Raw genomic sequence first — 72,089 nt, 5'->3', positions numbered from 1 at the left:
CACTTTTATTTTTCATCAACCTTACGCGTTTCGACTTTTCGTCGTTTTCAAAGGCTACAAAAATACAGCATAAAACTGGTAACAGACAATATGAAAATATGATACATTTCACCATTGACAGGAGACATATTACAACGACTAGAATCTGGCTTCCTAGCTTGGTGTCAGCTAAAAAGACTTGCACCAGGCGACCGCTGTACAATACGGGAGGCCCTAGCCACACGAATTTTCATTTTGCCGTTGCTGTGTCAGTCATATAACAAACATTAGATACATTGTATCACGTCAACATTCTCGAGCACGACACAAGTGCAAACTGCTACCAAGTGAAAATTTTGGAAGCCAAGTGGACTAGAAAGCTAGGCGGCACTGGGTACGTAATACACACTGCAATTTGTTTCTGTTTACAATCACAATTTTCATCGTTACAGCGTATAAAATGATTTCGTTAGTCAATATGCGAATTACTTTCAATGTTTTACAAAAGATATCACTTTACGAAACAATGTGTTACAGTTTTTTTGTCTAATACATTGGAGGAAAGCGCTGATTGGCACTGGCGCCAACTATCTATTAACAAACAAATCTTTTGTTTTATTTACAACTTAACAGCACATATATTGCTACCATCTGTAAATATTCAAAAGTATTTAATAAAAGTTAAAATCACGTAGATTACTAGAGGGTTGTAAGGGAACTGATTATTGAAGATGGCACACTTAAGGTACCGTACATAATATCTTCTGTAGTTGTAGGACCATAAAATTGTTTACACAATATCAGTCCTGACATACTAAAAAAATCCCGTAGAACTGTTTGTAATACGGTGACTACAGGTGTTTATAAAATAATAACTTTACGTGAAATAACGCAAATGCATTGTGAAACTTCTGTAGTAGCACTGTTGTCAAACACTTTTCAACTTGTGCCATGCAGCGCGAAACCCTGAGCAACCGCTTATGAATACTCCAACGGCCTATGAGCAATCCGCGCTATGGCACTAAACATGCAGTAAATAATTAAACTTTTACTCATCTTGTGCACAAAACAACACAGGAGGAAGCCACACAAAGACGCGTAGTCTTGGGGGTGAAATACAGAGTGGTACGCCATTTATCGCAAACCGAATATTGTGTATCGGCGAACTGTACTGCAGCCCCAGGATGGCGGCAGAACGGTACGTGCTCCGTAAATAGACCGAAAAACCAGTTCTTGGACAGCACTTTTGTGTCTGATGGTACGTCGCCAGTCTCATATATCCTACACATCAACTTCAACTGTCATTTGTTTGCCACTTACCCCAACTATTTTAGAAATTCCGATGGGGCGTTGTCTATCCCTTCCGTCTTATTCGATCTCAAACCTTCCATAGCTGTTTCAAAATTCTGACTGTAATAGCTAGCGCATCCCCTATGTCATCCATATTGACTCCAGTTTCTTATTTTCTCAAGTCATTAGACAAATCCTCCCCTTCATATTTGTCTTCAGTGTAGGCCTCTACTCTTCCCACGTATCTCCTCTCTCTTCTGCAGTTAACAATGACATTCTCATTGCACACTTAATGTTACCAAACATGCTTTTAATTTCGCGAAACGGTGTTTTGACTTCTCTATGTCCTGAGTCAGTCCTCCCAATGATCAGTTGTTTTTCGATTTCTTCACATCTTTCCTGTAGGTGTTTCACCTTGGCTGCCCTGCACTTCCTGTTAATTTCATTCCTGAACGATTTATATTGCTGTACTCCTGATTATCTCTAAACATATTTGTATTTCCTTCCTCTGTCCATCAGTTGAAGTATTTCACCTGGTAGTCAAGGTTTCTTCGCTGTTGCCTCTCTTGTACCGATGTTTGTCCTACCCGTGTTACTGTCCTTTTTGCGATGTCGACCCTACGCCAACTGAACTGTCTGCTCTGGTATTGGTTCAAATGGCTCTGAGCACTATGGGACTTAACATCTGAGGTCATCAGTCCCCTAGAACGTAGAACTACTTAAACCTAACTAACGTAAGGACATCACACGCACCCATGCCTGAGGCAGGATTCGAACCTGCGATCGTACCAGTCGCGCGGTTCAGGATTGAAGCGCCTAGAACCGCTCGGTCACCGCGGCCGGCTACTCTGGTATTCCTTATCGCATTATCCACATCCTTAGCGGACTTCAAATGCATCTCATCATTCCCACCGCTTCAATATCCCACTTCGTTCCATACTGATTTTTTTTTTGATGTTTCTGTTAAACCTCAGTATACTCTTCATACCTGTTCAAATTGCGTAAGAAGATGGGTATGTGTCGTGGTGCCTGGTAGTTCAAGTTACAGGTACAGCGTGCTGTGCCACAGAACTTTCCTTTCAGATAACAGTAGCCTCTACATGACGTTTTCTCTTCTCTGTCTAACAGCAGCTCACAAACATAACAGTCAACCGCTTTCTTGTATAATGCATCATTCCCCTACGATTCAGTCATGGGAAAGTTGGTACAATAAATGTGATCAACACGCTGTGCAAGTTGTTCAAACTCATAGAGCAACCACCTCATAGGATATTTTCACCAAAGTATGATTTGAATCGAATGAGACTTAAGTCATAGAAGCATACAACTTGATACGCCACCACTCATGGTACATGATGCCCTGTGGAATTGCATGGGAGGCAAATGGGGTCGCCCTCGCAGTGTGCCATAGGAGAGAGCAGGCACTCGGAATCAGTGTGTACTATAAGAGGGCAATATCCCTGATCGTGGTAGTTTGTAAACTTTAAGAACTTGTTTCCCTCAGCACGTATTTCAACACGTACCCATTCCTGGCTAGACCAGTCAGGTGCTCAGTCAAAGCAAAGGAGTTCAGGTGTGTAGAACAACAATGCTGTGCGTCTTTTTTTTACTCCTTTGGGAGGACAGTAAGTGGGACATGTTCTTCACTCACATGCAGTGTTGTTTCTCACTCTTGACAATAATGACAAGTCTAAATGTTTCTCACGGTGATCGGCTACTCTGGAAAAATAGAAAAGTCTGACAACTTTATGCTTCATAATTATCCTTTTCTTTTCCTGCACCTCATGCCCTTCTGGCTTGCTTTCATCACCTTCCTTCAGGCCATAAACTTGAACTGGCAATTGTGAATGTGCTTCTCTAGTTCTTTTATAGCCTGAACTGTAATGGGAAAGTCGTTGCTGTCAGTGCTATAAAGTCCACGATTATCATCAGTTCCGTAGAGGGTCGGATGCTCAGGATGAGCAGTACAATTTTTCTTGCAAGCCTGTATTAACTAAGTCAAGCAGAATTCCCTTTTGAGATTTTGGCCATTAATACAGCTATGGTTTTTTAGCTATATCCTTCGGGAGTTTGATATAGCTCGACCGCCACATTTGATGGGTCCTAGACATGGAAGTGGACATCCAAGTGGAATATACGTCTGAGTACCTCACCAAACACTCTTTCCTGCATTTTGGCAAAAAGGCCTACTGTGACTCTTGAGATAAAGTCACAGAACCATTCTGCAGTTGGGTTGCCCCGTAATATCTCGCAATTTTCCACCGAAATATAGCCATTTGATTTCTCCTTCACATCATCTTCTTCTTCGGGGATTTGTTAATTCACAGGATAGTACTGCTCTGCTCTTAATGGCATGATATGGCACATCACTGACGATTTTAGGCAGGTACCTTTCCAGAATGGGTATACACACATTAAGGACAAGAGCTGCGTGTCGATAGCCCACAACAGAATTATCTATGTGGGCATACAAGGTCCACCACCTAAACGCACCTGCAATCACAGAGCAGCTTGACGCTGGTGTGCAACTAACCTGGTGCCGTCCTAAACCAACACTATTGGTGAGGGAGCTGATCTTAGCAGTCAGGTGATTCCAGTCAGCTGTTGATGGCCTTGTACAAGATGAAGGTATTGTAGACGGCTCCAGATGTGGGGAGCACAGCGTTGATGGCTCCAGACATGGTGAAGGTGTCGTTGATGGCTCTCGATGTGACAAGTGCACCATTGATGACCTTCGACGAGGTGAGGCGCCGTTGGCAGCCACAGTGCAGTGAAGGAGGCAGGCAATGTGAAAGCGCCACTGACAGGAATGGCTGCATTGAAGGCGCCAGGCGCATCACCACTGGGTTAGGGGGTGGTGTCGTTGCCACCTCAAGCCCACCTCCTGATGCCTCCCCCAAAATTCCTGCAAGGAAAGACTTTGATAATTATCTTATATGTGTGTAACAATAAGAGTCATATGGAAGCGTCAATAGCAATAATTTCACGTACTCGTGGACACATTCCTCTGCATCTGTATCATTAAATATGGACCTCATATCATCATCCGTTCATTTACTGCTTCTTAGCATCATCTCAATATCATCATCGTCATCCCTCACCCTGACATTGCTTCTGAGTACACCTAAAAAAAGAAAGAAACGTGTCGTAAGCATTGTATCAAGTGTAAGGATAGTTATTAAAAGAAGAAAGATGAATTAATCGTGTATATTTCCATCTGTGGTGGGGTGGACCTGTCCCTGGGAGCTCAAGGGTGGGGAAAGGTGTCATGGCATGAGGCACATCATTTTGTTTCTCACCTCAGCCGACTCTCCAAGACCTCATTGTTGTCCATAGCACTTAGAAACAAGAAAATCTCATAAGCAATGCATGCAGACATGTATTATTATTGTAAAAGAAGATGAATGAATTACTACTAGGACTAAATACACATGCACTCGTCTGTGATGGGAGTCCATCCTGCAATCCGATAACTGGAAAAGGATTCGTAGCATGGGATGGCTCATTCTTTGTGTCAGTAGGACCTAGAACCAAGAACAACACATAAGCAATTTATGGAGACATAAAAATAGTAATAACTGTAGAAGTAGAAGAGATATACATCACTATGTACTGTAACACTATCACAGCGCAAAGGAAAATAAATGTTCAAAATATTGTATGTCACATTATGTACACAGGGATGCACAGTCATACTACGAGTGATTTACATATGAAAGTCCAATGTGTCTGCCAACACTTCTCCTAACGTAATTGTAGGCAACTTGCTTATCTCGCACCTTGCAGTCGTTGCCTCAGATGGTTCCTTCTTCATTAGTCGCTAGCTCTAACTCTTGTGCAATAAACAGTGCATAATAATGTGGCAAGTGGGTAGGTTTTAATGCTAAACTTAATGAGAATCGTTAAACTTTAGGAAGGCAACTAATTTTGTTTTATTTGTCCAATCATTAACTTAGTAAAACAATTTCTAATATTCTTAACTTTAGGAAGGCAACTAATTTTGTTTTATTTGTCCAATCATAAACTTAGTAAAACAATTTCTAATATTCATAATAAGATACCTGATCATTAATCATCAGCTATCGAGCAGCGCAAAATTCACAAATTGCTTCACACGGTCTTAGAATGAACAAGAGAGTACACAAATGTTTTCCGAGACAACTTTAACAATTAATTCCATCTTTATGCGGAATTACACTTCACATACTAATTCGCTCTAGTTAGCATATTGCCACCTCGAAGATGATCGTAGACTGCCTTGGACTAACAACACTGCACATGTACATAATCCGAGGAAATTTTTCAACAAGCTGTCTCATCTCTACATGAAATCAGATTTTATACGCTGATGCATGTATTACGTTCTCAGAAACCGACCATAGACTAGTAGTGAACTATCTTAGTAGGCTGGCACCTGCCCTCAGAGCTCTCTTCTTTGACCCACCCTTTCCATCAGTAAGCACTGACAGTAACTTAAAGTTTTAATTATCATTTCCTGATTAATTGAGTGACATTGACGTTATTATTAACAAGTTCTCACTGCAAGTAACATCATCAACCCAGGTGGAGCTGTATGTCAACAGCTAAACAGTAAATATAAATAATAAAATATTCGTTTCTTAGCTCTCAGCGTTGTGGATGAATCCCCGCTGTGTCTTTGGTTCCAGTATGATATGGCTCTTGTTTGCCCGGCCATTCTCTTGCTGTGTGACCATCTGACACTTTCGGTGAGTCTCACTTGTGATGCTACCTACTGGCTAGCCTCCAGTAACAAAATCTTGCTATACTGTGCATTAAAACATAACAAAAAATGCAATAACGAGATCAGGGATGTGCCATAAACGCCACAGTATGTATGTGTTCATTTACAATCTAAGTGTAGCCCTTGGAGCTCAGAACAGAAAGTGGCATCAGGGCTTACACAACATATTCCACACCAGGATTAAGGTCCAATCTGGGACCTGACTGGCTCTCAGTATATCTATTAAAAATAGTGTTGCGTAAATCTTACTGACACCAAAGTGGAAGTGCTTCCCTGTCTCTCCATCAAAGGAAGAAGATCCAGAATGCTGTCATATGATAGCTGCTACTCTTTTGGCAGTCTGGACAGGAATTACGTACAGTCCCATAGTGTGTTCACTGGTGGAGGAGAGTCACCTTCTGTGATTGGATCATATCCAATCAATAGGGTACCCTACCATCATATTGTCGACTAACCTGTTTAGAAGTGATTTTGTTGGTGCGACAGCCTTACAGAATGGGTTTTGACACAGGTGAGCACAGTCCTAGATGAGGTAATAAATCTTGTACCAGAGTTCTCAAGAAACACCCTGCATGGTGTTATTATATTACACAACTGTGTGTCTTCATCCACTAAAGCGCAGAATGTGATAAGTTCTTAATGTAGGCACTGCCTGGAGCTGTTATAACTACAGAACTGTGCACGAAGTGTGACGCTTTCTCCTTAACAAATCCACCGTTTATATTTACACTTTTTTCTGCTGGAGGTGGTAAATTCACTGTAATTATACAGGGTGTTACAAAAAGGTACGGCCAAACTTTCAGGAAACATTCCTCACACACAAATAAAGAAAAGATGTTATGTGGACAAGTGTCCGGAAACGCTTAAAAAATGGTTCAAATGGCTCTGAGCACTATGGGACTTAACTGCTGTGGTGATTAGTCCCTTAGAACTTAGAACTACTTAAACCTAACTAACCTTAGAACATCACACACATCCATGCCCGAGGCAGGATTCGAACCTGCGACCGTAGCGGTCGCGCGGTTCCAGACTGTAGCGCCTAGAACCGCACGGCTACTTCGGCCGGCGGAAACGCTTAATTTCCATGTTAGAGCTCATTTTAGTTTCGTCAGTATGTACTGTACTTCCTCGATTCACCGCCAGTTGGCCCAATTGAAGGAAGGTAATGTTGACTTCGGTGCTTGTGTTGACATACAACCCATTGCTCTACAGTACTAGCATCAAGCAAATTCAGTACGTAGCATCAACAGGTTAGTGTTCATCACGAACGTGGCTTTGCAGTCAGTTCAATGTTTACAAATGCGGAGTTGGCAGATGCCCATTTGATGTATGGATTAGCACGGGGCAATAGCCATGGCGCGGTACGTTTGTATCGAGACAGATTTCCAGAACGAAGGTGTCCCGGCAGGAAGACGTTCTAAGCAATTGATCGCCGTCTTAGGGAGCACCGAACATTCCAGCCTATGACTCGCGAATGGGGAAGACCTAGAACGACGAGGACACCTGCAATGGACGAGGCAATTCTTCGTGCAGTTGACGATAACCCTAATGTCAGCGTCAGGGAAGTTGCTGCTGTACAAGGTAACGCTGACCACGTCACTGTATGGAGAGTGCTACGGGAGAACCAGTTGTTTCTGTACGATGTACAGCGTGTGAAGGCACTATCAGCAGCTGATTGGCCTCCGCGGGTAAACTTCTGCGAATGGTTCATCCAACAATGTGTCAATCCTCATTTCAGTGCAAATGTTCTCTTTACGGATGAGGCTTCATTCCAACCTGATCAAATTGTAAATTTTCACAATCAACATGTGTGGGCTGACGAGAATCCGCACGCAATTGTGCAATCAATTCATCAACACAGATTTTCTGTGAACGTTTGGGCAGGCATTGTTGGTGATGTCTCGATTGGGCCCCACGTTCTTCCACCTACGCTCAATGGAGCACGTTATCATGATTTACGGGATACTCTACCTGTGCTGCTAGAACATGTGCCTTTACAAGTACGACACAACATGTGGTTCATGCACGATGGAGCTCCTGCACATTTCAGTCTAAGTGTTCGTACGCTTCTCAACAACAGATTCGATGACCGATGGGTTGGTAGAGGCGGACCAATTCCGTGGCCTCCACGCTCTCCTGACCTCAACCCTCTTGACTTTCGTTTATGGGAGCATTTGAAAGCTCTTGTCTACGTAACCCTGGTTCCAAATGTAGAGACTCTTCGTGATCGTATTGTGGACGGCTGTGATACAATACGACATTCTCCAGGGCTGCATCAGCGCATCAGGGATTCCATGCAACGGAGGGTGGATGCATGTATCCTCGCTAACGGAGGACATTTTGAACATTTCCTGTAACAAAGTGTTTGAAGTCACGCTGGTACGTTCTGTTGCTGTGTGTTTCCATTGCATGATTAATGTGATTTGAAGAGAAGTAATAAACTAAGCTCTAACGTGGAAAGTAAGCGCTTCCGGACACATGTCCACATAACATATTTTCTTTCTTTGTGTGAGAGGAATGTTTCCTGAAAGTTTGGCCGTACCTTTTTGTAACACCCTGTATACAGTGCTCGTGCCTTTGTTATTCGTGCCTTTGTACCCGTAGCACCCCAAACCATAAGGCCTTGAGTTGGCGCTGCATGTCTTGTGCGAATGCAGTCACTGGGATCTCGCTACCCACGATTGTGGCGAACCAAAATGCGGCCATCAATTTAAAACAAACAGAAACAGAAACAGAAACACTATCAGATGCCATACCTGTCCCCAGTGACGTCGTTTCATACACCATTGCCGTCTAGCATGTTTCTGAAAATTCGTCGAAGGTAGGCGGAAAAGTGGACGCCGAGCACGTAACCCACGCCGTAATAAACGACGGACGTCACCCCTGATAGTGTGTGATCTGTTGCACTATTCCACTGTTGCACCAGAGCCGAGGAAGAGTTAGATCTGTTCTGCAATGCCGTTCGGATGAGGTGTGGATCTTCTTGGGGGAGGGGAGGGGGTGGTCCGAGTGGTGCAACCAGACACATTCGTCGTGTTCTACGGCCTTCCGTCATCCATTCTTCACACACCCGTTGCACTGCCGAAACATTTCGTCCCATAGCAACAGCAATTTCCTGGATGGATGCATCACATTCTCTCGTGCCAGTAATGCGCCCTCTTTCAACCTCTTTGATCTGACGATGCAGTTCGCGCGTTTGTCTGCGAGGCATCCAGCACGTCTGCTCAAGTAACACTGACCCATTAATTTCGGTTTATCGCGACAATGAGAGCCATTTTACCGGTAGGTGGTGTTGCGCCGCGATATCGATGTTGACCTTGACCCCGGGGGCCGACATGGTTCAAATGCTAATCATTTCTGCGGAACATGCTAATTTTTTTGTACTGTGAATATCTCTAGTCCATCAAGTTATTCTGTTTTGTTTTGTTTTGTTCTGAACATGAATGCACAGCCTTACAATGAACATACACAGCAACCTGTTGGTGGAAAATGATCTGAATAATGCAAATGCAGTAGTTTCAAATAACATTTATTGGATACCTAATGAAAAAATAATTTCACGTTATCCGAAGTGCATATAAAACCATTCTTGCTTATCTTTTCCTCTGTAGATCTGCTTGTATTGCTAGACAGGTGGGCAGTTGTACGTCTCCAGGTTGTGAATAGATGTGTTCGTGTAAATTTCTCACATCCAGGATGCATTCTCGCTGACTCGGATGTGAATCACACTGTCTATGTGTTCAAAAATCCGGAACATCGTCAGAGTGTTTTCGAAACCAACTCTCGGATCGTTCCACCGATTTGAATGGGAATTAAGAGTCACTCATAATACAGTCCTCGAAGTCTTCACACATTTAACATTTCCAAATGGTTTGCGTGCCACCACATTTGTGCAGATTGTCATTATTACACTTCCAGCATTTGTAAAAGTGAGGAAAGTGATGTCCTTAAACAAAAAACGTCCACATTTGTTGTAGAAGCCTTGACTGTCTGCGATGATATTTGCGCTCTGAGGACCTATCGAAAAACGCTGCTGATGCAACAAATTCAAATGGCTCTAAGCAGTATGGGACTTAACATCTGAGGTCATCAGTCCCCTAGAACTTAGAACTGCTTAAACCTAACTAACCTAAGGACATCTCACACATCCATGTCCGAGGCAGGATTCGAACCCGCGACTGTAGCAGCAGCCCGGTTCCGGACTGAAGTGCCTAGAACCGCTCAGCCACAGTGGCCGGCCGCTGATGCAACACATCACTTCCTTATTTATAGTACTCATTGCACAATCACAGTGAGTGAGCAGTAATTGATTACAACGTTGTGTAACAATAGCGCGTATGCAGCAGGCCCTGCTTTTTGTCTCATTCTGCTTTCATCAGCCTATCACAAAGATAGGGACTAGTTCCTTAAATCTCTTGTCTGTTGAGTGTACATTGGAATCTGTGATCGTCCTCACAGTAGGGAGGACAAAACGTAGAGTACAAGCCATGAAACAGACTGTACACAACATCGTCCCCAATTCAGCTGTAAGTTATCGTATGGACAAGATTCGAAATCTAGGTAAAATTTTGGATTCGTTAGCATTCCAAGTTCCTTCTATTCTTGGTCTGTAGTGTCAATATAAATGAACAGCTGTTTTAATAGCACATGTGCGTCTGGATGTAGCTGTCAGAACTGGATGTGCATACAGATCCTATGAAGAGAAAGGTAATGACATTTGAGCAGCAGAATTCAGTAGCTTCAGGAATTTCTGGCACTTCTCATATGTTAAACAGTAACGTCTGGTATTTTCCAGCCTAATTTGTCCAGCACAACTTAATTTTCTTTGGGATTTGGTTCTCCTTTAACATATGACTTGTTACCTGTCGCACCTCTTACAAGAATCAGTTCTTGTTTGGCGTCCATAATCACTCTCTAAAATATCGCATAAACATCTTAATTGGTAAGCACACACTAAAGCGATCACATTCACTTACAGATCCATCTATGAACCACCCTGCACTTTGTAGATAACTCAAGTCAGAAGTCGATGCAGAAAGATATATTTTGCGGGTTGATGTGATTCCAGGATTTCGTGCGCAACAGATATCGATGCCATGTAGATGGTATCTTATTTCTTGAAACAGAAAGGTGAATGCATGACGCGTGCATCACAATGTAAATGTAGGGTCTCCATCAATCTTCAGAAAACGTCCTAGCTATAGCATACTACTGCTCACAACTGTTAATGTCTCTTGGTGTGAATGAAACTCCTAATCTTGCTAATTATTTAACGTTACCAAAGCAAAAGATTTGTGGAATAAAGATTTCTGACCAATGATTCGGTCGTCATATCAAACTGTGGCTATTGTTTTCAGTGATGTCGTTGTGTGGTTTCAAGCTTATCGATGTATCACATTGTGCTTCTGATGTGAAGTGGTGTACTGACAGCTGTGTGTATTGGTTTTAAACATGACGCCCATGCTACTTCACGTGGAGATGTGTAACTATCTCTTCACCATGAAAATATACTCAATTTCCATCCTGGTCTACAATATTCAACTCGAAATGATCTGTTGTTTGAACAGGCACTGGTAAACATATAGGGTTGTGTGGTAACTCAACGATCTTTTATCCTGGTCCTAGTGTTGGGAATAATCTGTGGATTGTATGAATCATTCTGTCATTGAGATACAAATTCGTCACTATATTGCACTAGACACCGATCATGCTAATCGGAACTATATCCACAGGTTGTGCTTACTCATAAGTTGAGCAGATTTCTCCAAAATGTGTTAGAAAAGATGTTCAAATCTGTGTGAAATCTAATGGGACTTAACTGCTAAGGTCATCAGTCCCTAAGCTCACACACTACTTAACCTAAATTATCCTAAGGACAAACACACACACCCATGCCCGAGGGAGGACTCGAACTTCCGCCGGGACCAGCCGCACAGTCCATGACTGCAGCACCCGAGACCGCTCGGCTAATCCCGCGCGGCTCCAAAATGTGACTCCTTGAGAAACGAAGTAGTGGTCCTATTGAACCTTTCCAGGTTTTGTTTCGTTTCAAACGTATTCACGTGTATGTAGCTCAAATACTTCTACAGATCGTTTTACATATGCAATTAAATCGTCAGCACAATCGAGGTCACAGAGTATTTCCACATCATCACTTCTTAGATGTAATTCATTGTCCACCTAAGCGATATTAGAAATTCTGTAGTATGTTTCAAGACTGACCAATGGAATAGTCCATTTCCCCTTGCTTAGATCAACTGGCGGGAAGTAATTCAATATTATAACTTAGGATCACTCTTTCAAAGTCAGAGGGCGTGACGTCACATCTAAACCTCAACTCATGCACTGATGTAAACGCTGATTGCTTTATGTAGTCGTCAGGAGAATCATAAGGCAGGAATGCCCACACCGATATGTATCATAGCATTGGTAACACGGAATACTGCAAAGTTCACGGTTGCTGCTTTTTTTTTTTTTTTTTTTTCAGTAGTGGTGCAGCCCTTCTCGTGAGCATAAATCACCATGTGAATCAAAGTAGTACACATTATTCCTGTTTTTCTGAACAGATGCAACCCAGTGAGTTCTAGATCCTCCTGCAACATCTAGGTGTACAATCCTACAACCTTTGCCGGCCGGGGTGGCCGAGCGGTTCTAGGCGCTACAGTCTGGAACCGCGCGACTGCTACGGTCTCAGGTTCGAATCCTGCCTCGCGCATGGATGTGTGTGATGTCTTTAGGTTAGTTAGGTTTAAGTAGTTCTAAGTTCTAGGGGACTGATGACCTCAGCAGTTAAGTCCCATAGTGTTCAGAGCCATTTTTAACCTACAACCTTCACATATTCCACATTCTCTTCGGCAGTGTGTTCCCTTCTAAACCATGGGATGTGGAACTTTTTGAAGGATTTAGGCAAAAGTTTATTTGTAAGTGTTCTATTGGATTGCAGAGCTAAGAGCTTTTTATGAACATGCCAAGCCCTTTCCCATGTTATATTAAATAAAGTCCATTCCCAATGGCGACAGACTCCATAATTTCGCCTCCTAAAGTTGCTCTTGTGAACTTTGTCTGTTCTTGATTGTTTGTGCTATGGCTGTTGCCCCTCCAGTGAAAGAGGTGGTAGCTGATAATCCAGTCAGCACTGGAATTAAAAACGGGTAATTCCATATGGTGTCTTAGGTATTGGTAAAACGCTAGGCATGTTTTAATGTATAACGTATAATTTATTTTGAATATAATTTTGTAAAATGGACTGCTTCAAAAAATTGTCCATCATGCTATTCTCAATAAATTAGTCTTTCAAGTGTTTGTTTTGGTGATCATCGATAGCACAAATGGATGATGGTGCTTCTAAAACTCAAACAGATACCTACGTACAACAGTTTATTGTGATATGAAATGGAACGATCACAGAAGCTCAGTCGGAGGTAAAGCAATTGGAAGACTTCCGTTCACTGGTAAGATACTGCACAAATGCAGTCATTATGAAAAGACGATTACCTTGAAAATCACTTTTGCGACTCATTCTACAATATTGATGAGGTATTTGGTACTCATACCAGATAATACAAAAACGAGAGTAGAACTATACAAAGAAGGGAAGGGCGAATGGTCACAGTTATGTTTGACCAGTGGTGTAAGACGGCTGGGGCACTGCCCCGAGACCCCCGAGATTAAGGGACACGTGGTTCCTGAAAGAAAGAACCGGAAGAAACAAGGAATAATTAAACTAGAACGAAAAATTAGTAGATTTGATCAATGAAGTGAAATATTTCTTTATGATTAAATAATAGAAATTGATTTTGGAAATACTTCAGAAGTAGAGTTATGTAGATCATTTACCGCCTTTACACAGATCAAAAGTCAATCTGCCTTAGGACGCATACATCAGTTAATTAGATATATTGAATCAAGGAAAAAAATGGAAATGAGCGTATGGCATCGATGGCCGGAAGGCCCCATCCGAGGAAGAACAGAAACCAAGTGCAAGTCTTATTTTATTCGAGGCCACATTGGGTGACTTGCGCGCCGGTGATGAGGATGAGATGATGACGAGGACAACACAACACCCAGTCCCCGAGCGGAGAAAATCTCCAACCTGACTGGGAATCGAACCCGGGCCCTCTTGCATGGCAGGTGAGCACGTTACCATCTTTTTTTTTCGGTATTGTTCGTTGCGTTTGGTCTGCGCGGACGTCACAAGACATCCGTTCAAGTTGATCGTTGATTCCTTTACTCACTTTTTTTATTACAGAGGACGAGCAGCCAGTCCTCTGACCGAACATGCTGAGCTACCGTGCCGAGTACCCAGGTAAGCATGCGGACTGAATCAAGGAAACTAGACGTGAAGAAATATTGTGACCAGGCAACGACAGACTTGAGAACTTCAAGATGTATTTGTGAAATAGGATCTGCAAAATACACTTGGTGTGAATAAAAAGTACATTCTGTAACAAAGACACAGGCTACTTACTTCGAAAAGAGTTGCCCTAAAACTTAACATGGGTAAATTAAATGTTCCTACATCTTGAGCTACAAATAGACTCAACAAATCACGTAGAATAAGCATCAGGGGATTTTGAGGAGCACAAGGTAGAATCGCATTCCAGATTTTATTATGAGATTCTAAGCAAAATCATTATAAAATTGAAATGAACGTATTTTCCTATTGCTGACAAGATGATCAGAGATGTAAAACAAACTCGGGTTGAGGATAGTTAGAGAAGACGGAAACTGGGTGTGCCCTTTCAAAGAACCCCTCTTAGCAATCACCTTAAGCGATTTAGAGAATTCACAGGAAACCTAAATCTGATTGATCGGATAGAAATTTGAACCACCTTAGTCCTGAATACGAGCATAGTATTTTACCACTGCGCGTATTTTCAAGAAAAAATAAATTATTTCATCAAAAACATTACAACTATTTGGTACATACTAAAATCTGAGACACGACCTCGAGAAACTATATATTTTTATGTAAGTAGCAGATAATTTATGTCTGTACACACTCTTAGTGAACAGATTACAGTTTTCAACCAAAACATATCTCAACAAGTTTAACACATTTCAAATCCTGTTTTTCTTTACAAATATGAGTTTTGTTAAACATAGCAGATATTTTCGATAACAGAGCTCACTGACATAGTGGTGTCGGAAATATTGGTTGAGGGCGCTTGGAGAATCGCTAGTGTGACCGACAGGACGTCATAATTGCCCGCGAGACTATCTGCGACGTACATCGCTCGTAAGTGGCGTGCTTAAGGGGCTCCGGAAAGGCTCAAAATCATGAAAAGTTCAATTTTTACTTTTTTGCGTTTTCTGAATCTGCAGCCTATTACCTTTTAATAGATATATAATTTATTCAATTCCGAAGACTACAACTATTTTTAATTTTTTTTTTGAAATGTGTTCTACATGGGCGTGACCCACTGTGGCGCTGTTAAACTGCTGTCAAATGGTGTTATTATTAACGTCCGTGTTCATCAGGTACATGTTAGTGATGTGAGATAAAGTATGTGTTGTGGCTAACCTGTGATGGTTCAATATATATCGCTGGTGTGATTGTCGATTGTTTCATATTTATTTACTCTGTCGTTATCTCGAAAATATTCGTAATTAATTCTGTTTCTTGAGTCTCTGTTTTGTTGAAGTATAATAATGAGTAAAAGTAAAGTTATTAGAAATCCTCTGAAGGCTTTTAAGAAAAGGAGAAATGTTGGAAAGCCAAAGGTATGTGTTATTACTGTAAACAATAAAGACGATAACCAAGTGAGTGAACCTAACCTCTCAAGTACACCTGCCCATAGCAGTCAAAGTGGGAAAGAAAATACTTCACAGAAGAAGCTTGGTTTAATGAGTGAAAACTATGAATGTTTTATGGGCGAATCGGATGTGAATGAAATATTTGATATGTCGGTTCTCAAAGGAATTTTTTCAAACTGTGTAAGATGTGTTCATTGTAGTGAAGTTGGTCTGGAACTCTCCATAATAAAGCACGTAGGACTTGCTAGTGAAATACAACTGAAATGCGATAAGTGTTCATACATGACCACCTTTTGGAACAGTGTTGCAGTAACTGCAACTGAAGAAAATGGTAGCAACATCTACGAACACAACAACGATCGATGCTTGCTTTAGACAAGGAACGCCTTCGGGCTGCAGACAGGGCTGTAAAGAGTCTAGAAATACAAGCAAGAGTAAACAGGAGGAGGAAAAAGAGGAAGCTGGAGGAGGAGTTTGCAGAGGATGAAGATAATCCATCCTATGGACCTGGAATGCACTAAAAAGTTAATCCAATCTTTGTCGCTCGATTCCCAAAACTTTTATTTTCTCATACTAATTACATGTTTTCTAAGGATCTTCCAAACATATTTGTTTCAAACTTTCGGTAAATGTTACACAGTACCTTCTGCATAATTTAACACAGCCTTTTTCCAAAAAACTGTATATTTTTGAATATATAAATAAAAAATTGCAAAAGAATGTTGTGAATTTTCATTACAATTGAAAAAAAAATCGTCTTTAATAACTGAACTAAAATTTTGTAAAATCCCTGTGTTAAGTTGTAGCCCATATTCCAATAAATAATCTGTAAAAAGTTCAACTTCCTACCTCAAATACTTTGTGAGGAAAGATGTAATTTATAAGCGTTATTTTAACATTGCAAGTATAGGGCGTTCCGGAGCCACTTAAAGCGCTCGGCATCGACAGAACTACTTGCTGTGACAAATCAGGGGCTACACAATGGCGTAAGAGGTCGTGTTCAAATCATACTTACTACTAGAAATTACATTTCGGTGGAATGAAACACATTAAACAACGATCCAGATCTACATACACACTCCGCAAGCCCGTACGGTGCATGGTGGAGGGTACCCTGTACCGTAAGTAGTCGTTTCCCTTCTTGCTCCACTGGCAGATAGATCGAGGGAAAAACGATTGTCTATATGCCTCCGTATGAGCCCTAATTTCTCGTATCTTCGTGGTCACTACGCGAAACGGACGTTGACGGCAATAGTATAGTTCTGCAGTCAGCTGCAAGTGCCGGTTCTCTAAACTTTCTCTCTAGTGTTCTTCCAAATGAATGTCTTCTTCCCCCTACGGATTCCCACTTGAGATCCCGAAGCATATCCGTAACACCTGAATGATGATCGAACCTACCGGTAACAATTCTAGTAGTTCGATTCTGAATTGCTTCGGTTTCTTCTTTCAATCCGAACTGGTGCGGATCCGAAATACTCAATCAATACCCAAGAACAGGTCGAACCAGCGTTCTGTATGCAGTCTCCTTTACAGATTGTGAGTGTGTGGGTTTTATTTTGTCAAGTTGCGCGATGGATTGATCCAACAAGTACCTTCGGCTCCTGCAAGAAACAATTCCCACCCCACACTGCTACAGAAGTCAGACAGACGCTCCTAATTTACCAACAAGAACGGCTTGAACAACATTCAGCAACAAATATCTTCTGAAGTCATCTGCTGTAAGGAAAAGACACAAAAATATTCTATATTCTTATGTAACTAGTGGAATACTTGGGTACTGGAGTATAGGTAGTTAGTGTAGGAAAAACATTAAACGAACGAAAAATATTATTTACTGCAAAAAATTCTGAGAAATCAAGTGAAACTTTTTCTTATAAAATAATAAATTTCCAGGATCTTTCCAGAACAGTAGATTGCCTCTAATGGATAGTAATGCTATTATTTTACATAGTATGGAAAGGTTCAATCTCTCCCTTTTCTTTAAGAATGTTATTTACTCGGCAGAATGGCTGAGAGCCGTGCCTACACAGCTTGAATAACTTTTCTAGGTACGGTCGAGGCTGTCACGTGAGAAATGTAATGAGATGTACTGTTATGGAGGACAGATGGGGCTCGCATACGCTGTAGCGAACAATACCGTGCGCTACGACGACTGCTGCCTGCGTCGCTCACTGCTGACAAATAACACAACTGTCTCTTTCTATCTGGATTGACCTTCGCCAATCAAACTCTCCCTATGCCTTGATGAAGCAAGGACTCCTATTCGCCCCTAGTCTAACTATTGGCGTGGTACACCGGTCAGATAACCAGTCCACCGCGATGCCACTCAACATTCACTCGCAGGCATTTAACTAGTACTCTGTCTGCTGACACCACACAATAAGTGTGGCAGCCAATACAGTGAACAACGCTTAATTGTGAGCGACTCAATACAGAATATCCCTCCGATTCGCTAACGACAGTGGTGTTCTCCCAGTGAAGCACTGAGGAGACACTTTGTTCCTCGCTCTTTGCATACACGCACGACCGCACTCGCTCTCATTACGTGTTCCCGCTCCAAGAGCGACAACAGAATGGCTTCTTTTACTGGGAAAATTGCAAGGGTATTTCATTTGGTGTCTTCCCTCACTCCTCTGGCTCTTTGTGTCAGAAATATTCCGCCAGTCAGCATTGCTCTTTTAAACAGGAGAATGACGTTTTATTTAAGTCGACCAATGCGGAAATGTGTAGCATCTCCTTTAGGCGTATACTGTCCTCCTGTGAGAACTCTGTAACTATGCAGTTGGTCCATCAAAAAATGCGTCTGCTGGGCGCTCTCACACAATGTAGCTGAATTTGCTTTTAAATCGAACACAGGGGTCGTTATCCCTTCGCTCTGACAAAAGCTGTCCTCTCTCTGGTCAGTCGCTTCGACCGAAGTTGGTGAGTGTTGACTCGCCCCTCTGAAGGGACGGACCTGCCTGCGGGCTGGTTGCCTCTTTAGAACGAAAATTCCTGTGGCCGTCATTTTGTGTACACCAGCCTTGACTTTTTCAACCTTGGTGCGCACTTGCGATTATTAGATTTGCATATCGCTTGCATCAATTGATACAAAATTGACTCTACATTATCGAGTTTGGGTTCGAGTGAAGCGTCTTGATGTGCAGAATACGATTGTGAGGACGGAATATGTGAGAAATGAAGGTCAGGAGACCACGCCACCTTACAAGATGAACCACACTTTCCTAAAATTCCCCCAGTAAACCAAAGTCGACCATTCGCCTTCCCTACCACAATCCTCACATGCTGGTTCCATTCCATATCGCTTCTCAGCGTTACCCCCAGATATCTAAATGACGTGACTGTGTCGAGCAGGACACTGCTAATGCTGCATTCGGACATTAGGGGTTTGTTTTTCCAACGTATCCGCATTAGCTTACATTTTTCTACATTAAGAGCCAGCTGCCATTCATCATACCGACCAGAAATTTTGTCCAGGTCATCTTGTATCAACCTACAGTCACTTGCCTTCGTCAACTTCCCGCACATCACAGCATCATCAGCGAACAACCGCAGATTGCTGCCAGATCATTTATGTGTGTAGAAAACGACAGTGGTCCCATCACACTCCCCTGAGCCACCCCTGTCTCCGATGAACACTTGTCGTCAAGGATAACACACTGTGTTCTGTTACTTACGAAGTCTTCGAGCCCTCACATATCTCGGAGCCTATTCCGTATGCGCGTACCTTCGTTAACAGTCTGCAACGGGGTACTGCGTAGAATGCTTTTTGGAAACATATAAATACGGAATCTGCTTGTAGATCTTCATCCACAGTTCGCAAAATATTATGTGAGAAAATAGCAAGTTGCGTTTCGCACGAGCGGCACTTTCTAAAGCCGTGCTAATTCGTGGACATGAGGTTTTCGGTCTCTAGGAAATTTATTATATTCGAACTCAGAATATGTTCTAGAATTCTACAGCAAACCGATGTTAAGGATACTGGTCTGCAATTTTGTGGGCCCGCTTTTTACCCTCCTTACCCGCGCTTTTTTCCAGTCCCTTGTCACTTTTCGCTGGTCGAGAAATTCGCGCTAAATGCAAATTAAGTAATGGGTCAATAACGTAGAGTACACTTTGTAAAATCGAACTGGAATTCCATCCGGACCTGTGCACTTATTTGTTTTCAGTTCTTTCAGTTGTTTCTTTACGTCTGGGATGCTTATTACTGTGTCATCCATACGGGACTTTGTGCGATGGTCAAACGACAGTACGTTTGTACGATTCTCCTGCGTGAAAGATTTCTTAAACGTGGAATTTAAAACTTCGGGCGCGGTGGCCGTGCGGTTCTAGGCGCTACAGTCCGGAACCGCGGGACTGCTACGGTCGCAGGTTCGAATCCTGCCTCGAGCATGGATATGTGTGAGGTCCTTAGGTTAGTTAGATTTAAGTAGTTCTAAGTTATAGGGGGCTGATGACCGAAGACGTTAAGTCCCATAGTGCTCAGAGCCATTTGAACCATTTTAAAACTTCGGCCTTCCTTTTGCTGTCTTCTAGTGCCACACCAGACTGGTCAAGGAGAGACTGGATGGAAGCCTTAGACCCGCTTAGCGATTTTACACAGCACCGTGATAACTATAGCTTCAAGTCTATTGTACACAGTATTATGTGATCCCCAGACCTTAGAGGCGAGATGAATTAACGTACTGGTAGCTCGAATTCCAGTCTATTCTACTGGTTCAGTAATACGGAGACAAGAAGTCAAGAAAACGTGGGCACACTGCACTGGGATTGAAGATGCGAACTGCACTGACAAGTGAGTCAATGACAAAAGCAGAAGCGATAGTTTCAAAATGCATTTCATCCCGATTATAAGACACTTTTGATTAATGGTACAAATTACTTTACTGCAAAAAACAGGTTAATGTTTGAAACTCGTCTACAATCGTTAGAAATTCTGGTAATTTCCAAGAATGGTTGCCTACCGAACGCGCGAACCCCTAACGATACATACCGAGTGTGCGATTATATGCCGAACACACGACTCTGGTGGTGCGAGTAATGGGTACTGTTCACAGCGTTCAGTAGAACGAGAAAAGACGAAGGGGTGCTAAATTACAATTAATTACAAATGAAAGTAGTAACTTTACTTACTTTAGTCTTCTTCATGCACTATTCGCCACATTCTGTAAGCCGCCAATAGCAATTCTTTTTTTTTTTTTTTCGATAATCAGGGACACTTGCCATTTCAGAAATATCGGGAGAACATCAGAAGGGTCAATTTTTACACAACCTCAAGTTGTGGAAACGTAGGGCATTGGAAGAGGTAGAGTTCGTCCCTGCCTTCTGAATACCGTCTCTTTTTATACTTACGATTTGGCACATTTTCACAACCATTCGGTGTTCTGTGCGTGTATAGTTGGATCGTCCGATCACACAAATTCAGAAGTATGATTCACAAATTCATGTTGATATCCATCTTTCTTTATGGTGTTCTACGACGTAAAGCCGTCTGTCGTCACTTTCGTTCCTGGCAATGTAAAATGTTTTATCAGAGACCCTAAAGCTTTTTTTTTCTTCCCCCTTGGATTAACTCGAGCTATAATGCACCTGAGGGATTCTCTTTCAATGTCGCCAAATACCAAGAAATCTTCAACTTCATTTTTCAACATACGTTGTAACCTCCCCACCGAAATTTTATGAATGATGTTATTTAAAAATGCTAATGCTCATTGAGCTAAGTGTAAGCTCCCCAGAGAAATTTTGAAACACAATAATTGAATGTTAACTAGAATACAACTTAATGTAACCTCCCAGCAAATAAATTTAAAGACAATGACAATTAAATGGAGCCAAGCGTAACCTCCCTAGAAATTAAATTTAATGACAATAAAAATGAGAATCGCAATCTGACTCAAGGTGTAAGCTCTCACGAAAATAATGAAAAACAATTCAATGCTAATGAGACTTCAGTGACAATGTAAACTCAATTAAACCGAAATATCGGTCTTTGGCCCTGTGCAAAAAAAATCATAATTAATTCCTTACCTCATTGAAACTGCATGTCAAATTTCTGCTCTTATTGTTGGCCACGGCTTGGAGGAACTGCATCGCAAGTAATATTTTTTTTTTTTTTTTAAGTTTAACTGAAACTTTTCTTTAAAGGAAATGGAAGGAAATCGTTCGTTCAATTAAATAGTTCTTTTGTTAAAAATATTGCTTTGAAAACCAAAATTATTATTGGGGCGATTATTGCACAAATTAGTTACAGTTAATTTACATTATTAGCTGAGCGCATTTAAAAATAATATACCTCATCCTGAATCTTGACCAGAGTGCCATGTCGACGCCCCCGACTCCTCACACACAACTGCACTGGGCTGCTACTACCGACATACTGCTCTGCCCTACTGCTACTGACACACTGCCCACTGACTACCGCTCGCAACTGTACTGCACGACTACTACTGACAGAGTACCGCTCGCAACTCTCGCGCGGTCAAGCGCAGACTAGCCACGATAAATGGCTCTCTGCTCAGAGACTCTGCAATGCCTCGCCATCGCCGCCACACAACATACGTGTTTCATAACCCTCCACTGGGGGGGCAAAAATTTGGCAGCGATGGTGAGTCATTTGGACTTGCCAAGCACGGCAAAATTTTTTCTTTAATTAATCAACTAGTACAATTTATAGAATATTTAGATACATGAATTAAGTGGTGTGCACATGCACCGAGTACAAAACATTCCAAACAAAGACAAAATGTGAGTACAAAACATATTCGCAGATCAGAAAACTGTATATACAAATTATTTGACAGATAACAAAGTGCACACGCACTGAAAAAATTCTGTAGCATTTTCAGAACAAATAAACAGAATGGCAGAAAATCATGTTGACAAGTGACATGAGTGCACATGCACTGCAGTTCAGAACATATCAGCAAATGACGAAATGTATATACAATGAGTAACAAATGACATAAGTGCAAACGCACTGAAGTATTGAACATACAGAATGAATACAAATCATATTGAAAAATGAGAAAAGTGCACAGGCACTGAAGTTCAGTAGAAAACATATTAACACATAACATAAGTGCACGTGCACTGTAGTTCAGAACATATCATCAAAATAAAAATGTATATACAATATAAAAGACAAGAGTGCACATATACTGTACTTCAGAACAAATTGAAAAAATGTCTTTAGCATTTTCACAACAAATAAACATAATGGCAAAAAAATCATGTCGACAAGTGACATAAGTGTACTCGCACTGGAGTTCAGCAAATCGAAAAAAATGTATAGCCCATGAACATAAATGATGTTAGCAAAAAATGATCTTCACTATGTGACAAGAATTAGGATAGGAAAGGGAAGGGGTTGCATCATGGTTGTAGCACTTTAGATTGCACATAGCTGCTCTGAAAGTCCATATCTTTCCACAGAAGTACAACACCAAGTGACACAATTTGAAGTTCATTTCCCATCAGAATTTATCAGCGTAGCCAAGACACTGAACTGTCGTAGTAATGTTCCATGTTTTCATTTTGGCAGTACATTAGGTACACCAAACAGTGGGACCATAATAACGTCTTCATCTCTCACGGTGGTGGACAGCATGTCGTGTCAACACCACGCTCTTACAAGGCACACCAACGTAGAATTAGTGCAAAAACCAAATATAGTGCTCCATGATCATGAGGATGGACAGGACAAATGGATATTGCAGTAATTCAGGGTAGTTAGGTCATAAGGTGAAGGACATTAAGTCACATAATAGGCTTCATTGAGAATCACAGTAGTAGTTTGCGGCATTCATAGCCCAGTTATTGAACATTTCTGTACCAAGTATGTAGTATTACAGAATAATGTTCATAAAATTAAATTATTGGCATCATGGGTAATCGTATTACAATAAACAGTGGCAGTCCTTGGCCAGTTACAAAGCATATTTAGTATGACAGAATAATGTTCATCAGAAGTCTTCATTGAAGAAAAAAAAAAGAGTCAATTATTGGCCTATCATTAACATAATACATTGAGTTATACAAATTATTGGCACTCATTGGCCAGGTACCAAAACATGAAAAAACATCATTGAAAACAGGAGCTAATTAATGGCATAATTAATAACATAATTCTTTTAGTGACATTAATTATTGGCACTCAGTGGCCAGTTAGTAGTGAATAGTATAAAACATTGTTCATCATTCAGTATTATTCAGATCATTAAGAAGTCATTATTAAAAATCAGTTAATTACAGTCACAGTATTAACAATCATGGGCATTATAAGTAGTCTCATTACAATAAACAGTGGCAGTTATTAGCCAGTTACAAAGCATTATTATTTTTTTTTGTATCATTAAGAAGTCATTACTGAAGTGACATACTATTCAGAGCTGATCAGTATTATTCAGAATTCTCATAAACTAGTAACATTATTTGGGACTGGTAATACATTTTGTTTTTGTGCTAGCAATGCATTGCTTTGGGTAATTATAAGGGAAAGCAAGAAGAAAAAAAAATTTGTTTCTGGTTTGTTGGTATAAATGAAAATGTGTAACGTCATCCGTCATAAGTCAGCTGTGGCAAGATTATGAAACAAGTAGAGTATATGTAACCACATTCATAGATTTAATGAACAAATGCTTATAGCACATTAATCTCATAAATAATTTCTCCTGCAAAATACATAAAAATGGATTATTAAGCTGAAAAGAGAAATGCATTTTATGCTGAAAAGTAGTGAACTTCGAATTAACAGGTAGTGAAATGTGTATAAAAATGTGTTCCATAGCTGTCCTTTCCAAAACCTTCAGTCATTATACTGTGCAATATAACACTTGCTGTCAAAACGAACTGCAACAAATACTTAAATAACTACATAGCCTAAATATAACTTCAACATTATCCTCATCTGCTAAGAAAAAAACTTCATTATACATCTCATCATAACACCATTATCATCATCACCTGTAAAGGAAAACTTCATTATTCATAGTAGCATATTCTTCATCATTATTCATCATCAGCATTCATTATCATCTGCAAAAAATCACTTCATTACTCATTACACAACTATTCCTTATCTCTAGCATATTTCATCACTAAAACTAAGATGTGTAGTTCTGTCTGACAGCCTGCATCAATCACCTTGTATTCTGAAAGAAAAAATTAGTTAAGACTGCTATTCTACGATGAGTATAGTATATTCTTGTTAATGCTTGTTAATCCTGATCCATTTACTCTTCCTCACAAAGTTATTGCATCCTCTTTCGTTTATTCCGTAGGTGAAATTCCCATTTCTGTTGAATTTATTTCTTACACGCATCATTTCTTTCTGAAATTGATGAACAGAGATTAATGCCTTGCATTTAAATCATATACCCACTAAATAATGACTGGTCTATGGTGACATAGTTAACCATACAGCATAACATGACAGAAAACGTAATATGTCAAAGACATTGACAGTGTTCAGATGCAAAAATGTACACAGAATAATACAATGCAGCAGCAAAAAACGTAAAACAGTCACGATCTTGAGATGTCATAGGGCAAAAAGAATGTCAAAATCAACTGGTGTGTTATACCTTAACTATACAAACAAAACATGAATACAATCATACACACAAAAAAATGGAAAATGTGCACGGTCTGATGTGTAACGACAAGAAAAGCGACCTGCTAACCTTACCTTGTCGGGCACTTGCCAAGAAAAAATACGATAATCATCAGTAATTAGACATGTGAATATAATTGCATAAGTGGTCATAAAAAAATTAGTAAATGGCATCATAGTGTGTTGAATCATAAAGTGTCTTCATTCAATAAAGGGTTTAGTATTTGACCAATGGTGGTTGCCTTTCGATTTTCTGGTTCTCAAAGTTTCGACGTGTACCACATTGGGATGAAGAATGCTGCGAATCCGATATGGACCTGCGTATAGAAGTTCAAATTTACTGCACTTACCTTTTTTTCTGCTGGATAAATAGTGTGTACGCACTAATATCTTCTGTCCAACGTGAAAGTCGCGGCGTGTACAAACCTGTTTTTGCTGTCTTCTCCGGCGCTCTGCGGCACGTTTGATGTTGTTCAGCGCAATGTTAATTATTTCATGGTGACGTAGGCGACGACATTTAGGGAAGTTTACTAATTCTTTAATTTTGTTTGGTGGTTCAACGTTTTTCAGTATAACAGACGGAGATAGCATAGTAGATTCATTTGGAATGGAATTAATTACATCTTGGAATGAGAATATGTGTGTGTCCCAATCAATATGTCTTTTGTGGCAGTATATTCTACACAGTTTACCAATTTCTTTCATTAATCTTTCACAGGGGTTCGAAGAAGCATGGTACTTGGATATATAAATCGGAGAAATTTTTCTAGCTCGTAACATACGTGTCCATGTAGCAGAACGAAATTGTGATCCATTATCGGAAATTACTTTTATCACATGCCCTACATGAAATAGAAAATGTTTTACAAATGCTTTCGAAACAGTTTTAGCAGTAGCTTTGCGTAACGGAGTGAAAGTAATAAATTTTGAAGTGAGCTCAACAGCGACAAATATGTAGCAAAAACCTCTGTTAGTTCTCGGAATTGGACCAAAAATGTCTACAGCGGCCATGTGTCTTCATTTAACAGGTACAATGGGATATAAAGGAGGAACATGTGAAGTGGTGTCTGACTTAGCTTTCTGGCAAATTTTACAAGACGCTAAAACTCGTCGTATACGTTTTTCCATGTTGGTAAAATAACAGTTCTGTCTCAGTATAAGAAAACATTTTCTTGCTCCGTAATGTGCGTAACTTAAATGAGTGTACCAAATTAATTTGTTAACCAGTTCGTCAGGAATGCATAATAACCAGTTGTTGCTGTCAGGATGAGAGCGGCGAAACAGAATGTCGTTGCGTACAGTGTAATGGTTTCTAATCGTAACATTATTCCTATCTTGCCAAAGGTGTTTAATTTCTTTCCACACGTTGTCTTTATTTTGTTCTTGTGCTATGTCCTGTAATGACGACGAAATAAAATTTTCAAATGCTACTTGTTGAATGTACATGACACTGAAATTTGCTTTGCAGAAGTTGGTTGCTACGTCTTGCTGATTGTTGCTCAGAGAACGCGATAGTGCGTCTGCTATAACATTTTGTGTGCCGGGAATGTGAACTATTGTAAAAATTAAATTCCTGTAAATAAAGTTTCCATCTGCTTAATCTGTCGTGAGTGAATTTAGCCGAAAGTAAAAATTGTATCGCTCTGTGGTCTGTGTAAACGGTAGTATGTCTGCCATAAAGAAAGTGCCTAAATCTCGTGAAAGCCCATACAACACATAGTGTTTCCAGTTCCGTAACGGAATAATTTCGTTCAGCAGGTGACAAAATGCGACTTGCAAATGCGATGTTTTTGATTACTGTAGAGCCATCTTCTTCAATTTCCTGAAAAATGTGTACGCCTAAAGCGGTGTTGGAACTGTCGGTGGCAATGGAAAAATTTCTGGTAAGATCTGGGTGCGATAAAAGTGGTGCATTCAACAAAGCTTCTTTCAAGTTCACAAATTCAGAATGTGCTTGCTTATCCCATGACCAAATACTGTTTTTACCTGTTAATTGGCATAATCTGGGTGTGTCTAAAGCAGAGTGATGAATAAATGTACGAAAAAAGTTAATTAAGCCCAAAAAACTGCGTAGTTGCTTTTTCGTTGTAGGAATAGTAATGTCACGTAGAGCTTGAAGTTTTTCCGGATCAGGCGCAATGCCTTCTGCTGAAATTACGTGTCCAAGAAATTTTATAGAAGTTTTGCCAAAGTGCGATTTACTAAGATTAACTGTGAGTCCTTGTGCACGAAAAGTTTGTAACAGTTGTTCAAGAATCAGATTGTGTTCAGACCAGTTAGCTTCTGCAATAAGAATGTCGTCTACATACGTCGTGATTCTGTCTTTAATGCAAACGTGTGTCGGATGGCGTCAAAATTAATAACATTTTCGTGAACACGATTCTGCGTGTCTAAATTATTGCTTACGTTACTGGAATATGCAACCTGTACTGTGTCTGGTCAAAATCTGTCGTACGTGCTATTATTTACGGGAGGATGCTGTGGCATTTCGACTATTTGAACTGCTCTGTTATTTCTTACTGACGTGTTACGCTATAGATGACACCTATTGCCTGGTTCATTCATGATTATTTGTAGTTGCTAATGTTCTTGCTGCTGATAAGATAGACTATTATTAAATGTACGCTGATAATTGTGCTCATTATTTTTACGTCTGTCGTAATAGTCATTCCTATACGGTGCATTGCGATAGGAATTGAAATACTGTGTTTTCTATACGTAGTTGTTTCCTTGCTGCCGTGCGTTACTATTTGTTGTAGCTGGGACTATACGTGCACGCGGCGGAACATTAAAGTTTGGTTGACCTCGTAGACTGCATTGTTGGTTAGGTATGCTAAGCGGCTGACTTTCATGCTATTGTGGTGAAAAACATCTATTGTTACTAAAATGTGGTTTGCTATTAATTTTACACATACTGATGATTACGATTTTATCTGTTATTAAAGTTCTCGTGGTAGTTCTGGAGTGCCTAATGAAAATTGTCACTTTCGGTAAAAGATTTGTCATATCCGGTTTTCATTACATATTCTTAATTCTAGGTAGAGCAATAGTTAAAGAGCAGTTATGATAGATATAAAGGATAGTAGAAGAGAAGGCAGCAGTGCAGAAAACTAAAGATGAAACAGCACTACTACAGCTCGGGGCCCTATGCACGCTACGGCACATATTCATTAAAGCGTAATGAATCCCCTGAGGTCATTTACGCACTGCAAATAAATTTTAGCTTTTGCGTTGCAAGCAATAGCGGTAAAATTCCAAAAGTAAATCGCTGTATTCTTGCTAATTCCAGTTTCTGCATAATAGGTAATGCTGATGAAAATACAATAGCAAATTGTCGCCTCAGGTTCAAAGCTAGTTTCTCCATTACAGGTAATAGCGGTGAAAGTACAAAAATAAATTGTCGTATACAGTGCAAATCGTGTATCTGTGTTCTGCCATTATTAAATTCCTTACATTTTCTTACAAATGCAAATTGCTTATAATCAACGTTCTCGTCACTGAATTTGATAACACGTTCAGGTTTGTGTGTGAATCTGTTCGTCTGTATCATTTCGGATTTCAAGTTGCGTAGCTTTTCAGATTTTAAGTCGCGTGGCTTTTCGGATTTTAAATCGCGTAGTTGCTGTAAATTGCTCAAATTATACGCACTGCGTAAGTCTGACAAATGTTAGTAAAGTGGCGTCTGCTGTGATGTGTTATTAACTGAAATATTTTTTATCTCTGTTACCTCATGCTGTAAATCTGACAGTTTTCTACGCAATGTGTTATTAGACGAATCGATCTCATTAATTGTCTGCTGTAAATTTTGAAATTCAGGTGTTTGGTTAAATGAAATCGGTGCAGTATCGTCTGATTTATTATCATTATTACTTTCAATAGCATCAATACGACTGGCTAATTCATCATATTTTTCAGTCAGTATTTTTGCCTGATCATCGGTTTTAGAATCGGACGCATTAATCTGTTTTTGCAACTTACGTGTAGTTTCGCTCAGTTTTTTAACATCAGCTTTGATGACATCGCAATCCTGTGTTAGTTCTAATTGTTCGAATCTGTCTGTCACTGTTTGAATATCGGTTGCGTATGTGTCTGTTTTCGATTTAAGATCAGAAATCTCATCACGTAATTCGGTATTCAACTGTTCGATGGTATTAATTTTGTCAGACACTGTAGCAATATTGTTATCTACATATGTCTTCGCTTTCGCGATCAATTTACGTTTGTCTTCTTGTCTCTGAGCAGTGATTGTTTCCATGACTTGACGTTTGACTTTATTTTGATCCTGAATAAATTTACGGAAACGCGTATCACTGTTTTGTATATGGTGATTAAAGCGTTCGTCAATCTGAGTGTTCTGTTGGTCGAATTTCGCGTCTATCTTTGCGTCCATTGTGCGCGAAAGTTCTACCGTCATTGCTTTAAACTCATCCCGTAATTGTGTAGCCTTTTCAGAGCATTGTTTAGCGACTGTACTGATTTCCGCTCTAAGTGTTTCTGTTGTGGCTGTTTGCATTTCCCTTAATTCTTGAGCAACAGATCTAATTTCTTCGCTACTTTTCTTTGAACAAGCCTCAATTTCCTCGCGTAACTGTACCTTAGTGTCATGACACTGTGCGGCAACGGCTCTAATTTGTTCACTAAGCTGTCTGGAATTGCCGTCTAATTTTTCATTTAGCTTCTCTTGTTTTTCGTTCTGTTGTTTGACCTGTTCACTAAGTTGTTTGAGATCTTCACTCTGTTGTTTGTTACCCTCACTAAGGTTGTCTTGTTTTTCAATAATTTGGTTAACTCGTTGCAGCAATAGTGCCATAATTTGATCCGAGCCAAAATTAGCATTTCATTCATAATACCTCGCGATACACTATTCACAGTCTTTCGCGGCATTTTTACAATAGTCACAAATATTCACAAGACAAATAAGCACAATGCAAAAACAACACACAAATACAACAGAGCAACGAATTGCCGTTGACCTGTACAAAGAAAGTCACAAGATTAGTAAAAGCGTTGCGCCAAATCCTAATTATATCTAAGCAAATAAGAGCAGATATCTAACTGTTTTTCAAAAGACTCTCAACGAAATTCGATGCTGGACTGGGTGTCGCCAAGTGTAACCTCCCCACCGAAATTTTATGAATGATATTATTTAAAAATGGTAATGCTCATTGAGCTAAGTGTAAGCTCCCCAGAGAAATTTTGAAACACAATAATTGAATGTTAACTAGAATACAACTTAATGTAACCTCCCAGCAAATAAATTTAAAGACAATGATAATTAACTGGAGCCAAGCGTAACCTCCCTAGCAATTAAATTTAATGACAATAAAAATGAGAATCGCAATCTGACTCAAGGTGTAAGCTCTCACGAAAATAATGAAAAACAATTCAATGCTAATGAGACTTCAGTGACAATGTAAACTCAATTAAACCGAAATATCGGTCTTTGGCCCTGTGCAAAAAAAAATCGTAATTAATTCCTTACCTCATTGAAACTGCATGTCAAATTTCTGCTCTTATTGTTGGCCACGGCTTGGAGGAACTGCATCGCAAGTAATATTTTTTTTTTTTTTTTTGAAGTTTAACTGAAACTTTTCTTTAAAGGAAATGGAAGGAAATCGTTCGTTCAATTAAATAGTTCTTTTGTTAAAAATATTGCTTTGAAAACCAAAATTATTATTGGGGCGATTATTGCACAAATTAGTTACAGTTAATTTACATTATTAGCTGAGCGCATTTAAAAATAATATACCTCATCCTGAATCTTGACCAGAGTGCCATGTCGACGCCTGCGACTGCGTCCCGCTCGCGACCGTGACAGGACTAGACCACTACTGCCGACAGACTACATCACACAACTGCACTGGGCTGCTACTACTGACAGACTGCACTGCCCTACTGCTACTGACACACTGCCCACTGACTACTGCTCGCAACTGTACAGCACGACTACTACTGACAGAGTACCGCTCGCAACACTCGCGCGGTCAAGCGCAGACTAGCCACGATAAATGGCTCTCTGGTCAGAGACTCTGCAATGCCTCGCCATCGCCGCCACACAACATACGTGTTTCAACGTCCTCTGTGGTGTTTCATAGTAGCTATATGTAATTCGTCCATTTCGACAACCTTGTTTCGTCCACCTATTGGAACACTCTCGTTCATGATTATGACATAGAATACTCCTCGGCGGAAACCGTATTAGTCGCATACGGGGCTCGTAGACAATTGTGTTTCACAAGCTGTCGCTTGTAATGTTTAGTAGCTTATCCAACAAGAAACTAAAATGATGTTCTTCTCAATGGATAACTTGGAACTGTCAACCAATACGTTCTTTCTCATAGACGTTCTCTTGTGACACTGGGCGCAGTACAGTTGCAAAGAAAAATCACCATCCACGCCTCTCTTGCCACGTTTCACAGAGTTCATGACACTATACACAATCCTTGCTATCCTCACTTGGAAGCAATCCGAAGTGCCCAGAGAGAAGGACCAATAACAAAGGTAAGGCACTCTCCTGTTTTTATTCTTTTGGTGGGATGAGTAATCGTGATATGGAATGGATTTTAGACTCAGGTGCATCTGTGCATATTGTTAAAGATAAATCGCTTCTTTATGACATCAAAGATAAGACTCATATGGGAATATCTACTGTTGATGGCAACAAGCTCCAGTGTCACCTGGCTGGGAAACTACATCTACATGTAAGTGTAAATGGTGAATCAGATATGGTTACAGCACACAATGTTCATTACGTGAAAAATGTGGAAACTAACCTGCTGTCTGTAGGGGAAATTGTCAAGAAAGGAAATAGAGTCACTTTTGACATGCAGGGTGCAAGAGTAATTAGTGAAAGTGGTGAAGTTATAGCTACAGCAAGTAACGAAAAGGGTATTTTTAAGTTGGATACCATTGACAGTAAACATAAAAATGTTAGTGATTCAGTATATTCAGCAGAAGGTTTTTTATGGCACCAGAGGCTTGGACATCTAAATAGAAAGAGTATCTCTATAATAAAGGATATGGTAAAGGGAATACAGAATTTTAGTGTGTCCAAGGATCCTTGTGAGACATGTATAAAGGGAAAACAAGCAAGGTTACCCTTCAAGACTACTAAGAGTAAATCCACAGAAGTCTTACAGTTAATCCACACAGATGTATGTGGCCCGATGGAGTGTGAATCCATAGGTGGGAGTAATGATTTTCTTACGTTTATTGATGATTGCTCACGATATACTCTTGTTTATTTTCTTAGTTCTAAAGACCAAGTGAGAGATATCTTTGAGGAATATTGCAATATGGTTGAAAGGTGGACGGGAAAGAAGATCAAGATCATCAGGTCTGATAATGGGAGAGAATATATTATCCAGAAATTGAAGAAACTTCTGGCAGAAAAGGGAATCAGGCATCAAACTACCATAACGTACAGCCCATCTCAAAATGGGGTTGCTGAGAGGGCTAATAGGACCATTGTTGAGAAAGCAAGGAGCATGATGACTGACGCTGAATTATCCAAAGTTTTTTGGGCAGAGGCAGTGTCAACAGCTGTATATTTGAACAATAGATCACCTAAAAAAGCATTAAAGAATAGAGCCCCTTATGAGATATGGATAGGAAAGAAACCTGATCTAAGCAATATAAGGGTTTTTGGGTGTGGTGCAATGGCACATATTCCAAAACAGCTAAGAGGAAAATGGGATCCGAAAGCTAAAAAGTATATTTTTGTAGGCTATTGTGAAAATTCAAAGGGCTATCGATTAATGGATCCATTGACTAAAAAGATTGTCACAAGTAGAGATGTAATATCCTTTGAAAATAGAAATGACTCAAAAGAGAGCAAAACCACTAATTCAACTGCACCTAGTTCAGAAGGTCAAACCTTGTGTGAGGAAATAGAAAGTGAAGAAGAGGAAGACGACAGCCAAGGACAAATGGATACAATTTATGATGACAATGAGTTAGAGGATGAAAAAAATGAAGAAAACAATGTAAGGCGTTCTCGTGTACCAAAACCGAAGGAATATCCGGATTTTGAGATGTATACAGCACAGTCTTTTAATGATGAGCCAAGAACAGCAGAAGAAGCAATGAGTGGCCCAAACTCTCAAGAATGGAAAGAAGCGATGAAGAGAGAATTAGAATCTTTATATCAGAACGAAACCTTTGAATGGGTAGATATACCAGGAGATAAGAAACCACTGCAGACAAGATGGGTATTCAATTTGAAGAACCCTGAACGCTCATCACCAAAATACAAAGCAAGACTTGTGGTAAAAGGATATTCACAAAAACAAGGGGTAGATTACGAAGAAACTTTTTCACCTGTAGTCAGGTATGCATCATTGAGATATCTTTTAGCCTTGGCAGTAAAACGAAATTTAATAATTCATCATACGGATGTTAAAACGGCATATTTAAATGGGAAATTGGAGGAGATATATGTCATTTCACCAAGGGAAGCCATAAAAACCAGATCAGACAGTAAAAAGATTTGGCGTTTGAGAAAAAGTATTTATCGACTTAAACAAAGTGGACGTTGCTGGAATCGATGTCTACATGAAACTCTAATAAATATGAATATGAAGCAATCCACGGCAGATCCCAGCATTTACTATAAAGGGAGAAAAGAAGAAATAATAATAATGGCGATATGGGTGGACGATTTCTTTTTCCTGACTGAAAGTGAAGGCCAAATGAGAATTTTCAAAAAACAGCTGCAAACCAAGTTTAAGGTGCATGATTTGGGAGAAGTCAAACGTTATTTAGGTATGCAGATTACTAAGGATGAAGAAAGACAAGAATTGAGCATAAGTCAATCATCATACACGGAAAAAATATTAAAGAAATTTGGCATGAGTGATTGCAAACCCGTAAGTACTCCAATGGAAGTAGGAGTGAAGCTAAGTGTAAATGAGACTGATGTGAAACGTGACAAGAATGTTCCTTATTTAGAAGCAGTAGGGAGTCTGTTGTATTGGTCTCAAACGTCACGACCCGACATTGCTTTTGCCACCAATGCAGTGAGCAGATATTGCAGAGACCCAAAGGAAAAGCACTGGAAAGCTGTAAAGATGATATTCCGATACCTAAGAGGAAACTCAAACATTGAGTTAAAATACCATAGAGATGGTAACGCAAAACTAGACGGATATAGCGATGCGGACTGGGGGAGTGAATTGGGAGACAGATACTCCACCACTGGCTGCTGTTTTAAATTAATGGGGGGCCTCACATCATGGTCCTGTCAAAAGCAAAAGACTGTTGCATTGAGCACCGTAGAGGCCGAGTATATGGCACTATCTTACACCACACAGGAAGCATTATGGCTACGAACATTAATAAGTGAAATAGAACCCAATTTAATTGAGGAACCTACAACCATCTTCTGTGACAATAAGGGAGCCATAAACCTAGCTAAAAATGATGTTACTAGTGCTAGGACAAAGCATATTGATATACGGCACCATTTCATTCGGGACCACATAGAGCGACAGAACATTGCCGTGGACTATCTACGCACAGAAGACATGTTAGCTGACCTTCTGACCAAACCCTTGGAAAGGGAGAAGTTTGAGAAGATTGTGGGACTATTTGGTTTATCTTGTGGAAGCAACACACAAAATATAAGTTCAAGGAGGGGTGTTGGAATTGTGTGAACAATATATTTCGTGTGTGTCGGCGCAAAGTGCACTGTGTAAAATAGACCTCTTTGGCATTGTCTAAAACTCTTTGTGTGCGCTAATTATTCTGTTGTGTTCGCTGTAAATGTATTTGTTCTTGAATGTGCAAATATAGTTATTAGTAAAATGTCCTTTTTTCTCCTTAATACTTATTCAGCTGCGCAAATTCCAATAATTTCAAACAACTTTCCACACTACGTAACACTGAATTAGATTTTGCCAAGTGAGATTATCGGCACTCGAAGCTGCAACGTTTTGACTCATTGTTACCGAAAACAATGAATTATGTTCTCGTGGCAACAGACTAAACATTTAGCATAATTCCCATTACCAGAGTCGTGTGGTCGACATCGAGTCGAACGTTCGATATATATCGTTAGAGGTCTGCGCGGTCGATGGGCAATCATTCTTGGCAATTATCAAAACTCTTATAAAAGGGCGTTATTTTCTTTTTGTGGTTGCATGGAGAACACGTGACAGCACGGTGACAGAGTCGAAACGTCAAAAAAACGTCTATACTAGCGAATACCGTGGTCACTTGGCGCAGAAATCTCGTAGGAAAACGTACAATTTTTAAAATTCCGATTTTCCTGTAATTACGTTTGTAAAAATTATGATCCTTCCAACACAAACCGCCTGAGGCAAGCTTTGATAAAGAGTCTGCATGACTAGTTTGCAAAATCAAATTATGCTTAATATAATTGCAGTGTCAAAGATCTCCGAATTCATTAAGTATTACATACCTCCGAAAAATTGTGTTAAGCTTATGCAGAAAGGTGCAGTCAGGATATGGTGCCCCTGGCGCCCGAAGGAAGGAAAAGAAGGAAATAATGAAATATTAAAGTGGGGAAGAAAAGTGGAAAATAGTAAAAACGTTAAGCCAATACAAGACTTTTCATATGCTGAAATAGTCAAAGATTAAATCAGTTAACTGAATCTGTAGAACGAAAGGAGCAACATGTAAGTAAGTGTTTCCACCAGGGCTACACTACTGGCCATTAAAATTGCTACACCAAGAAGAAATGCAGATGATAAACGGATATCCATTCGACAAATATATTATACTAGAACCGACGTGTGATTACATTTTCACGCAATTTGGGTGCATAGATCCTGAGAAATCAGTACCCAGAAAAACCACGTCTGGCCGTAATAACGGCCTTGATACGCCTGGGCATTGAGTCAAACAGAGCTTGGATGGCGTGTACAGGTACAGCTGCCCATGCAGCTTCAACACGATACCACAGTTCATCAAGTGCAGCGACTGGCGTATTGTGACGAGCCAGTTGCTCAGCCACCATTGACCAGACGTTTTCAATTGGAGAGAGATCTGGAGAATGTGCTGGCCAGGGCAGCAGCCGAACATTTTCTGTATCCAGAAAGACCCGTACAGGACCTGCAAAATGCGGTCGTGCATTATCCTGCTGAAATGTAGGGTTTCGCAGGAATCGAATGAAGGGTAGAGCCACAGGTCGTAAAACATCTGAAATGTAACGTCCACTGTTCAAAGTGCCGTCAGTGCGAACAACAACTGACAGAGACGTGTAACCAATGGCACCCCATATCATCACGCCGGGTGATACGCTAGTATGGCGGTGACGAATACACGCTTCCAATGTGCGTTCAGCGCGATGTCGCCAAACACGGATGCGACCATCATGATGCTGTAAACAGAACCCGGATTCATCTGAAAAAATGGCGTTTTGCCATTCGTACACCCAGGTTCGTCGTTGAGCACATCATCGGAGGCGCTCCTGTCTGTGATGCAGCGTCGAGGGTAACCGCAGCCATGGTCTCCGAGCTGATAGTCCGTGCTGCTGCATACGTCGTCGAACTGTTCGTGCAGATGGTTGTTGTCTTGCAAACGTCCCCATCTTTGACTCAGGGATCGAGACGTGGCTGCACGATCCGTAATACCATGCGGATCAGATGCCTGCCATCTCGACTGCTAGTGATAAGAGGCCGTTGGGATCCAGCACGGCGATCCGTATTACCCTCATGAACCCACCGATTCTATATTCTGCTAACAGTCATTGGATCCCGACCAACGCGAGCAGCAATGTCGCGATGCGATATACCGCAATCGCGATAGGCTACAATCCGACCTTTATCAAAGTGATGGTACGCATTTCTCCTCCTTACACGAGACATCACAACTACGTTTCACCAGGCAACGCCGGTCAACTGCTGTTTGTGTATGAGAAATTGGTTAGAAACTTTCCTCATGTCAGCACGTTGTAGGTGTCGCCACCGGCGCCAACCTTGTGTGAATGCTCTGAAAAGCTAATAATTTGCATATCACAGCATTTTCTTCCTGTCGGTTAAATTTCGCGTCTGTAGCACGTCATCTTCGTAGTGTAGCAATTTTAATGGCCAGCAGTGTATGACGGAGCACAATGGGTCGAAAAAAAGAATCGTGTCGCACTTTGAGAATAAACTTTACAGGTGTCGCAGAGACTAGAGGTTCATCAAAAGGCAGCATTGAATTTCGAAATGGCTGAGAACATCTACATTTTTATTTTGCACTCATTCAGCATGTTACAATTGTGAGAAACGTTATGAGGGCATCGTTTTGTTGATTTGGGAATCTGATGGACACACTAGGACGCATCCATAAGAGGATCATTTACAACCGTTCACTCGACGAAAGATCCGGACCTGAAGACTGGAAAGTCGCACAGGTCACACCAACGTTCAAGAAAACAAACAGCATATCCGTGTGACTGAAGCGCAATTTGCGACAGAATTTTGGAATGTATACTATGTTCGAAAGTTATGAATGACCATGGAGAAAGCGATCTATTGACACACAGTGAGCACGGATTGAGAACATGTCGTACTTTTGCAACACAGCTAGCTCTTCATTCTCACGAATTTCTTGATTTCCGAAAGGCTTTTGATACTGTTCCTCACAACCGGTTTCTAATCAAATTGCATACCTATGGAGTAAAGTCGCAGTTGTCAACTGGATTGATGATTTGTTGTCAGGAAGGTCACAGTTCGTAGAAACTGACGGAAAGTCATCAAATAATACAGAAATGATATCTGGCGTTCCCCAAGGAAATGTTTCTAATCTATGTATCCGAAATGATTTAAGAAATAACCTGAGCAGCCATCTTAAATTATTTGCAGGTGATGCTGTCACTTATCTTCTAGTAAAGTGAGCACCAACTGCAAAACGATTCACACGAGACATCAGTATGGTGCGAAAAATGGCACTTGATCATAAATAATCGAAACTGTGAGGTCATCCACATGAGTGCAAAAAGGATGCCATTAAATTTCGGTTACATGGTAAATCACAGAAAACTAAGGGCTGTCATTTCAACTAATTACTTAGGACTAACAATTACGAGCAACTTAAATTGCAACGGTCACACAAATAATGTGGTGAGGAAGGAGAACCAAAGATTGCGTTTCATTTGCAGGACACTTAGTACATGCGAGACATATACTAAAGACACTGTCTGTTCTACACTTGTCCGTCCCCTGCTAGGGTATTGCTGTGCAGACGGGATACTTACACAATAAGATTGACGGAGGATATCTAACAAAAAAAGTGCAAAGAGGGCCAGTATTATCTCGAAATACGACTGACAATGTCACGACTAAGATACTCGAGTTGGGGGTGGCAATCATTAAAACAAAGGCGTTTTCCGTTGCAGCGAGACATTTTAATGAAATTTCAATCTCTAACTTCCACTTACGAATGCAAAAATATTTTTTGACACCCACCTACATAGGGAGCAATGATCATAGAAACACAAAAATGGTAATCGGGCCTCGCATGGAAAGATTTAATTGTTCGTTTTTCCCGCGCTCTGTTTGAGATTGGAACGATAGAGAAATCGAGCGACAGTGGTTCGAAGAACCCTCTGCCAGGTACTTAAGTGTGAATTGCAGAGTCCTCATGTATACGTCGGTATGGAAGAGGTCCTGAATTTAGACACGAGGGCGAATGAAAATCAAGAGAGTTTTGTTTGGAACGGCTTGCTACTCCTTCCAGCTACTTCTCTATATAGTCGTAGCTCCGACTTTGGCCTTTCTAGTAGTGTTGTGCCAACATTCCTGTACCCTAGTTATAAGAAGCAGCCGCCTGTGCTTTCCGCCGCTTCTCTAAGCTGATCTGAAGTTCGTTGTCTGTGTCAAAATGTCGTCTTCAGTAGCCAGTAGTTCACGTGAGCAGAGATGAAAATCAAAGGTAGCCAACTCTTGGCTGGGTGGTGGGTGGTTAAACACTCCCCATCGAAAGCGCTGCAGGGGCGTCATCGTGCAGTGTGCGCCCGAGAATTGTCATAAAGGAGGAAATGTACGGCGGGTACGTGATGTGGGGATTGCATGTAATGAGGCAAAACCTCGCAACGGGTAACCATACTTAGCGGGAGACACTATTGGCTCTGAGCACTATGGGATTCAACTGCTGAGGTTATTAGTCCCCTAGAACTTAGAACTAGTTAAACCTAACTAACCTAAGGACATTACAAACATCCATGCCCGAGGCAGGATTCGAACCTGCGACTGTAGCGGTCTTGCGGTTCCAGACTGCAGCGCCTTTAACCGCACGGCCACTTCGGCCGGCAGACACTATTGGCCTAGGCATCTTTAAGTGCACACAGTATGCTCAGAACTGAAAAAAGCGACGTCACACGATCGACAGGAATACTAGAGACATTGCTCAACATATCTGCGCAAAGCTTCGCCGGATTTTCACTGTTGTTTCCATTCGCGACATGTCGGACTTTACTTACCTATTGGCCCTCCCTCGTATTTGCCCTGAGGCCTGAAAGACAGTAGTTACTCCCCTGTGTTCGACCAACTGGGGAGAGTAACGTAGATGCGGGAAAACCTGAAACAGATGCCACGTTATACCGCAAGAAGGCTACTTACAAAGTTCGAAGACCCAGTATCAAGTTAATAGTCTATAAATACACTACAGTACTCTACTTATTGCTCACTTAGGGACTGCATAGAAAATATTATCCTGAGTAGGGCCTGTGTGCACTCAAAGGCAGATAAGCGATCATTGTTTCCTTGCTTCATACGACAACGGAACGGGAAGAAGAACTAATAGATGGTTAAGTGGTACTGTAAGTGGGCTGTTTAGGTTTTTATGTTGGTAACGCCATGTAGCGCTCTATATGAAAATCACTGACTGTGCTGTGTGCAGTCTGTGGCTGGTTTGCATTGTTGGAATTTGCTATTGTAGTGTTGGGCAGTTGGCTGTTAATAGCGTGTAGCGTTGCGCAGTTGGAGGTGAGCGGCCAGCAGTGGTGAATGTGGGGAGAGAGATGGCGGAGTTTTGAGAGCGGATGAACTGGACGTGTGTCCATCAGAGACAGTAAATTTGTAAGACTGGATGTCATGAACTGATATATATATATATATATATATATATATATATATATATATATATATATATATATATATTACGACTTTTGAACACTATTAAGGTAAATACATTATTTGTTCTTTATCAAATACTTTCATTTGCTAATTATGCCTATCAGTAGTTAGTCCCTTCAGTAGTTAGAATCTTTTATTTAGCTGCCAGTAGTGGCGCTCGCTGTATTGCAGTGGTTCGAGTAACGAAGATGTTTGTGAGGTAAGCGATTCATGAAAGGTATAGGTTATTGTTAGTCAATTGTGTGTCAGTTTAGTGTTGATCAGACTAAGTAGAGAGCGAAATGTCTGAGTACGTTTAGTTCTGCTCAGCTGTTTGAAAATCAAATAACGTAAGGGGTTTACAAGCACAGTAATTCATAAATTTTTCTAAGGGGACGTTTCAGTACAAAGTGAATTGCCCTCAGCCATTCACTACACATTGGTAGCATAGTGTAGATGTAGACGGGTGACGTAGGAACGCAGCCACCGGCCGGTAGTCGAAAGATACTAATCGATAGCTTGGGGTATGCTAGTGGCGTCACGAAGTTAAACCAATTTTATATTTTAGTGATATAACTAATAGTTGTGTAATACGCGTAATGTCGGCGGAATCTGATTTAATCGTTGTGCAACTTCGGTGAAGCCACTCGAGTTACGTCACTTGGTTGGCATATGGAAATCCAGTTTTACTCGCTAATAATAACAAGATAAAGAGAGTTTTCTGTGGCAGGTATGACACGGCATGTGACTCACCTGCTCACTGCAGTCGTAAAATACCGTCTTCAAAAAGCCGTTAACAGCCGACGTCACTGGATGGCCGCCGATGGCTCACCAACTGATATTTCTATCCCAGGAACGAAGCTGGGACTTCCCACAAGATAGGCGTGGCAAACGGCGCAGATTTATTCGTTGGTGGCGAGCCACGGGAAAAATGTACTGTCGACAGCTCAAGTAATGAAAAGCGCGGCGGGTGAAAGATAGCCGTTTCAGAAACTTCGCCAACGCTATTACTGTAATCGTAATGTGCGCGAAAGCGTCTGATGTCGGCTGGAGAGCGTTTTGGTTGAATGGGCGCAACTAAATTTGTACGTAACTGGCTGACTGCCCGAAGACGTCCGCTTACTTATTGACCCCCATCTTATATCAGATAGCAAAAGGAATGAAACAGATTAATATTCTTTGTTTTAGATTATTTTTACATCCCCTCTTCCCACATCACCTTGAGACCCGAAAAATTTGGGCTTATGCCAGACTAATGCCATATAATTTTCACTCGTCACAGAATACCAAACGTTAAATGTCATAGGGACTACCACCAATCAGCTCAACAACCGCGACAGTGATGGACACAAAGCTTTTCTTTTATTATTTTACAAGTCAACCCCTTTACGACTACACCCCTCCTTCGTGGGTGCTAGAGGTGTCTTACCCCAGCTGTATATTTTTCCAAATATAGCCTTTCGTATACCAAGCTTACCCGAACTTTTTCCATGTGTTTCACAGCTATATTTTCCCAATATACACCCCCCACAAATAGGAGTGTTAGGAATATCTTACGCCCACAGTAATTGCCTTCTGATAGTAAGTTAGATCAGTGGAGCGATTTTTTTTTTTTTTTTTTTACAAAAAGGATGCGGCTCATACAGCTACACTTAAAACTAGTTTTGTTTTCAGGCTACAAATTTGAAAAAAAAAGTGCCATGTGCGATGTAGGGAGTTGAGCGGAAGAAATGATTTTTAGGTTAGATTTAAAACTTTATATTCACCCCGTCATACATATTATGTTATTGGGAAAATGATCAAACGTTTTTGTTGATACATATTCGCTGCCGTAATCAGCACTGTAGAATACGATGGTAGGAGCAGGCAGCTGATTGCCGCAAAAGTAGTGGCGACGAGTGGAACGTATGGCGCATGGAGAAGTACGCCAGCCCTGACAGCGAAGCTTGCTTGCTGGTTGTTACGTAAGGGAACCGCAACTGTTCTGGCATCAAACTCAGAATTTTCTTTATCAAGTACAGTTTATTAAAGTCCACTTCTGACATAGCCAATACTAGAGGGAGCCTCCGGATGATCAGGGCTTTAGTACCACAACGCTGCTACGCAGTAACCATTTACTTAAGTAGACAAACGAATAGTGTAAAATTACCCAAGATGTGCGAAGAGCTACGAAGTTCACTGATGGCAGCAACAGATTTCGACCAAGAGCCAATCTCGCCAGTCGGCGATAGGATGTACTCGAAGTCTGTTCTTATTTGACAGTCGGTCTTACCTTGCTCTCGAACTTTATTAACTTTTTGAGGGGAATCGTTTGAAAATATTACATTGTTACTGTAGGTTTACTATTAAATGCATGGTGATGGCTTCCTGGGCCTTGTTTCAAGTAAATTAGCTATCCGCATGTCCACTTATAATAACAGGTAGTCTACGCTTGCATTTTCTAAAGAAGTTAGTGTGCTACAAAAACTACTTTGAGGGGCTGTATCTACGAGACATTCACAGAAAACATGTGGGAGGAAATTCTACGCACTGTGATTTTATCCATACTGGATCAGAGATCGTGGTTGTAAATGTCAATGTTAAAAAATATATCGGCTCAACCACTTGTTTATAGTGTAACATACTAAGACTGACTTGTTAGGGAAGTCAAGCTTCCATCATCAGAATAATCAAAAGTAAAAGAACCTGTTAAAACTCGCTAAAATGGAACATGCACCAGGCACAATTATCAATTTTGTTGTGCCTGGTGCACGTTCCATTTTAGCGAGTTTTAACAGGTTCTTTTACTTTTGATTATTCTGATGATGGAAGCTTGACTTCCGTAACAAGTCAGTCTTAGTGTTTTACGCTATAAACAAGTGGTTGAGCCGATATATTTTTTAACATTTCCTGCGCACTGATTCATTAAGCTAATCCACGAAGGGCTAGCTTAACAAGTGAAGTCTCAGGTGGGAAGGCATGGCCACTTGTACTGTAGGTCATCTATACCACTTTCTACGGAATCACGGCTAAACTGAGAAACTTTTAAAATATGGTTCAAATGGCTCCAAGCATTATGGGACTCAACATCTGACGTCATCAGTGCCCTAAACTTAGAACTACATAAACCTAACTAACCTAACGACATCACACACATCCATGCCCGAGGCAGGATTCGAACCTGCGACCGTAGCAGCAGCGCGGTTCCGGACTGAAGCGCCTAGAACCGCTCGGCCACAGTGGCCGGCAAAGAGACTTTTATATCTGTTTAGTACAGCGAAGGGATTTGCAACTTTTCCTTCTAGTGTTGTCCTTATTGATATTACTTTTCTTTCCAAATTGTGATGGAATATTTATTATGAATTTAATTAGTAAATATGTATATTGTGTTTGTGCATTTCAAGTGCATGTGTATGTATGTATGCATTCATGTATGTATTAAACCAGGGAGCTAGAAACGACTGACAGGCTTCGTCCCGCCGTAGCCCTCACTGGTTCACAACCCCACAGCAAGCTACAGCAGTCCACCCACCCGACCGCCGCCCCACACCGAACCCAGGGTTATTGTGCGGTTCGGCCCCCAGTGGACACACCAGGAACGTTTCATACCAGACGAATGTAACCCCAAATGTTTGCATGGTAGATTAACTATGGTGTACGCGCACATGGAAACGGTGTTTGCGCAGCAATCGCCGACACAGTGCAGCTGAGGCGGAATAAGGGGAACCGGCCCGCATTCGTCGAGGTAGATGGAAAACCGCCAGAAAAACCATGCACAGGCTGGTCGGCATACCAGACCCCGACACTAATCCGACGGGCGGATAAACTGCCTAACTCGTTGAGGATGTACAGTCGTGGACAAAACGAGCGAGACCCCTCGCCTTTTCGTTATGCTGATCCGCACAGCTTTAAACTCTGCTACACAGCATAACAGGCAATGCGACGAAGCGCTACCAACATACTTTGCACAGGCGTGAAATTGAAAAACTATCCGAACTTTGTCAGAGCGTTTTCAATCATGTGTAAGACTATATTAATGCTTATTAGTGTGTTAAAAACAACACGTAAATACAAGATATAAATGAAAGAAGAAACGCTAATTAGTATGAACTGTACTAATAAAGCTGAATTTCAGGTGATCGAGGTAACATAACTGTTTTAGTAAGACAAAGTACCCAAATGTTATGCGCATTGCAAAGTAGCCAAATGTTATGCGCATTCGACCACGAAACAGTCTGTTTCAACGTTCAGAGCAGTCATACTGGATTACCGTTGCGCAAATTTTTTCAACAAACTACCGTATCTTTAGATTGCGGTGGCATAGAAGCTTACTTTTTTACACCACCATACCAGTGCTCGAGATAAATGGGTTCTATGGGTTGGGTAGAAAGATAGACGGTCAAGAAAGTGAAACGAGTAGGGTTCCATTTTTACCGATGTAGGTGACGAAATCATAACAAGGAATGAGCATAATATTTTGCTAATTCGTAACGATCTGGGGTACTTTGTCTTACTAGAACAGTTATGTTATCTCGATCAGGTGAAATTCGGCTTTATTAGTACAGTTCATACTAATTAGCGTTTCTTCCTTCATTTATATCTTATATTTAAGTGTTGTGTTTAACACACTAACCAGCATTAATATAGTCTTACACATGATTGAAAACACTCTGACAAAGTTCGGGTAGTTTTTCAATTTCACGCCTGTGCAAAGTATGTTGGTAGCACTTGGTCGCCTTGCCTTGTATGCTGTGTAGCAGACTCTAAAGCTGTGCGGATCAGCATAACGAAAAGGCGAGGGGTCTCGCTCGTTTTGTCCACTACTGTACATACAAGGTGGCTGCCGATGAACATCGCATATTTGCTCAATGTTTGGATGCAACTGCTCCAAACGCTCCAAAGGCATGTTAACACACATATTCCCAGGCGTGCACACACAGCCTTTCTCTCCCTCCCTCTCTCTCTCCCTCTCTCTCTCCCCTCTGGGCCCCAGTTTAGAGCCCAAGAATGCAATTTCAGTCAGTGTGTTAACACATTTTGCCTGCGTTGACATCACGGCTCAATTAAAATTGCATTCGACTCATAAATGCGTTTACCTTATTTCGCTTCCCTCACCACACAGAAATTGTTTTTATGAGTCAACTAATATGTTAATTATCTTAGAAAATAGATTGAGAAAAGGCAAACCTACGCTTCTAGCATTTGTAGATTTAGAGAAAGCTTTTGACAATGTTGACTGGAATACTCTCTTTCAAATTCTAAAGGTGGCAGGGGTAAAATACAGGGAGCGAAAGGCTATTTACAATTTGTACAGAAACCAGATGGCAGTTATAAGAGTCGAGGGGCACGAAAGGGAAGCAGTGGTTGTGAAGGTAGTGAGACAGGACTGTAGCCTCTCCCCGATGTTATTCAATCTGTATATTGAGTAAGCAGTAAAGGAAACAAAAGAAAAATTCGGAGTGGGTATTAAAATCCATAGAGAAGAAATAAAAACTTTGAGGTTCGCCGATGACATTGTAATTCTGTCAGAGACAGCAAAGGACTTGGAAGAGCAGTTGAACGGAATGGACAGTGTCTTGAAAGGAGGATATAAGATGAACATCAACAAAAGCAAAACGAGGATTATGGAATGTAGTCGAGTTAACTCGGGTGATGCTGAGGGAATTAGATTAGGAAATGAGACACTTAAAGTAGTAAATGAGTTTTGCTATTAGGGGAGCAAAATAACTGATGATGGTCGAAGTAGAGAGGATATAAAATGTAGACTGGCAATGGCAAGGAAAGCGTTTCTGAAGAAGAGAATTTTGTTAACATCGAGTATAGATTTAAGTGTCAGGAAGTCGTTTCTGAAAGTATTTGTGTGGAGTGTAGGCATGTATGGAAGTGAAACATGGACGATAGATAGTTTGGACAAGAAGAGAATAGAAGCTTTCGAAATGTGGTGCTACAGAAGAATGCTGAAGATTAGATGGGTAGATCACATAACTAATGAGGAGGTATTGAATAGAATTGGGGAGAAGATAAATTTGTGACACAACTTGACTAGAAGAATTTTCGCTTGGTAGCACATATTCTGAGGCATCAAGGGATCACCAATTTAGGATTGGAGAGCAACGTGGAGGGTAAAAATCGTAGAGGGAGACCAAGAGATGAATACACTAAGCAGATTCAGAAGGATGTAGGCTGCAGTACGTACTGGGAGATGAAGAGGCTTGCACAGGACAGAGTAGCATGGAGAGCTGCATCAAACCAGTCTCTGGACTGAAGACCACAACAACAAGGCGACTGGACAGGAATGGGTTCAAGATTTCTGCAAAATACAGCATTTTAAAGAGTCTAGAGAGATGCAGTGTATGTAGGAGTATTGCATTCAATAAATCCAAAACTGGAATTTTTTTAAAACTTGAAACTGGTGGGAGGAGAGAAAAAATTGCTCGTATGTTTAACATGGATGAGACGGGACTATGCTATACTCCAAGCTAGATACCGAAAGTTATAAGTTCAAAAGGAAAACGCTTCGTTGAGAAGGTTTTGTCAACAGGAAGAGGCGAAACAGTCACTTGTGCAATGAATCCTAACGATTTCTTCATACCACCAGCCATAATCTGACCACGAAAGGGGATGAAGTATGAGCTGTTCAAAGATGCTACCGAAGGAACCCTCCCCATGGTCTCTGACAGTGGTTTCATTAATTATGATCTCTTCGTCGACCGGCTAAAGCACTTAAATGACTGTGTCAAACCAACTAAAGATGTAATTAATTATTCAAAATGACAGTCACAATCGCATTATTTATTTTGCCACCAACCGGTTGCAATCCGCGATTGCGTCATCTTCAGGGCAATTTAGACCATTTGGTCGCTCGCTCCAGTCGTCACCCTGCCTGTGCACGGTTGGCGGAAAAATAAATAATGCGATTGTGACTGTCATTTTGAATAATTGATTATAAGTAAATTAATCTCTATTATCGCCACACAACTATGTTGTCTAAAAATTTCAACTAAAGATGACCCGGTCCTCTTGATACTCGACAGTCACATGTTCCATTGCTGTGTTCAAGCAGTTCTCTGCAGGCGTGATCATCACATAACTTTCTTATCCCAATCACGATACGCCAGTCATAAACTTCATCCCATAGACCACGTATTCTTTGGACCACTGAACTTGCATATGCAGCTTAAGCCGGCAGATGGATCATAACCTCCCAGGGGCTACAGCTACGCAGAGTGACATCTGCTGGTTTTTCGCAATGCCTACGAACGAGTTACTACTCTGCAGAAGGCGATACATCCCTTCTGTGCAACAGGGATACATCCATCGTACCCAGATGTGTTCTCGGAGGAGGAGATCCTTCCATTTAATGCAACTGATGGTTCCCAGCAAGATCTAATCCAGAATTCTGGAGAAACAGAAGAACTTCTGCCGCGAGAGGCAAAATTTAAGAGCACCTCCAGAGGTGACCATGGTAGAAAATATCATTTTGTAGGAAGTGAGAAATATAGCAGAAACAGTAGCGTCCCCAGCAGAAAATTTGCCTTTACCGAAAGCTAAACAAACAATAAAGAGGAGGTGACGGGTTAGATGAACAGAACAGAAACCATATTTTCGAGGGCAATAACAGCGGAAAGTAAGAACCTACTGTGAGCAACATAAAACAGAACAATAATCCTAATAATGGAGAGGCATCCATTTGTATAAAGAACATTGCTTCTGAGGGGCATTCTGTTCCAGAAGGAATAGTCCTGCTAAACCTGAAGATACAGCAGAAATGTCGGCGATTTTCTGTCCGGGATGTGACAAGCAGTATGAGGAGCCAACTGTAGAGGACATGATCCAGTGTATTAAGTCTGAGAGACGGTAGAACGAACAATGCTCTTCATTTGAGGGTGGTATTGTGTTCATCTGTGACATCTGCTAAGTGCACCCTCTCTGGGCACGTCTCGAGTTCTCTAAAGAGCAGATGAACGACAGACTGAATATTTCCCACTTTTTGTGCTTTTGAAAAGTTCAGTGAAAGGACTGCCTCTCTGTACATGTATTTTCTGCTCACGAGTTTTCTACACATGCAGACATTGTGTATTAATAATGTAGACGAAAAATTATTTTGTTTTCATTTTGATAATAACTCAATTATTTAAGATTGTAAACTTTATCGTCCTTAGTTCCTCAATTCCGATACCATCCTCCGACTTCTTCTATGATGGATGGTAGCTCGTGACCTCGATTTCACAGAGCAGTAGTTGTTGCTGGATTTCCGTACCACCGTGAAGGGCTCCCTTACCTAGACTCTCTTAAAAAAGAGCTTCCAGCATTACTGGAAGAGTTTCATTTGGCTACGAGGATGAGTAAGTCTCCCCCCCCCCCCCTCCACATTCTAGTTGTCAGCTGACACACCGTCTAAACCTGTTCCCAGGATGACGGATCGCAGAAATGCTCACGTTTCTTAAGCCACCAAGGTCATCAGACCTTACAGCTTAAAATTTTTTCCTGTAAATATGGCTGAAATGTGAGGTCTACAAAAGAAAAATACAGACAAGAGACCGAGTGGTATTTCCAATCATGAATGGTGTTGCTGTCATAAAAGAACGCCAAGACCACCTCAAAATGGTTCAAATGCCTCTGAGCACTATAGGACTTAACATCTGTGGTCATCAGTCACCCAGAACTTAGAACTACTTAAACCTAACTAACCTAAGGACATCACACACATACATGCCCGAGGCGGGATTCGAACCTGCGACCGTAGAGGCCGCGCGGTTCCAGACTGAAGCGCCTAGAACCGCACGGCCACAGCGGCCGGCCAAGACCACCTCAATTAGAGTTACACGTAAGTTAATTGTCAAGAGAATTTGAAGTGCTTTTTCATTTTCATGAAAATAAATTTTCAACTTAATAATTACCTTTTCTTGACACCCTCTGTAGTTATTTGCTATGGTTACGTTGTGATAGCTGTGCCTCTTTAATATCAATGGAATGTTTTATTCAAGTTAGTATGCACTACCACTCCCTAAAATACTTGCTATTCCTCCTCAAACTACATTATTTGGTCAAAAACATCCGGACACCTCTTAGTGGGCGTTAGTATCGGGTGTGTCCCCCCCACCCTTTCTCGGCTCGAACTCTGCTGGGGACACTTTCAGTGACGTGTCTGTACGCCTGTGGAGGAAATTCTTTCTGAATACCAGAAACCAGAGAAGCTATTGATTTTGCGCACTGGTGTCTGGAGAGAAGCTGACGTTCTACCTCATCCCAAAGATTTTCCGTTGGGTTCAGGCTAGGAATCTGGGCAAGCCTGCCCATTTCAAAAAAATGGTTCAAATGGCTCTGAGCACTATGGGACTCAACTGCTGAGGTCATTAGTCCCCTAGAACTTAGAACTAGTTAAACCTAACTAACCTAAGGACATCACATACATCCATGCCCGAGGCAGGATTCGAACCTGCGATCGTAGCGGTCTTGCGGTTCCAGACTGCAGCGCCTTTAACCGCACGGCCACTTCGGCCGGCCTGCCCATTTCAGGAACGTCATTGTCCACACACCACTGCCTCACACACGCTGCTTTACAAGGACTCATCAACATACTTTGCCATGATTTACAATCGGAATTAGGTATCATTTGATATGTTGTACATAGAATATATGAATATTTAAAGAAGAGTAACATTGTCACATACACCTTGTAAATACACTACATGCTATTACAATTGCTACACCACGAAGATAACGTGCTCCAGACGCGACATTTAACCGACAGGAAGAAGATGCTGTGATATGCAAATGATAAGCTTTTCAGAGCATTCACACAAGGATGGCGCCGGTGGCGTTGGTAATAATGTACGCCGTGCTGGATCCCAATGGCCTCGTATCACTAGCAGTCGAGATGACAGGCATCTTATCCGCATGGCTGTAACGGATCGTGCAGCCACGTCTCGATCCCTGCACGAGCAGTTCGACGACGTTTGCAGCAGCATGGACAATCAGCTCGGAGACCATAGCTGCGGTTACCCTTGACGCTGCATCACAGACAGGAGCGCCTGCGATGGTGTACTCAACGACGAACCTGGGTGCACGAATGGCAGAATGTCATTTTTTTTATGAATCCAGGATCTGTTTACAGCATCCTGATGGTCGCATGCGTGTTTGGCGACATCGCTGTGAACGCACGTTGGAAGCCTGTATTCGTCATTGCCATACTGGCGTATCACCCGGCGTGATGATATGGGGTGCCACTGGTTACACGTCTCGGTCACCTCATGTTCGCATAGATGGCACTTTAAACAGTGTACGTTACATTTCAGATCTGTTACGACCCGTGGCTCTAACCTCCACTCGATCCCGGCAAAACTCTACATTTCAGCAGGATAATGCACGACCGCATGTTGCAGGTCCTGTACTGGCCTTTCTGGATACAGAAAATATTCGACTGCTGTTCTGGCCAGCACATTCTCCAGACCCCTGAGCAACTGAAAACGTCTGGTCAATGGTGGCCGAGCAACTGGCTTGTCACAATACGTCAGTCACTACTCTTGATGAACTGTGGTATCGTGTTGAAGCTGCATGGGCAGCTGTACCTGTACACGCCATCCAAGCTCTGTTTGACTCAATGCCCAGGCATATCAAGGCCGTATTACGGACAGAGGTGGTTGTTCTGGGTACTGATTTCTCAGGATCTATGCACCCAAAGTGCTTGAAAATGTAATCACATGTCAGTTCTAGTATAATATATTTGTCCAATGAATACCCGTTTATCATCTGCATTTCTTCTTGGTGTAGCAATTTTAATGGCCAGTAGTGTAGTTGGCAACGATTATTGCATGGAAGCTGAGAGATTGTCTTTATTATCAAAACGGAGTAATGAATGAATGCCTATACTAGCAGAGGTTGGAACGCCAGTGAAAATGAAACGGCAGCCGTAACTTAGACCCTGGGGGGAAAAGGCCGTACAGGTGTTTTGGTCCAGCTTAACACCGGTTGAGTGACAGGAAATGGGCGATGTGAGATCCTGGCTGCATAACACAGGAAGCAGACCAAGACGGACGGTCGTGGCAGCTAGCGCTGAAGCACAATAGAGTGGCGGCCGGCCGGAAATTGAAGCGAAAATTAAGGGGAATAGGTATTTACCCACAAACTTTCCGCGCTGGATGACAGAAGACTAAAATATGGTTGGTCGGCGTTCGGAAGAATCTGTAGAGAGGGAGAATATTCCGTGGTTTCGAGAGTATGATTCGCCTTCTGCAGTTACGAGGGAGGGGAGCCGAGCTTTGCTGGGAAGGCAGCGGTGGAGAGAAGGATGTCTTCCGTTTTGAGCGCCCATATCTGATGGTCGCTGAGTATCTGATTTTGTTGGTACAGACGGACTTGCTGTCTTTGTTCTCAGGAGATTTTATAGTTAGTGAATGGATAGGCATTGTACTGTTGCGAACATACACGATTCTGGACTTTGCCTCCGGGTAGGGAGTCGTCATTAAGTGCGCAGCGTTCAGTGATTGAGAGCACTTCTTCTGCCTATACTCATGTTGAGACGTTATCTGAAGTCCGTCCTGGTGGCTGGGAGTTTGCGCTTCTCATCTGTAGAACAGAAGAGAGAAGATGACAGTATTAGAGTATATTAGTCAGAGGACCGCCTTCTGCCGTCCTAGTGTTTGAATGAGTTCATTTGTGTGTGTTTTGTGGCTGGAGTTCTTCTGTCGTCACAGACGTGTACAAGAACTGTCACTCCGACACAATGGACACATTACGTACGGTGATATTGCTAATCGCTTCAGCTTATTAGGGCTATAAAGCCAAATAGCTGTGATCTCGTAACTTTATTTCCACTGAGGCTGCACATCAATGTAGATCATCTTTCAAAAGTTGTGTCTCCTAGTGTTTGGTACCTAGGTGATGTCAGTCAAAAAAATGGCTCTGAGCACTATGGGACTCAACTGCTGAGGTCATTAGTCCCCTAGAACTTAGAACTACTTAAACCTAACTAACCTAAGGACATCACAAACATCCATGCCCGAGGCAGGAGTCGAACCTGCGACCGTAGCGGTCTTGCGGTTCCAGACTGCAGCGCCTTTTAACCGCACGGCCACTTCGGCCGGCTGATGTCAGTCATCTCGCGTTATTTATATTAGATAGCATAGCCGTAAAAAGGGGCAGTTGGGGCAATTGATCAATCACTTTAGTTAGGAAATTCATTTGTATCTCTTTATGTCCACTGAACGTCGATATATAAACATTTGTGACACATAAAGGGGTTTTAATCCACAATAAATGTATAAGCAGAAACAACATCTACGATTTTGTAGTTACTAGTTCCCTTAGTCATTCATTTATGATTTATGTTGTAATTTACTGTTAAATAGTAAGAAGGAGGAAATAATATCACCATTAAGAGATCCTAAGATCTGCTTCAAGGGGTAGTCAGACAAGGCGAAATCTTCATTTTCGCGTTCAGTATTTTCCATTGCGCACATTCATTTTACACCCACCTGGAGTAGTATATTAGAAAACTAGAAACCCGCCTCGATTGCCAAAAAAGCACCTAGTGTTAACCTAGGTTTCGGCGTAGTTAACTACACCTTCTTCAGAACAATGAAACTCAAAAGTGCCTAAGAAGACCTCTGTCAATGATTAAAAGAAGACCATAGCTATACATTTATAAACGATAAAAAGGAAAACACAAACAGTCCATATGTACAAAGTCAAAACCGTTACTTAACTTAATGGTGTACGCTCCACCTCACACCGGCCTATGTTCGATGGGCCATGACCCGCCATAAACTGCAGCTACAACTGGTCGCTCACTTACAAGCCCGACCCGCTACCTATGCACATGCGCAAGACCAGGGAAGTTACTTGAATGCGCATGCGCATACGAATACGAGAAAGTTTATACATGGGTCGGGGCTAAATAGCCCATATATTCCCAACCGTGGATCAACGTATATCAAAAATGGAATGGGTAGAATAAGTGACGAGCTAAATAGGAGATGAAACCTAAAAATAACCGCGCACGGTTGCTTATGCTAGGAAAGAAACACATATGAAGCTACCTATGACAACAGGAGGAACTCTTAAAAACTATTCCTAAAGCCAATAGTTAGCCTGGGGGGGGGGGGGGGGGGGGCTGAGGGGACGTAATCTAAAGACATCGTGGTAATAAAGATATAGGGATAAAACGTGAGGTGTTCAACGGCCTAAAATCACCTTCATCGTAAAAGGAAAATGAGGAAAAACACACCTGGAGTAGCCTCTTGGAAGCGTACTGCTACGCTGGTACAGTCAGTCACCTGCTGCGGACCGCTGCTCTGCTGTACCCAGTACACAGCGCTGTACTTGGCGCCGGCTGCCGGTGCCCCTGGCCGTGCTGAGAACCCTCCAGTAGCGAGCCACCTTACTGCCGCCTCGGAGTCTTTCGTTGTCTCGTCTACTGTCGCTGTCGCCTCACCGTCCCATGCCAGGTAGTTCTCCGCTGCTTTCGTCTCTGCTAGGGTCCGAGCCTTTGGCTTTTCCCTCCTGTCACAGATCTGTCGGCGAATGTTTATGCGAGCGTAGCGGCACAGAACATGGGACAACTATTCTGCTTACAGCTGTCGATTCCCACCTCTGCAGTCATTGTATTTTTGTTAGCTTGTTTGTAACCGTGCCTCTGACGCACTCCCAACAAGAAATTGCCACTGAAGGCGATAGCAGTTACTCTAATGACGCTCTGCAGGGCCAAGTACGTAAGCTCGTGGTCAGAAATATGGAGACAGGGGAGCAGTTTCTGCAGCTGCTCTTACTGGGAGCTGTGCCAAAGTGAGATTTATGTGTGTAGGCCGTTTTTGAGATCCTTTTAGGTGCTGAAGCCAGTATGACTACCTCACCATCCACTTTTGCAAGACGTTTTCCAGCAATTACCTTTATCCCTTCTTTCTTAGGGAGATCCAATGAAAATGTGACTGCGATCTGCAATGTATCCAGTATGGGCGGTCATATTTGGTTGTGTTTAGATGGTTTTCTGTTGGATGTGGCGTGACTGAAGCTTTCATGGAAAGCACACTCTCACATCGAATCAGTTTACACACTGAAGAATCCAGAGAGATTTGAAGCGTCGGCGAAGGACTTAGCTGGGCGGTATTCCGATAAGAGAGGATTCAGTTATTATTACGATGAACTTTCCACCCTCAGACGGAAAGAGGAGAGGATTTTGAGATGTTTGCTGACTGAATTAGCACTGTCTCATGTCTGACTTACACCCTCGGTATGGACGCAAGCTGTGATGAAGTACTACTGCGGAGGCCAAACCACGAGGTCTAAATGTCTTTATTCGAGGTATTAGCCCGCAAACTGGTATCAAGGTCAAGGTGGCTTCACCTACATATTTATGCGAAGTGGTTCACTCTGCACTGTTATTTGAAGAAGCAGACTGATTCGTTTCTACTCGTTCACGCAACAACAAGCCACATCGATTACCACTAATGAAACTAACTGCAGATGATTTAGACGAGCAGGCCATACCACCAACATGTAACCTGCCCCTCACTTATCGACCTTAATGACAGTAAAAATTAAACCACGTGTACGTAATGGAAATTTGGGAAAAGCAATCGTCACCGAAGTCAATCTGTCGATAAAGAGGGAGGAAAGGTTTACATCTAAATGAAAGGAAAATGCAAATCAAATTGGTGAAAATTTAATTTGGAGAAAAGGGTAACATTAATAAAGAAAGTAAATGTGCGGTCGTTATGTTAACTATTAACTGGCGGTAATTAGATATTTGAGATTTGGGGAAAATTACGGTCGCCAGTCCTATGGACAACTACTATAATAACTGAAAATGAAAGTTTAATGCACATATAATTAGCACTAGAAGCGTGGCAACTGAAGGTTGACACGTGTTGTGTGAAAACTGAATGTTTGTCAGAAGTAATAAATTTCGCTACACTCTGACTTAATTTAGCAAAAGAATTAATAAAACCGGAAAATTGAAAGTTAATTTAGTGACTGAAATTAATAGTGAGCTATGTTTCCGAAGCACTACGAAATTCAGTAAAATAAGGTTAATCTTGGGCTACCTCAACAATCATTTCAAAAGCTACTTGAATCTACACAGTTTAGAAATAAGAGATTTAACTTTGAACTTGAATTAAATGATTCTGAACACTTAACAATAGTAAAATTTAGTACGTACCAAGCTGAGCTGCAGTCACAGGTAACTAAAATACGGTAACAAAACTCGCACTCTTATTTGTGCTTGTGTAATCTAAATATTGTAGCCAGTTATGAATACCTTAACTGAACTTTGAAATTAAAGCAGTGAAATCGAATGATGCTGGCGTTTGAATTTCAACGACACTCGGGTTCATTTCGGAAAAGGAAGGGACCCTGCTTGGTAATGCAATTGGGACAATGAGCAACAAAGGTTCATGCTAAGTTGCTGTAATGTAAAGAGGTGAATGGAACAATTTTAAAAGCTGACGTCTGCCATACAGTTCTAAAACTTTACGTGCTTCCAGTCTTCCTTGCTGGTTGATTGAAGGTTTGAAGTCGTCGATCGAGGCGGTGGCGACAGTCACTCATTGTCGGCCGTCGCTGTTGCAGAAGCTGGATGCTGGCGCGCCTTCTTCTCGACACGGTCACCAGGCGAAACGGGCTCTTGATGTGCGCCAGCTAATGCTTCCCGTCCGCGACACCATGTCAGAAACTATCATAGCAAGTCGAGCACAATTACATGCTGCCAAACCCCGAAAGCGCGGCAACTCGCGGGAGCATCACACAACACACATGCTCCACCGCCCTACTCCAGCCAGACTCTCTCTGCCCGCGCTCCATGCGGCAAAGATCCTAAACACTTTGGTTCTCCACACGACCTATTGATGTATTCGTTCGATAGCATAGTTTTCCCTAGGCAAGACCCAGCGTAAAAATACAAATAGTATTTAGAAAACAAACCAATTATACATCAACATAAATGCATAAATATATACATACAAATAGTAAAACAATTACAATATATAAAGACACAGAAATGTCATATCTTCAGGTAACAAAATAATATAAAATCTCTAGTACAATAGAGGGAAATAGGAGGATATGTATTTCCGGCGTTACAAACAGATGGCGAGTTCCCTGCTACTCTAATTGCACGGCAGTAGGACAATCTGACATGGATTGTCCTCAGTCATGGGACAGAGCAACTCACTGCCAGCGTGGCTTCCAGATTCACTGAGGGAATGGCAGATCTAATGGGGGAAATTGCTGCAGGGCAGGTTCTGCTAGACAACCCCGCCCCCAGTAGGACCAATGAACCTTTTTGTATACTGGGCTTTAGCAGAGGAGGTGAGTGTTAACTGTAATGGAAAAAATGCTTGGGTGGAAAGTGAGAATACTGATTGAAACAGGTGCTCAAGCAAGCTTTGTGTCCTCTGGCGACAAGTGGGCACTAAAGCTGCATGAGCCATATTATTGGTCTGGGTGCTGAAGTAATAAAGTCGAAGGAGGCGTGTTCTGTTAGTTTAGAAATTGATGGAGCAGTCTATGATTTTGAAATGAAAACATTAAAGAAGCAAGAGTCTAATATTGATGTTATCCTGGCGAATGACTTTCTATGGCATCATCAGGGTGTGATTGAATATAGATTGCATACTGTCCGATTTTGTGAAGGAACTCACCATTTCTGCAGTGACCACGCCACACAAATGGGAGAAAACCAAGAAAAAGCTATTTCTCTAGTTCTTACAGAACTTCGTGCTGTAGTATTAAAACAAAACGCCCCTGTAACTGCAAGTTGCAGTACGGGAACAGATCTCCGGCTATCAGTCAAAATCCGAGACCCTAAAGAAACTTGTCATTCTGGTTGATCTGTTCACCCTAAACTGACATTCTTGATACACTTCAGGTCCATGTGAAACGAAGCCTTTACAATGCAGTAGCCACAGAGATAAAATTATGTGTCAGAATCTGTTTCGATATCTTTCGAACAAGAGATGTCATAATACCAAGTGGAACTGAGCTGACCAGTATACAGGAAGCGACATCTCTGATGTGAGGAAAAAAGTCAGTAGAACACGAACAGAAGGCATTGTCCACGAGAGGAGTCTATGCAGTCGTGCCACTCCTTAAAAATTGTTTGCAGGGAAAATTATTGCAGGTAACAAAGTCTGAGTGGAGTCTTTTGCACTGAGTCTTAGCGAAATTTGCGTTGTTGTTCAGGAAGAGGCAATACGGCAGTTACTGACTTAGCCCACCACAAAATTCCGACTAACCTGTGTCATTGGCCAAGGTCGCTAATTCGTGCTAGTGCGCTCGACCTGGGGGTAAGCCAAGTTCAAATCCCGGTTGTAGGAATAAAATTGTATTGCCAGTATCTGGCCACTAAGGGCGTAAGGTGGTGGCGTAAAGTTCCTGATCAGCACCCTTTGCAGCAAAGTCCTGGTTTAAATACCAAACGTCTCCACAGTGTCTCATGATGTGAGGGCACGTGGCACTGTTGGTAGTGATCCACATGCCGGGTGGAGACGTTAAGCTTGGCAGCCTCCTTGATGCTGTTTGGGAGGAGTGGGTTGTGTGCCAGCGCTGTGTTCCACCCGCTCCCCTCTTCCCATCATCAAACATTACACTACACACCACACAGACTCAAAAAACATACACGTAGTATAACAAAAAGTTGTAATGGAGTATGTTGCAAATAAAAAACGAACAAAAATTGTGATTATACACACTAGACCAATAGCATAAAAGCCTTACTGAACTCTGTATCACTTGTAGTCACTTGTGGAAGAGAATATTCAGCGACAACTCCATGTTGGACTTACACAACTCTTGCCTAGTCCATGGGCATCACCAACACTTGTTGTCCCCAAAAATCTATTAACAGTGAGGAGACCTATTGATTGCATCTGAACATGAGTGCAGTATATAAAGTCACAACACCTGACACATTCTCACTGCCTTATATGGATGAAACTCACGATAGACTGTCCAATAGTAAATTCATTACCACTTTAGATATGAAATTAGGTTATCATCAGAGCCCAGTTGCACCTCAACGCAGACCAAAAACTGCTTTTGTAGTGATCTCTGGGTTATACAAGTTCTTAAGGATTCCTTTCTGTTCAAGGAAAGTGCCTGCCACATATCAACAATTTGTGGTATTGTTCACAAGAGGATTGCAGCCCACAAATTGCTTGGTCTATTTAGATGACATTATTGTATTCTCCAGAACAATTGAGGAACACACTGAGTAATCTGTAAGCGTATGCTCAAGATCACAAGGAATGCAACAGAGGCTGAAGTTGTAAAACTGCTCTTTTGTATAATCACAGGTTCAGTACCCGGAACATTTATTAGCTCAGCTGGGGTAAAGCATATCTATGACTGACTGAAGCAGTAGTCAACTTTCCTGGACCCCTTAATGTAAAAGAATTGCAAAGTTTTCTAGATCTTCTAACTTATCATCATCATTTTGTAATATACTATACCACAGTAACTAAATCATTGACGAAGTTGTTGAAAAACGACCGATTTTTGAATGGACTGAACGACTGCAATGCAACAAGTCAAATATGTGTTAACAAATTCGTAGTTGCTGACATATCGTGACCTTGAGGAACTGTCCTTAATGTCACATTTTGTATCTGATTTTGCTGTGGGGTGCATTCTGGATCAGGAAACCCAATTGGTCACACATCTTACCAACTCAGTACGGCTGAAGTTAATTCGGATACAGCAGAGAGGGAATTATTAGTCTTGGTATCTGGAGTTAATTGCTTTATATGCTATTTGTATGGCTGGAAGTTCACAGTTGTAACTGATCACACTGTCCTTTTGTTACCACTGAATTTCAAATATCACTGTAGTCACTTAACATGCTGGGTATTGAAGTTAAGTGAATACGATTCTGATTTATATTATAAACTGAGAAAACTTCATCAAATGACAGATACATTAAGTAGGAATGTTTATTAGTGTAAGCAGCTGAGGTGCTTATCGTGTAGCTGAAAGAGGTGCAAAGAGACGACGCCAACTTCTACACGTGTGCCACTCTCTTGGACTTCATAATATTTTATTATTATTTATTCTTCATAATTACAACCTATTATGTGAAAAGTTAAAACAGACCATACAAATCGCATTTCCTTGGATACTAATAGCTATTTAGTTCTCATGCTTAATTTTTATAAATACTTCAACTACTTCTAGTACTACAAACTACAAAAAAGCCTGTAATCAGTTAGCCGGCTACTAATACTACTATGAGCACAGAATTTGTTCTCTGTTTGTTCATTTATTTTGGTACGTGTAACTTTTAGATGGTTGTTGCCACAGCTGGATCCACCATCATGATGTCCCTTTCGACAGCCATTGTCTGTTGGATTCCCTGGCTGTCGGGCAGCACATCAGCAGGATTTTCACTACAGCAAGTAATTCCATCCCTCATTGTCACATCTTAAAGTCCACACTTCCATGAACACTTGCACCTACGTAATTTGGATTCTTTGGACGTTATTTTACTCGGTGGTCGACCTCAGTCATCTTCTCTCCATATGTAGAGTATGTTGGCCAGCCTGGATGGAAGCATGATGATTTATGGTTGAATGTCTTCCTTGGCCTTCCTGGATACTGCAGCTGCAGCATCGTCCAAGATGCGCCAGGTCGACTCGCTCCTTAGTGCTGCTTTGGGATCTGACGTCTTTAAAACCTGACGTCCATTAGCTGCTGCATCTTCATAGAGCATGCAGTCCCACAATGTGTGTTCTGGTGTGCCCACACTGCCGCAGGCGCAACTACCATTCATCTGTCTATTGGTTCTGTACAGATACGTAGCATCAGGGCCATGGCCAGTCAGGTAATGTATCAGTCCATTCAAGGGGTTAAGAAATCTCATTTTTCGCCTCTCTCTAATGTTAGGGAGGGTGTCCCACACATTTTACCACAGTTGTAATATGAGATACTTCATTGCCTTTTTCGAACTGGCCTCAGTTCCAAGCACTCTTCCTATTTCCATTTGATTGCCTTTCTTCAACCAGTAAAAGACTCGCCTTTTCCTAATTTCCAGGTCCAGTGGGCGGAGTCCTAGAATCACTGACAAAGCATCATTTGGAGTGGTGTAGCAGTCATCAATTAATCTTAGTAGCACTCTTCCCCCTAATGAGGTTGGTTTCACTAGCTGCAATCTATGAGCTCAAAAGCTCGCACCATATCCTATGACTGATGCTAATGTAGATTGGTGGTATGCTCTGATTGTTTTCAAGAGAAGGCGAAATTGCCTATTTTCAAAGGTTATAATTTTATTCACCACGTTTGTACTTTTTCTACCTGCTTCCTCTATATGGTATGAAAAGTTACAACGTTCGTCCAGATATACCCCTAGATATCTTGTTACTCTTCTTCTCCTGATAGTTACATCATTTACTTTTAGTTTTAGGTTTCTTACTAGGTTCTCTTGCAGCAGTAGGTACGTTGTTTTGTGAGGTGCTAGTGACAATTTGACACTTCGGTACCAGCCCTCAAGTTCGTGGTGTGCCTCATTACACTTCTGTTCTATAATTCTTCTGGAGTCGCCACTTGCAACGAATAGCACGTCATCTACAAATGCTATCAGTCCACTTACGTTTCTGCTGTCATGTAACTTCTGTAGTATGGGCTCCAGTGCTACATCCCAAAACTCTGGCTCACACACTGATCCCTGTGGACACCCTTTTGTTATTCTCTTCATTACTTTCTTCCCTGGGATTGTTGAAGAAGCATGCCGCGTGTTGCAATAATCTTTCTAGCAGTTCCACATCGCTTCTGGACACTTCATATCCCTCAGGCGATCAAAGAAAAATGGGCACTATACGTTACCGAAAGTACCAACAATATCAATCATCATCGCTAGAGCATACGTAGAATGTGTACCTGCCATTAGCGAAATACCCTCATTAATTGCGTCTTCAGTTGATTTGCCTCTTCTAAACCCATACTGCTGAGGCCTCATCCAGTGTAGCAGTCTGTGATCTTGTAATCTTCTGCATGGTAGTGTTTCAAATATCTTGCCAAGAACATTCAAAAGACAAATTAGTCTGCAGGATTTGGGTAGCATTGGATCCTTATCTTGCTCTTTACTAATTATTAGCACTTCAGTGTTCTTCCTTGGTGCAGCGACCCTTCCTTGCAAGAAACACTGTTGTAGAGCTCACACAAGAAACTATCTAATTGATCACAATAAGGCTTGAATTATTTCAGAAGGAGTACCATCCAGCCATGGAGATTTTTTTATTTTTCAGGCTTGAAACTATATGTCTAATTTCTTCTTGTGTGAAGGAGTACACACGGCTTCTTCTCCATCGTCAGGAAGTAGTGTTCCCAACTTTCAGTTACCATCCCATCGTTCCTTTTGAGCGGGAATAAGACTGTTGGTGAACGTATTTTTTCTCAGACTATTTTATATGGCACACACCAGTGATCGGTTTCTAAATTAGCCTCTACAAATTGCTTCCATCGTTCCATTTTTGTTTTCCGTAATTCTTCCTTAAAGCGTTCTTTAACATACCTGTATCAATGTAACCTTCAGACTCTTTCTCTTGGGTCATGCTGCTCTGGTATAGCTTCCTTGCTCTCCTTGTTTCAACATCTTAATTTCTGCAGTGCCTAGGTCCAGATGAAAGATACTCCTTTAGAATGACCTCTGCTAACACGTATCGATGCCTCCATTGTTCTATGTATAGGCACTGTCAGTTCTTGTGTTTTAACATCTACATTATCACCCAGTGATCGACTTCCCAAAGACTGAAACACCCTTCTTAGTTCTTCCCATTTAGCATCCCTAATGTTATATTTGGGCCTTATGCCACGTTTCCTGTGGCGTCTTGGATTTCCCTTCCAGTGATGGTAATAGTTTATGATATTGTGGTCACAGTTATTGTTGCCGTAGGACGGTGTGACTATCTGGGCAGTTATTGGCATACTGTGGTTCTTTCTTGCCTTCGTATGCGATTCTTGGAGGCACAATATACGAGGGTTATTCAATAATTAAAGAGACAAATTGGTCTGGAGAAAATGTGTTTATTTTTACAAAACAATACTTTTTCTACTTTGCAACATAATCCCCTTGAACATTTATGCACTTGTTCCAATGGGCTACAACCTTTTTTATTGAGGCTGCAAGGAATTGTTTATCTTGATGATTGAACCAATTCCCCACAAACCTTTTCACCCCCTCGTTGTCCTGGAACCTCTTCCCACGTAATGCCTCCTTCAGTGCACCAAACAAATGGAAATCACAAAGTGCTAAATCGCGACTATAAGGGGGATGAGGCATTACTTCCCAACCCATTTTGTCGATGGTTTCACTGGTTATTTGAGCAATAAGAGGACGTGCGTTGTCTTGCTGGAGAATCACACCTCTCCCCTGAGATCCACGACGTCTCTCTCTCATGGCTGGCTTCACCTTTTTAAAAGAAAACCCGAGCAGTATTGGCTGTTCATTGTACGCTGCTCTTCGAGATAATCACAAAAAGCTGGACCTTCAGCATCCCAAAACACAGTCATCATGATTTTTTCCTGCTGATGCTTGAGTTTTGAATTTTTTTTTTTTTCAGTGAGTTAGTGTGCTTCCACTCGACGCTTTGTCTTTTTGATTCTGGCTTATAATAGTGAACCCAAGTTCAATCATAACTTAAAATTTTGGTGAGGAAGTGCTCACCTTTTTCATAACCTTCCTTTAGCTCTTTACCTCTGTGCACACTCATAACCTTGTTTCCTCGTGTAGCCGCGTCACCTCCTTTGGGACTCATCTTGCACATGTTTTGCAATACTTCAGCTTGTTACAGATAATGTTATGAGCTGTACCAGTACAAACTTGAACCTTGTCAACCAGAACGGTGTTCATCACTCACTGACTCAGGACCATTGCTGATCTACTCTACCCAACTGTAAAAATTTGCACGATTCATACGACCTTCACCATAACCTTTAGACATTCTACAGTATATATTTAGTGGTTTCTCGCCTTCAACAAGTAAAAAACGAATAACAGAACGTTGTTCAACTAATGTGGACGTTTCAAGCGGACTCGCCATCTTGAAATGTACTTTTTATAAATAAAACATCAGGTTATCAGGGCTCATTCCAGTGATGCCAACTTAAAGCCATAAGAGTACCTAACTTGCCCTACTAACGGTTTTCACCCCAGACCAATTTGTCTCTTTAATCATCGAATGACCCTAGTATCTAAGTGCAACTGTTCTGCCACTCTTCTAGTCTCCTGCACCACGCTGACACTTTTCGTGGCATTAGCTGTCCGGTCTTTATGTCCATTAGCGATGATGGGTGTGTATTCGACAGTCTTGCCTTAATCGCCTGTAGTCCCATACTATGCGACCACGTGTCATCACAACGTGCTAGTACAATGTGTCTGAGGAGAATGAATCATTTCTTCAGGCAGATAACCTGTTTCAGTAACTTCTCCAGTCTTTCTGCTTCTACTGACAGATTGTTCACTCTGTGATGGATTTTTATCTGGTAAATCAGGTACAGGAAAAGTAAAATACCACCTGTCCGGATGTTTATACCTTGTTATATGTCTTAACGCCGTTGTAACTGTCATCGGCTCTTCCAGTGCAGTGAGTTGCATAACGTTCTCTATGCTGTGTCGCCTGCTGCGGGAGTCATTAGCGACACAAACAAGGCAGGAGAGAAGGTGCGATGGCCAGGTGGCAGGAATCCAAAGCGGCCTTTACATAACACTTGCAGATTAATAGAACACTTTATCTCTAAAAAGCAAAGAAACGTAACTGAACTTCTCGTTATGAGGTGGCTTGAGTGCTTCCTGTCCTCCTACATGCAATTACTTTTACACACTATTACTACTCGTAGAATGCAGGCTGAGTATTGTCTCCCTATTACTCAGTACTGATGCTCTCGAAGTCTGCGACTGAACTGAGGCCGACCACCGATGAGCGGCTGGTTAAGCCAGCGCTGACAGATGGCGCTGAACTCTCTCTCCCTGGAGGTGTGGCACTGTCCGCTCTTTCCATTGGTGCACGGGTCAGAGCCTTCTCATGCCGTTTGGCGGCGCTGCACTGGTCGCTGACAGTCGATGCTTTAGAACTGCACACTATATTATTTCATAAATCTGTAGCGGATCTGTTCTGGTCTGTGTTTTATTGTTTACTTCTTTGTAGCAGGTGTTTGTTTCCCATACGACCTGCCTCTGAATCTCGTACTTTTATCCTTGTAGATTCACGTGCTGCATCGGCGAATCTTTTACTTCTCTACGGAGCACGGTGTATTCCTCAGGATGTGTGCTGTCTCATTCTACACACAACTGCCCAGTTTGTGTCACCAAATCCTGATCGCCTGTATCATATGTCACTCCTACAACCGCCTCTGATGTTGCTTCTCTGACATACCACATAGTTCTGGATTTTCGCCAAGAGTGTCTTCCTGCTTTTTCGTTAGTGCATGGTGCTCTGCTTCAGTCTGTGTCGCATACTCTTTTCTATGGTATTTACTTCTCACTTTTTGGTTCAAATGGCTCTGAGCACTATGTGACTTAACTTCTGAGGTCATCAGTCGCCTAGAACTTAAGAGCTAATTAAACCCAACTAACCTAAGGACATCACACACATCCATGTCCGAGGCAGGATTCGAACCTATGACCATAGTGGTCGCTCGGCGCCAGACTTCTCACTTTTTGCCAGAATTCCTCCTCAATGACGATTTATGTTTCTTACAAAGACAAAGTATTTTGCTGCGTTGTTTGAGCTGCCACGATTTTAGCTGCAGAAGCTGTTTTGATTAAATTTCTACTACATTGCGTCATTAGGGTCCTCATTGCTTTCTAGTGTTATGAGACGCCTACCCATAATCTTCTTAAAATCTACCCTGTTAGGAGGGTTTCATCTCTGTCCCCTGTTCCCCTTTTCCCCTAGATGGACATGGCACACACACTGCCTCTTCTCTGACTTTATTGCAGTCTTTTCTCGTGTGGTCTTGTTCTCCACGATGTTCACAAATTACTACTTGTTTATCCCACTGTTTTGCCAAATGTCCAACGTCTTGGCACTGAACACACCTCCTCACTATTAGACAGTATTTAACTGAAACCCCACGAAACCCAGGATATACGTTTTGTCGCTTTCTGAGAGATGTTCTAACTTTAGGACTCATGTCAATTACTTGATGGACCACTTTTTCCCCCTTGATCCTGTCCTGAATCGTACTCTAATGCTGCTATCGAAGCTTTCCTTAGTCTGTTCATCTTCAAGATGTCCGCCCTGGTAGCTGAGTGGTCAGTGCGTCAGAATATCAATCTTAAGGGTCCCAGTTCGATCCTGACTGGGTCAGAGATTTTCTCCACTCAGGGACTGGGTGTTGTGTTGTCCTAATCATTATCATTTCATTCCCATCGATGCGCAAGTCGCCGAAGCGGCGTCAAATCGAAAGACTTGCACCAGTGTACCTGATGGGTGGCCCCAGTCACACATTTTTTTACGTCTTCAATATTCTGTGTTGTATTGTGTCTTTCAGTGTCTTTGCATCTGTGCCCTCAGGGATGTCGCACAGTATCATTAAAGGTGTCTTTCTCTTAGGCTGTGCACAACTCAGTGTCTTCCACCTATTTATTGTTCATTATTTTTTACATGTAATATTGTGTAGCAGTTTCCAAGATGACTACGTTGTTGATTTGCTTCATCTTTCTTATAGACATTCTCTCTTTGGTGGGGTTTATTAAGTTTGTTAGTTTTTGATACACTACCTTTGAGTCTTCATTTGTTCTCTCGAACAAAGCAATTTTGGTGCATTGTTTGAGCTGCCACGATTTTAGCTGCAAGAGCTGTTTTGACTACATTTCTACTGGTTGGTGTCGTTAGAGTGGCACTTGTATATATGTTTTTGCTGGTTTTTGTGAATTTTCTTATAACTTTCGTTTTCTTTTTGTAGGTGTTCCAACAGCTAATTAATAACGCCTACTCTATCGCCCACTGTGATACTTTCTCCTTTAATTCCGCTTTCAATTTGCTTGCTTATGCCCGTGTCATCTTTTGCGCAGAAAATTCATTTTCAATAAATATTATTAAGTCTTCATACCACTGTCACATATTCACTGCTTCTTTAATTTTTGCAGTTTTCCCTCTGGCAGAATTAGTTGTATCAGTCACCGTTATTCCTTTCTGGGTAACCATCCTGACTGCATCTGTTTGTCCATTTGATGTCACAACTACTGCACCTCCATATTAAGCTGCTCCACAGAATTACCTACATTGCCTTCTGCTGTGTTGCTGGAAACAGCACTGTACATGTCACGTGTGGCTCACCTCACACCAGTCGTGGCTTGTCGGGATGGCAGAACAAACTGTACTGTAAAACTCGTCTCGAGAATCAGTTAATAATAACAAAAGCCCTCCAATCTTGTATCACTGCCCAATGCCATAATAGCATCCAAGTCTGCCACAGCTGCAAAAAGCTACAAACACTCAACTTGCTATCTGTTACTGATGGAAAATTTGCCGATATTTAGTGTAGAAGTATATACATACTTGGCTTCTGCACATGAAAAGTACACAATGGACATGGCAATGGGTTCCATTGCCGATCTCATCAGAATCCTCTAGGCCATTTGAGATTATGATTCTGGATTTTATGGGACCCTTTCTCCAGACACAATAGAAGAATAAATACATTCTGTCAATTATTGGTCACTTTTCTTGGTACCTGGTTTTGGTGCCAATTGCAGATATGACAGCAGAGATTAGCAAAAGTAGTATGGAAGTCCAAACACCATCCTGATTGACAAAGAAATGAATTCGATGTCCAGTTTGTTTGTGTAATTGTGTAAACTGTAAGAATCAAAAAGTCTTTCCACCCTAAAGCCAGTGGTCACCGTTGAATGCATTCGTAAAACCACTATCCAGATGGTATCCTGCTACATGAATAAGATACATAATGCTTGGGATCATTATTTGCCGTATATACAGCCTGCATATGAAAGCAGAGTTCATGTATTAACAGAACACACTCGCCATCAGGTAGTGTGCAGCTGCCTTAGGAGTCCTCCCTCTGAACTAGATAAACTGCCCCCAAGTGTTGATATAGGAAAAGTAAAAAGCTTAACATATTGGCTTAAAATGATTTGGCGTAAGGTTCAGCAGAATAATTTCAAGACAACTTCAAACTGGGTTCAAAGAGGCGATAAAGGAGCAGTGTTACCCCCATATCGACCAGGTGACTGAGTCTTGCAGCAGAACCCCGTAATTAGGAAATGGAAAACTAAGAAGATCTCTTTGCCCTGTGAAGGGCCTTACGAAATTATACGTTTCATATTGTCAGTGTTGAATTGCAGTTGGTGGATTGCTCTGGAATCGTCCATTTTGGTAGACTAAAAATTGGCACAGACAAACCATACCACCTCCACCTACTGTGTCAACAAGACCACCACAAGATAGAACTAACGCTGCCAGACATGTGCAAAAACAGGAAGAATTTGCCGCCCGCCCCCCCCCCCCCCCCCCCCCTCAGCCTAGCCAGCACAAACCTTATGTGTTTTGGTCATGGCTTTAAGTGTGTCCTACTGTTTCAATTACTGGTGTTTTGGAATTACTCCATTCAAGGACAAGCAAATACAATGCCATCAGATGTCTCGTTTTGTTCTGCTTTGCTCTGCTTGCACACTAATCGGTCCTGTATGTATTTCTCATTATTATATTTATTGCTGTACCCTCATAGTGCCTGTTCAAACAGAGATTCCCACCCCTATTGGCATAGTATTTTCAATGCCGCTACTTCCTCGTGCTCACATTAACTTCATCGATTTGTGTTCAATTAATCGCAATGCAGTTGTGAGTTAACCAATGCACACTTTCTCTGGACATACACGTGTCTGTTAGTTTGGCATGGTGCACGGCAGTTGGGGGCTTAGGCACTGGCGAACACAGCTGCTGGCGTAGCCACTGTGACCCTGTTGTACTGTTATCACATGTAGCTGACCGCTATCACACCAGTCTGGACATCAAGTAGCCCTATGTGCTTCACTTACAGCCATGTATCAACAAATGTGTCTATATGTGACACACACAAGGAGAATTATCTGTGCTTGTTAACCTCTAGAAATCAGCTTGTAAAAAATCAATGCCCTGCTCTATACGTAAGGCCCACTTAAATTACACAACTCTTGTTCACACATGGGTGTTAAAGAAGGAGAAGATGCTTTCCAGTAGTTTCAGACAAACAGCCAAAGTTACTTGAAGTATATGATATGTTCCATATACACAGTGTTTACATCCATAATGGACACTTTAAAGCTACTAAGGTCAGTATAAAAATAGGTAGCTAAATAAGTCCAATACTCATTTTCAGCTGGTCAATAGTTTTCGCAGCTGGGATTTGCCAACAGTCCTGGATGTTTTTGCACTGGGGTTCTATTAGAAGAAAACGCACATTCAGCGCTATAGCTGCTTGATGGCATTTCCCCATGCACAGCCTGTTCATATGCCGACAGAAAGTCTCGTTGGGACCATAGTGAGAAGCCTGCTTATGACAAAATTTGTGTGTCGCCATTTCATTTATTTTCAGTGTACGCTAAGTTAAGGCAGACAGCATTTCTAACGACACTTTTTTGCCATAGACTTTTGAGCCCACACTTATGAACTCATATGGGTGTTCTCTCTCTTCCCAAGTTTTGTAATCTTTCCATAAACTGGCTTCACACTTTTGGTCAGGTGGTCGTATCAGAGATGGTTACGACAGGTTGTGGTGCAACAATTGGTGTGATCGCCCCTCCCCTGGCCAGCCTAGCAGCTTTTGGAGCCCACTGCAGGTTTACCCTGTTTCGTGCCTCTAGCCTCACAAGAGTTTTATGGCATTCTGCAAAGATCTTTGATCTCGTTGGGAGGGCTGATGGAGATACCAGCTGTCTGAATGAAACTAGATGTCATTATCCTTCTGATGTCTGCATAGATTCTCCTCTGCGCATGCTCTGATAACGAATATCTCCGCCTGGAATACAGTAGCCGCCTCTCACACAGAGATCGTGCTTCTAGCCGATGCTGCATCCAGTGTACCCCGGCCGCAGCAACTTCATCTGTAGACCAGATTACGTCACGTGAACAGTATCATGGTTCTTTCTTCCACTGCTCCTTACTTCCTACAGTTGTACACAAAGATTTCCTGAAGCAGCTGGAAGTTACTCCACAGTCAGCCAGCACTTTTCCGCTGCCATTACTATATTTACCACATTCACTAAATTGGTTTGAGATTCTAGATTTCCAAAAATGTTTTAGTTAAATTCGTTAAATGCATTCCAATTTATGTCTGCCTCCATAGCTTTTACCCTCTACAGCTTCCTCCAGCACCATGGAAGTTGATCTCTGAAGTCTTCGCACATCATCCTGTTCCTTCTTCATGTCAGTGCTTTCCATATGCTCCTTTCTTCCTCAGTCTTCACCTCACCAGTTCACCGAATTGTCAACATTCTTCTGTGGCACAACTTCTCAAACGTTTCGATTCGCATCTGTTTTGGTTTTCCCACAGTCCATCATCTGCTACCACACGATTCTATGCTCCAAACACACATTCCCAGAAATTTCTTACTCAAATTAAGGCCTATGTTTGATACCAGTAGACTTCTCTCGGCCGTTAATGCCCTCTTTGGCTGTGGTAGTCCGTTTTTTATGCCCTCCTCACTCCGTCCATCATGGGTTATTTTGCGGAAATCCTTACCTTCATGTACTTCGTGATCACCAATTTCGATGTTAATTTTCTCGTTATTCACGTTTCTTCTATTTCTCATTACCTTCGTCTTTCTTCGGTTTATACTCAGTCCGTGGTCTGCACTCATTATACTGTTAGTTCCGTTCAGCAGATCCTATAATTCCTCTTCACATTCATTAAGGGTTGTTGTTGTTGTGGTCTTCAGTCCTGAGACTGGTTTGATGCAGCTCTCCATGCTACTCTATCCTGTGCAAGCTTTTTCATCTCCCAGTACCTACTGCAACCTACATCCTTCTGAATCTGCTTAGTGTATTCATCTCGTGGTCTCCCTCTACGATTTTTACCCTCCACGCTGCCCTCCAATACTAAATTGGTGATCCCTTGATGCCTCAGAACATGCCCTACCAACCGATCCCTTCTTCTGGTCAAGTTGTGCCACAAACTTCTCTTCTCCCCAATCCTATTCAATACTTCCTCATTAGTTACATGATCTACCCATCTAATCTTCAGCATTCTTCTGTAGCACCACATTTCGAAAGCTTCTATTCTCTTCTTGTCTAAACTATTTATCGTCCATGTTTCACTTCCATACATGGCTACACTCCATACGAATACTTTCAGAAATGACTTCCTGACACTTAAATCAATACTGGATGTTAACAAATTTCTCTTCTTCAGAAACGCTTTCCTTGCCATTGCCAGTCTGCATTTTATATCCTCTCTACTTCGACCATCATCAGTTATTTTGCTCCCCAAATAGCAAAACTCCTTTACTACTTTAAGTGCCTCATTTCCTAATCTAATTCCCTCAGCATCACCCGACTTAATTAGACTACATTCCATTATCCTTGTTTTGCTTTTGTTGATGTTCATCTTATATCCTCCTTTCAAGACACTGTCCATTCCATTCAACTGCTCTTCCAAGTCCTTTGCTGTCTCTGACAGAATTACAATGTCATCGGCGAACCTCAAAGTTTTTATTTCTTCTCCATGAATTTTAATACCTACTCCGAATTTTTCTTTTGTTTCCTTTACTGCTTGCTCAATATACAGATTGAACAACATCGGGGAGAGGCTACAACCCTGTCTTACTCCCTTCCCAACCACTGCTTCCCTTTCATGTCCCTCGACTCTTATAACTGCCATCTGGTTTCTGTACAAATTGTAAATAGCATTTCGCTCCCTGTATTTTACCCCTGCCACCTTTAGAGTTTGAAAGAGAGTATTCCAGTCAACATTGTCAAAAGCTTTCTCTAAGTCTACAAATGCTAGAAACGTAGGTTTGCCTTTCCTTAATCTTTCTTCTAAGATAAGTCGTAAGGTCAGTATTGCCTCACGTGTTCCAGTGTTTCTACGGAATCCAAACTGATCTTCCCCGAGGTTGGCTTCTACTAGTTTTTCCATTCGTCTGTAAAGAATTCGTGTTAGTATTTTGCAGCTGTGACTTATTAAGCTGATAGTTCGGTAATTTTCACATCTGTCCACACCTGCTTTCTTTGGGATTGGAATTATTATATTCTTCTTGAAGTCTGAGGGTATTTCGCATGTTTCATACATCTTGCTCACCAGATGGTAGAGTTTTGTCAGGACTGGCTCTCCCACGGCCGTCAGTAGTTCCAATGGAATATTGTCTACTCCGGGGGCCTTGTTTCGACTCAGGTCTTTCAGTGCTCTGTCAAACTCTTCACGCAGTATCGTATCTCCCATTTCATCTTCATCTACATCCTCTTCCATTTCCATAATATTGTCCTCAAGTACATCGCCCTTGTATAGACCCTCTATATACTCCTTCCACCTTTCTGCTTTCCCTTCTTTGCTTAGCACTGGGTTTCCATCTGAGCTCTTGATATTCATACAAGTCGTTCTCTTATCTCCAAAGGTCTCTTTAATATTCCTGTAGGCGGTATCTATCTTACCCCTAGTGAGATAGGCCTCTACATCCTTACATTTGTCCTCTAGCCATCCCTGCTTAGCCATTTTGCACTTCCTGTCG

Source organism: Schistocerca serialis, chromosome 9, assembly GCF_023864345.2.
Source record: "Schistocerca serialis cubense isolate TAMUIC-IGC-003099 chromosome 9, iqSchSeri2.2, whole genome shotgun sequence".
Classification (NCBI taxonomy): Eukaryota; Metazoa; Arthropoda; class Insecta; order Orthoptera; family Acrididae; genus Schistocerca; species Schistocerca serialis.
This window is presented reverse-complemented; position numbering follows the sequence as displayed.